The sequence below is a fragment of the Camelina sativa genome, chromosome 3 (genome assembly GCF_030686135.1).
Source record: "Camelina sativa cultivar CO46 ecotype springtype chromosome 3, ASM3068613v1".
Lineage (NCBI taxonomy): Eukaryota > Viridiplantae > Streptophyta > Magnoliopsida > Brassicales > Brassicaceae > Camelina > Camelina sativa.
Window position 1 is genome coordinate 24,412,761 of NC_141882.1, and position 69,716 is coordinate 24,482,476.

Consider the following 69,716-nt stretch of genomic DNA (forward strand, 5'->3'; position numbering starts at 1 on the left):
CTCATAAATCCATACCTCGTCATTCTACTTGACGAACAACACCGACGCTCCCCATAGTGAAGTGATAAGACGTAAGAATCCCCTATTTTCTTCCTCAGCTATACTAGACTAATAATCAAGTATGCTGACATAAACTCACCACCACTCGGATATCAACACCTCTTGTCCATCCAAGAACCTCTAGTAACTTGTCTCTTAGGGAAACTTCCACAAAATAGCTTATTACAATATTAGCTTTCCGCTTAGCAATTCTCCACAGCAAATCATCAATACGAGCATAATAAAACAAACAAGTATCATGCATTTGCATATTCTGATTCACCGCATTAAATGCTTTGCAAGCCGCCAACTCAAACCACTTTCCTTGTTTCCCCTCAGCAAGCTTACCAAAACCTTGAATCTAACAACCCTGTCCATCTCCAATGAACTTTATCCAACATCGTCGCAACGATTAGATAATCCTGCCATAAAGGCTTCTCGTGAACTTATGTATCCGGAAAACATGCCTTTCCCGGCTCAAACCTGCTGTAACTCCCCTTCCCGGGACTCCAGCACCACCGGCCTCACAATACTGGCGCAACAGCCACACATTCATAATCGCTCAAGTCATAAAACCCTGACCCATTGGTCAACACATCCAAAACCCAAGATTAAACAACCGTCAATCTCTCGAGGTTTACATTCCATCATTATGATTATACTCACGTCCTAGGCATTGCTTGCTCTAGGTCGCAACCTTCTAGCCATACCGCACTTACTCTCAGACCAGCGTCTTCGAGTTATACCGTCTCACTCTTGGACCACAATCCTCAAGATATCGGTATCAGGGGAACTACTCATCCCCTCAGGGGAACATCATCCCCTCTGCCACTCTCGGAGCCCCCAGCCCCTCGAGCTATCGGTATTCAGGAGAATCACCATCCCCTCAGGAGCAATAATCCTTAACGACTATAAACATCTCCCGACCAAATGTACCTCCTGTGGTCCGAGTATAAGATTGTAATGTTACACCTGCCCACTCAACTTCCACAACACGACAACAGATCCGCCAAGCGATCATATCGACCCTAGGCTCCACCTGTTGCAACCCCACACTTGGGTTCCCAGCATCCCCGACACGCTTACCGGCTAACCCCCTCTGGTCCCTCCTGATACGCTTGCAATCCTACGGCGTACCTCCTCGTGGAACTCTGGACCACACACTCATTGGCCTCGGAAACCCGCCTGACCTTGACCATGACAACGCCCACGTCCACGAACAACAACCCAACCACCTTTAACCACTGCTCTTTCAAGAACAGAGGCTAACAAGCATAGAAATAAACCAAAACCACACAAAGAAACATAATACAACTCACCGTGGAATCTTATTGAAGGCTCGAAGAAGATTTTCTAGGACTCTATGCCACACACAATTGACTAACTCACATAATCAATCAAGACATGCAATCCCCAAACATCTACAACACAAAGCCTAGTGAACCCAAACCTAGAACCGTAAGGGCTCTGATACCAAAGTGCAACGACCCAACCCGTTTTTTTAATAATAAATAAATACTCTACAGCTAGTGGTCCCATACCCACTAGCCACCTAACCAAAAACACACGACAGCAGATAACATAACTAGAACCAATATCCAATAATAAAATAACCAATAACCAAAACATAACAATTCCAATATCAAACAACAAAAAACAAAGAACCAGCAACATAGCATGTTCTAAAGACCCAACTCTAGCAACCTAACAATGCCAGAAAACATCCAATCGAGTCCCTAGAACATCCTCCTCTTCATTGTCTTGATTCCACGATCACACTTTGCCTTTACCTGCACCACAAACACAAATTGAGATGCGTGAGTATTTGAAAAACACTCAGTGAGGCAATCCTCCCATCTACTGGGCTATACACACAAGCAATAAGATTTCTCATGCCACAAACAACAACAACAAAACAAACCAGGAACATGCACAAGAGACCCGACACAATCCGGTTATTGTCAGAAGGGTGTCGACCGATACTGGAAGGTGTCGACTAACATTGGACATCTGGTGTCGACCGACACCTGCTCGACACTCCAAAAACCCTAACGGTGTCTACCGACACCTCCACATGGTGTCGACTGACGCTCGCTAAGTCCTCGAGTCGTCCTCGCGTTGGTGTCGACCGACACCACTGCCGAGCAGTGATTTTCTTCAGACATAACCTCCGAATCTTGCCTCCAAATTTCTCCTTTTCGTCCCACACGATCCCATGAAAGAATCCAAGCCACAAAAGCTACGAAAAACTCACAAACAACCAAACAACACACAATATCACAGAAACAAAGATCTTAGCTTAGATAAGCCATGGTCATGTACTCACCTTAGCCAAACAACAAGATCTAATCCCAAACGACGAAGCTACCACCACAACAACCTTCCCACCATATCACTAGCCTTTGATCCACACTCTACAGGAAGAAACTCTCTCACAGATCAAAGGAATTTCCCAAAAACCTCAAGAACAGGCTATGGAACAGTCTTTTCTTCTTTTCTCTCCAAAACTCACAGAAATGGCTAAAGGGACGAAGGAAGTCGAGTTTTCCCTTATAAACTCGAGTGTAGGGCTTTCCCTAAACCAACCAAGCAAACCGGACGATTAAAATCGAACCGATCAAACCGTCTGCAACCGGTGTCGACCGACACCATACTGGTGTTGATCGACACCCCCACCAAAGTACCAAAAATGGTTTTCGGGTGTTACAATTCTCCCCCACCAAAGTACCAAAAATGGTTTTCGGGTATAACATAGATTCGTCCTCGAATCTCGAACAACCATCAGTCAAGGACTTTGGTGCAACCGTCTCTACAGCCCGCACTCCTCCGACCGATATACGAAAAGGTCACCTATAGGCGATAGACTCATGTTCCAGGCATTATTTTCTCTCGACTTTTGGACTTTCTTTTACTCACAGGCCTAAAACTTGAGTTTTTATTGGCTCCTCATAGAGCCGAAGCCTGCATGCCATAATATTGGCTCTTCATCAGGCCTAAGCCCACATGCCATAATATAGGGAAGTCTAACAATGGTCTCACTGGTTGTTACCCTACATCGCGCCTAATAGTAGGATTTTCACCCAGAGTATTAATTCCCTATGCAGTTGTAGTACAAAGGGTTATCAATCCAAATGGTTTATATGCTAGCAGATATGATGCAATTAGAAACAAGCAAGTCAAGCCAAGCAATAAATGGGTTTGAGCTAACAATCCTAAAATAAACAAAACAAAGCAAATAAATAAGATCTACACGACCTAAGTACTCGATGGAAGCATTCGAGTACAAGATCAGGTAGGGTGGTCGAGTGAGCAGGTGATCGTGTACCTGTTCGGGTAAGGGGTCGAGTTGTGAATAAAAATGTAAACAATCTAAATACAAAAGCTCCTAAGGATGGGGTACTCGACTCCTAAGCGTTCCTGACCAGAATGGATGTCCTAAATGGCTCAAGCAAATATTACCTAGACAATGAATCTCTAAAATCTTGTTAAAACACTCTCGTGATAAAAACAATCAACCTTAATCACTCCCCTTCCCAATTCTAGTTGTAGAAACATGATCAAGCAGGTAATACAAATCGATTCATTATTGTCAATAAACCCCTAACTCCTCTAATCTCTTAGGCTAAGTGAGTAAATCTCTAGCATTGATTGATTCAAGCATTTCATCAACACCTCTCGATGGTAAAACACCCTAGATCTAATCTTAACCTCTCGGTCTATTGGTAGAATTAAGAACACCAATATAGATGGGAATTTATAAAACACAAATATCCAAGCTAAGACATCCTAACCGATCAAGAACACAAAATCATCTATCCCATCCCTAGAAACTTTACTTTACTACTCAGATCTCATTGAAAGAAGCACAAAAACATAGATAAATGAGAATTGCATTGTATTAAAAATAAAGTAGAGTAGAAGAGTGTAGAATAGAAAAATGCAAAAAGAAATAAAAATGAATCCTAACAAAGTGGAAAAAGTGTTTGAGTCGCTCAAGATCTCTCTCAGAAGCTCTCGCTCTCTGGTTTGAGTGTCTACGGCGTGCTAGGGCAAGAGGAAGAAGAGGGGGGATTTATATATGGAAAGCCATTAACCCTAGCTTCGCAGTCCTGCCCGAGGGTCTCCTCGATGAGGTGCCCGAGGATGAGCTCGGGTTGTCCTTTGGATAGGTCTTCGGATTGTTCTTCCTGCTCTTGGATCCTCTTCGATCAGGTTGGTGTTCAGACTGTTCTTCCTGCTCAATAGCTCCTTCGGGTACATGCTCAGATTTGACCTTGTATCTCCCCATTTTAGGTTATAAAGCACTTCTTTTCATCTAAAATATGCAAATGCAAGAATGCAACACCCTAAATGCGTATTCCTACAGTTGATGACCTAAAAATGCTAAGGTTAGGGTAAAAACAATGCAAAATAAGGACAAAAAGGGATGATTAAAACATGTAAATTAGAGAGTTATCACCGCCCCCGGATCGTCATCCGAAGTCGATATACCAACTATACTATCAAGCCACAAAGTCTTAGAATATAGCAGTACAAGGAGAATCGAAGTCTCCCAAGAGCCATGAGTAAACAATTCTGAACACGTCTGAGTCCTATCTCTAACCAGGTTTCCTTCCTGTGGCTTGCGTAGAACAACAAAATACCCTACCAACCACATATCCCCTCACTCGAATATCTCATGACCACGCAAGGATCATCTCAATGCCACGAGGGCCAACATATGTCCTAAACAAGACCGCCACAAAGGCCAAACAAATGTCCTAAAGAAGACTGCCACAAAGGTCAAACAAATGTCCTCAACAGAACCGCCACCAAGGCCAAACAAATGTCCTAAACAGGATCGCCAAAAAAGCAAAACAAATGTCCTAAACAGGACCGTCACCACGGCCACTCGTCCCAAAGGACCGTCACAAAGACCACTCGTCCCGAAGGACAGCGTAAACAGACAACTCTGGCTAAATAGCCCGCCACAAACGGACTCCAAGCTGGCCCTGCAGGGCAACTCTGGTTAAATAACCCTGGTCCCCACCCTTTAACAACCTTCTCACAGGACAAGCTGTCACCAATTGTTCTGCAAACAATAACCTACCAATTGATCACCAATTGTGACAGCTTGTCCTGTGGGAAGGTTGTTAAAGGGTGGGGACCAGGGTCCGAGGAATGTCTGGCGCACCAATAACCTACTGGTGGATTTGGATGAATAGTTCTTGTTCACAGTGAGGGGTTAGGATCGATGCCCTGCAGGGCCAGCTTGGAGTCCGTTTGGGCGGATAGCGGGGGGCTAGCGGGGTCCACCGACGTTCCGTTGGGGCAGCTAGCAGGGGGGGCTAGTGGGGTCCATGGTACGGGTTGTCACAGCTCCTCCCCATCAATTTGGGTGCGTAAGCTTAAGTGGGAGCTGAGGCACAGCTTGCTTTGTCTTGCAGCTCCTTGATCTGTCTTCCCATTACCTTCACTGAGCCAATGAGGTCCTTTACCTTCTTTGCTAGGAACTTGTTCATCCTTTTCAGCCAACCGATCCTCTTGTGAGCTTCCCTCACCCCCAACAGGTTGCTTTTGAGAGCACACATACTCCTCAAAATCATACTCATCCGAGTTGTCTCCCTATCCGGACCTTGGTACTCATGACGTTGGGTATGATCATTTGAGCTGCCCCTGCTGCTGGATGGACAAACTTGAACAAGAACATATCATTTGGCCTCTCATAAGCCAAGAATCTCGCCAGCGTGAGGTAGTCGATGTCTAGCCACCTCGGCTCATGTATCACTCCCTTCAAGGGCACATCGCAAACTACCAAGATTGGTGTGACCAATCCTCCAATGGAGATCTCTCCAGCTCCATCCCTCCTCTCAGTTTTCATTGCCCAAGACTTCAGGTAGAAGAACTGATCGAGCAGCACAAAGACCATACTAGTGTCCACGTCATCTCCAACTAGCGGTGTACCATCCCTAGCATTGTCTAAGACTCCACACAAGGCAATATCTAGCAGCTGGAGCTCATGATCATTCACATTCCTAGTCTCCTTTCTAGCAAAAAGAGTGCAGACGAGGGACTTGTAAGGAAGCTTGTCGCCTATTGTCAGCCTTGAAACCGTATAGCTTTTCCATCTCCTTGAATGTAAGCCGGTACTCCTTGTTGCGCACGGAGAAGTTGATGAACCCGATCCCCCTGTCAGGTAATAGGGTCGGGTGGTCTTCATAATATTGCAACCGCAGTGTGGAGAATGAACCGTCTCCTCCTCATAAACTTCAAGGTTGGTTCGCATCATCTTGCCCGGGTGGCATATGTCGAACAGGAACTCGGAGTCTCTAGCGATGCCCAATTGCTTCATCGTTTCTCGGTGGGGATAGCCGGTACCAACGAAGCTCATCTTGCGGAGGACCTTGAAGAGCTTCGCCGGAGTCTCCACCTCTTTTTGCTTCAGCCTGCGCGAAGCTCGGCGTGTGCGTTCCCTCTGCTCCTCCTCTCGGTCACGGCTCTCTCAGCCACCTTCTTAGCCCTTTCTGAGGCTGGTCTCTTCCCTCTTGCAACCGCGGCTCTGCATCTCAACCTAGAGGCTGGTCTCTTCCCTCTTGCAACCGCGGCTCTGCATCTCAACCTAGAGGGTATCTGCCCGATCAGCTGCTCGAATATCTGCTCGGGTGGTGGATCGGGTTGAGCATCGGGTTGAGCATCGGGTTGGGGATTGGAAACGTCCACTCAATGGTTGGGAATGCGAAATGTCTCCTCCTCCCTAGGAGTCACGAGCTTCGGCGGTCTCACCTCCGGTTCTAGCAGCGGTGGAGGTTGATCTGCTCCCCTTCTTTTGGTAAGTCTTCATCTTTGGTGCCATTGGTGAAATCCTTAAAGATAGAGAAAAGCTAAACTCGAGATCAATAGGGTTAGTTCCCGAAAATTTTAGAACTTTCGAGTTTGAGAGAGAGAAGAAGTAAAAAGGAAGAAGTTCCCCAAAAAAAATTTTCATCTTTTCCTTTTTTTGTTTCATCATAAATATGTAAAAATCGAAAATAATGCAAAGTAAACAAATAAATAAATTAAAAGAAAAACAAGAAAATAAAAAGATACCTTTGGGACTTCCTCCCAAGTGAGCTTGTTTTAAGTCACTAAGCTTGACTCTTCATGCTCTTTAAGCATGGGCATTGGCAGGGAGAGGTTCTGGAATCCTCTCCTCTGTAGGAGGTTCATTCAATGGATTTTCCAAGTTTTGTCCAGGTTCCACAGCAAATGTAGTGTTGACCTCTTCAAGATGCTTGGCTTTTCTCTGCTTCGTCTTAGTGGAAAAGGCTTGACCATCAATGATTGGCCTTTTAATTCTTTTCTTGACCTCAAACTCCATCTTGAAATGCTCTATATGCTCAATTTTGATCTTGCCTTGTTTAACGTCAATCACTGCTCCTATTGTTGCTAAGAATGGTCTTCCTAGGATCAGTGGATCATCTGGTTCTTTATCCATATCAAGGATCATGAAATCAGTAGGGACTTCTACCCTTCCAATCCTGAGAAGTAAATTTTCCAGGATCCCAATCGGATGTCTCATTGTTCTATCAGCCAGAACCAAATACAGACTACTCGGTTTAAAACTGTTGAACCCCATCTTGTTAGCAACTGATAGTGGCATGATGCTGACTGAAGCTCCCAGATCGCATAAGCAAATTTTGAAAATCTGAAGTCTTATCGAGCATGGCAAATTAAAAGAGCTAGGATCCTCATATTTCTCCTCGATTCGCAGTTCAAGATCAAAACACACCCCGCTCCTCAGAATTTCATTACCAATCTCCCTAACAGCTTCATTAACCTCAATCTCCAGCTGAGTTGTCTCCTTGATGATCTCCTCTCGTAGTTTGTGTGGTGGCAAGAGCTTAGGAGGTGGAGCCTTTCGCTTGGCCATACGTTCTGCAAGCGCTTCTAGTTTCCCTTCTGCTGCTTCAAGCAGTTGAGGTTGGTCTGCCATCTGAACGTCTACACGATGTATCATCCGATTATCACCATCAGGTGTGACATTGGGTTCAGCCTCGGATAGTTCTTCAGATTGTGATTCTCGAACCGGTGCTCGATCATCAACTCAATCACTCTCATCGGGTAAAGGCTCGGGTTCATACTCAAATATGTAGTATTTGGCCTCATTTATCTCATAGTGATCGATAGCCACCCCATCTTGAACATTACTGTCCTCAGTGAGGTAGTCCTCGTAATCATCATCAAGGAAAATGGCTTGAGTAGTGGCATAATCCTTTGGGTTCTGAACAGCTTTACCTGGAAGTTGGTTGATCTTTGGAGGTGTTTGGTTGTTGTGGTGGCCGTCGAGGTATCTCAGCTTAGTGTTGAGAGAGTCATACTTAGCAGTCAAGTCGTTGTATCCAGAATCGATCTTGTTGCTCATCTCTCCAAAACGTTTGGCATTGTCCATTGCAGCTGATGCTTGACTCTATATCATTTGTTGAATCAGTCTGCGTCGATCAGCTTCTTGGGATTGGCTTTGCGGGCCTTGCTGTGGTTGGAATCCAGGTGGTGCAATTTGTTGGTAGTTGCCAGAGTACTTCTGCTTAGGAGCGTATCCTTGATTGTATTGAACAAAAGGCTTTTGCTGGCCTTGGTTCCTTTGAAATCCGGTTGGGTAGACTTGGTCTTGAGGATTACCAACGTTGGGGGTACGGTAGGACAGGTTTGGGTTTCGTTTGTAGTTGTTGTACCCCTTGTTGTAGCCTCCTTCGTTGGTGATGTAGCTCACATCCTCAAGCTGAGCATTCTCCCCATCTTGTAGCAGAAACTGCTCTTCCTCGGAGATGGCATGGACATGCTGCTTCTGGCTTAGGAGCTTATCCAACTTGTCATTTAGGGCTTTCATGTCCCTCTTGTACTTGGCATCGTCTTCTCTAGTGGATCGCACAGTCCAATCGTACTCCTCATTGTAATGCCCATCAGTTTGAGCCAAGTTCTCCACTAGATCCCAACCTTCGTTGACATCTTTGTTGAGGAAGTTTCCATTGCTTGCGGTGTCCAGCAACATCCGTACTTTTGGCACCACTCCTCGGTATAGTGTACATAGCAATGAAGCATTGCTGAAACCATGATGAGGGCATCTGGTAGTGTATCCCTTGAAACGTTCCCAAGCTTCGTTGAACGTCTCATTGCTCTTCTGAACAAAGCCGGAGATATCATTTCGCAGCCTTGAAGTTTTAGAGTTGGAGAAGAATTTGGCTAGAAACGCCTTCTTGCATGCTTCCGAGGTGGTGATGGACTCCTTGGGGAGTGATTTCTCCCAGATGTGTGCCTTGTCTCCCAAAGAAAATTAGGAAAAGCCTGAGCTTGAATCCAACTTCACTAACTCCATATATCTTGGTTAGGATACAGAGTCTATCAAACTCATCTAGATGATCCAACGGGTCCTCCATTGGCAATCCATGAAACTTGTTGCTTTGTATCATCTAAATGAGACTACTCTTGATCTCAAAATTGTTGTTCTGGACAGCAGGTGGCATAATGCCATTTCTTTTAGTGTGAGTAGATGGAGCATCTCCTGCTCCGATGCTGGTCCTCGCTGGACGAGCTGGTGGACCGTTCATCATTTCTTCCTCTATTGTTGTTGGTTGTGGTTGTTGGACTTGTTGTTGACGTAGTAGCCTAGGTCTGTCGATGTTTTCAATAAAAGGACTCAAGTGTTGGCTACCTTTGGATCGTTTTTGCATGCACAAACAGTTGACCGAGTGAGTACACGAGGGTCAACTCGATCCAGGTGATCGAGTGACGGGTCGGGTGGGTACTCGAGTTGTACCTGAAATGCAAGAAACACAAATACGAAAGTAAAGTGGACAATAGAACTTGATCTAGCAAGTGCTGAAATTCTAAACGTAGCAAATTAAAATCAACCAAATGGCAACGGCGCCAAATTGATAACAGGATTTTCACCCAGGGTATCAATTCCCTATGCAGTTGTAGTACAAAGGGTTATCAGTCCAAATGGTTGTTATGCTAGCAGATAAGATATGATCAGAACTATGTAAGTCAAGCCAAGCAATAGTTGGGTTTGATCTAACAATCCTAAAATAAACAAAGAAAACGAATATAAACAAGAACCACACGACCTAAGCACTCGATGCAAGCATTCGAGTACAGGATCGGGTGGGGTGATCACGTAAACATGATAAACAAGAACAACTCGAAGGGCTAGTCGAAGCAGGTGATCGTGTGCCTGTTCGGGTAAGTGATCGAGTTATGAATAAAAGTGCAAACAATCTAAATACGAAAGCTCCTAAGGATGGGGTACTCAAGTCCTAAGTGTTCCTAACCAATATGGATATCCTTCATGCCTCAAGCAAATATTCCCTAGACAATGAATCTCTAAAATCTTGTTAAAACACTCTCGTGATAGAAACAATCAACCTTAATCACTCCCCTACCCAACTTTCATTGGAGAAACATGACCAAGCAGGCAAGTACATGGTCGAGTTGACCAAGCCGCCTCTCTTTTTTGTCTTGTAGCCATTTTAGGGCTTCCCTACTTTTCTATATATACCCTTTGTACTCTATGACCGCTGAAAAGCCACTTTTACAGAGGAAAAATATCAGAAAACTTAGTTTTTATCCTTTTTAGGATTTTAGCTTTTAAGTTTACATCATCAGCCACTTTTAAGCTTTTTCTTTAGATTTTCATACTAAGTTTATTTCTCTGAGCAAAGTTATAGATCTTCATCTTATCTTTCTAATAATGCAAGTTTCATTGATTTCTGGGTTTATGATTTTGTTCATCATGTGTTGTTCATCTGAGTAGTGTGTTAGGATCTTAGGGATGGATTAGGCTGGATGAGAGTTATTGTAGTTTACACTGATCAAGCTTGATTGTTTAAATACCTCTTCTAGATTAGGCATGCTCTATGCTGTTCTTATATCGGAGAGGGTAAGAACAAATCCTAGGTTGCTTAGCATCATACCAATGTTTAAGTTTCTGGATAATACTAATGCTAGAGATTACTGTACCTATCCCAAGAGATTGGTTGCATAGGAAGGTTTTTGACTTGTGATGATCTGGATCTTTATGCCTGCTTTTATATGCAATAGCTAGTGATAACTAGATCTAGTAGTATTTAAGCTTGATTGTTATTGTCATGAGAATAGATTAACAAGTATAGAGGATCATTGTATAGAGATAGCTCACTGTTGATTGAGGTTTGTTGATCAGTTTAGATTAGTATAGCTCAAGTCCAGCCCTTGAATCCATCCCTGGGACCTTCTGTCTGTATTGATTTCTCTATGTGATAACTGTTATCCGCTTTCTGTTGGATTTACTTTCAACCTGCTCTGTTTGATTGTTAAGTTTGGTTGCTGTTCTTCGTACCTTCCCACTCGACCTTGTACTCGATCGAGCATACGATCGAGTGCCTGCTCGAGTCCATTTCCAAGTTCTTACTTTATATCCTGCATCTTTCTAGTTTCATTCCTGTTTCATTGCATATCTTAGTTTCATTTATTATCTTGCATTTAGTCTGTTATCTTAGTAGTTTACATTCTGCATTTACATTTCTGCCATCAACTGTTACATCAAAACCATTTTCATATTTGGCTTAACTTAGATAAGTATTCACATCTTGACTGCTTGTATCATACTCATTATGGATTGACATCTCTTATACTGCAATTGCATAAGACTAATTGAAACCTCTTGCATTCCACCTGATCATATATCTTTGGGTCTTACCTTGTGTCTGTTGTCTGATTGCATCATTCATACATTCATAAGTATTTCAAAACCCACAAAAAGATTTGTTTCAATCCTATCGAGAAAGAATTCAAGGTTTTCTGCATAACATCCTCCAAAGAGCATCAAGTTCTAACACTAGGACTGGAGGAGAACTCTCCTGGAGAAAGTTTGAATGTTTGAATGTTTGTTTCCGCATTATCCTGGGAAAATGAGCAATGCGATATGCACCATTGGTGTTTTATATTACAAAAACTCTAATTCTATGATAGTATGTTTTGATGTTAGGTCTGAGAAATTTTAGTTTTATAGAAATAAAAACATATGTCAACCTTTTGTGTCTAATAAACAATAAGGGAAAATTAGGTGTCCTAGTGCTTTTTCCTACATTGATCTTGCTCAGCTATGGCTTCTAGATGACACCAAAAAAGTGAAATGGTCGAAGAAAAACTTTGTTTTGCCAAATACAACCTTTGAGGCTATAAGGTTAACTGATACAGGTGAAATTTTGTGCGCGTCAATTCGTTCTACCTGTCTATTCTATGTTTCCTACTATAATCTGGAGAAAGAAATTGTTAGGAGATTTGAAAATGAAGGAATTGAAGACAAGGTATTGATGAGTCAAGATGGACATTAGGGAATCTCCAGTGATAAATGCTAATTACCAGAGTTGCCCACATAAATTAATATAATAATAAGAGAGGAGAGAAAGAAGAGAATGTTTCTTCCGTTGGTTATGCAAGCAATGTTTTTCAGCAGACATAAATAGCTGTTAACTTTTTAGTACTATTATTAATAAAAAAATAATAACAATATATATATGATTAAAATAATAATTTTTTTTACAGAAACCATTACTGCGTTGTTGTGTTGTTGATGGTCTTGTGTTGTTGATGGTCTTACCCTTCTGAATTCTTCATCTTTCCAAACAATATTTAGAATGTGATGTTTCTGAAATAACATTGATCTAGATGATCAAATTTATAAACAAACCTTTTTTATAAAAGGCAAATTTATAATATGGCATAATTATTGTATTTCTTAAATGACAAAAGGAAAGAAATCTCAATTTGACAAAAACAAAAGCAAATTACATATCTATATTTCTTTCTCATAATATATATATATCATATCTTATTACTAGTGAAATCCATGGCTTCTCCTTCTAAGAGAAGAGAACTGGAAGGATCCTCAAATAAGAACATGAAACTTACTCAAAAAATTCCCGATGATATGTTGGAGCACATCATGTCCAAGTTTCTTCCATTGCAATCACTTTTACGAAATCATATTCTGTCCAAAAGATTTAAGAATACAGATATCCAATCTCTTAATCTCGATTTCAGTGGAATATATTCTAGAAGACGTAGCCAGTTAGAGGTTGTTGGCATCATCCAAAAAGTATTCAACCAATACAAAGGATCGTAGATTGACAGAGTCGTTTTGGTTATCAATCATCTTGGTGTAGAAGATAAAGTCATCTCGTGGATTAATACATGTCTGGGTAAAAACATCAAAGAGATTGTCCAAGATTTTGCCAAATCCAAAAAAGTTATGGAGATCCCCATCAATTTCTCGGACTTGGATATCTACAAGATTTGAAGCTGCGATCATTTAAAATTTTAAATACTAGACAATACTCCGAAGGTTTAAAGCTCTTGAGAATGCTCTCACTTATACGGAGTGAGGTGAAGAAAGAGACGATAGTTGCAATTTTCAGCAACTGCATCCACCTCGAGTCGCTAAAACTAACAAAATGTCGGATGGATGGTATGTTGAGCATACAGGCTCATAATCACAATAAATTCAAGTCGCTTGTTTTGTCTTCTATGCTAGGGCTTTGGGACATCTATTTGGAGGCACCCTCTTTAGAAAAAAAAAATACAATAGATACGTCATTCCATTTAACCTTGGGGAACATAGGCACTTAAAGACACAAACCTCCATTACAATCGAAATTTTAGTCCTTATTAAAACTATAGATACTTTTTTGATTTATTACATGCATCGTTCGTAAATTGGTTGGAGTTTATAGCATAATTTGTATATCTCTTTGGATGATCGATAGAGAATGTTCATCGTGTATAGATGACAATGGAATTTTCAAAAAAAATTTCCACCTCTGTGTGTCCCTATTTTCTTTTGTTCATAACCATTTTTTTTGTTTATAGTGAGTTTTGATGGTGTTTTTCACATATTATATGTAGGCTCTCACGCATAAATACGTAGGAGGAGGAAAACTCGAAAAGCTTTTTTCCAAGTTTGAGAATTGAAGAAACTTGAAGATAATCTTTAAAGTTCCTACGTCTTGCACTCTTTTCAACATAGCTGAATCAACGAATACCCTAGACTCGAAGGAGTTGTTATCGATGTACGTCTCTTTTTTACTCTATATTATATATATATATATATATATATATATATATATATATATATATATATTATCTCCCACCTATGAGCTGTGTTTAAATATATTTGTAGATTTACAATTTCACTTTTGGACCTCGATTGCCTTTCTGGGAGAGTAATCATAAGGATGAAATTCAGAATAACTCGAACAACAAGTATCTTTTTCTCAAGAAATTCAAGATTTTTGGATATAAAGGCTACTCGCATGAGCTTGATATCATAGAGTTCTTTGCCAAGAACGCACCATCTCTAGTGAAGTTGAAGTTGGTGATACCTAAAAATGCAAAGAACAATGCGTACCAGATTATACAAGAATAAATTTTTTTAATAGCATATTTCCTAGGATCAAGGTTACCGAAGTATGAACTCAGGTTGTTCCCAACTATGCCAAACTATCGTTGCTCGTTTGGTGTGTTTTAAACATCACAGCTCTAAGATACAATTTGTTTTTCTTTTCTTCTGGTATTCTCTCTAATTTGAGCTGGCTTTGTCCCTCTATTTTTTATCTTATATATTAATTCTTGTTGGTCTTTCTTTTATCTAAGATTTGAATACTTGTTGCTTTTGCCAAAATAATGAAATTATGTTTTTTCGCCAAAAAATTCAGAAATTTATACATTATAAAAACCTTTGTAAAAAAAATGTAAAAAACAAAAAGAACTTGGAAAAACCTTGAAGCTTTTTATAAGGTTTTTATAAGATTTTAATAAGGTTTTGTACTATTTTTATTAGGTTTTTGTAATGTTTTTATAAGGCATTTGCAAAATTTTAATAAGACTTTTATAAGGTTCTTATAAGATTTTTATAAGGTTTTTATAAGGTTTTCCTAAGTTTTTTTATAGGTTTTAATAAGATTTTTATATGATTTTATAAGGTTTCTATTTATAGAAATTTTGTAAATGTCTTGTAAATATTTTTAAATCGTTTAAAACCTGATAAAAGCCTTGTAATTTTTTTTCACAGCAAATTTTTTTGCGGGAAAATATGTCAGAAATTATTTTGACGGGAAAATTTTGGTTTTGATTTTGTTGATTAAAATATATATTAAGTAGGGGTAAAATGGTCATTAAAAGTTAAAGGAGGCCATAAATGAAAATTGCCAATAAAAGAGGTATTCTCATTTTTATTCCATAAACACAATTTGTCAAAAATAGAAAAATCAGTTGTGTTAAATGATTTTATGAAAGTAAAATTTCTAATTTATTAGTTCAAATTACAAAGTAACAAACTTTTATCTGTCAAAATAGTAAATTCTTTTGACACATATTGGAATCAAGTTAGTAATAAAACTAATATTATATGGAAAAAATTTTGAATAGTTAACATGGAGACAATTTCAATAAAAAATATTAATGTTATTGGTACGAAATAACAGTTAAGTTTTTCTGTACACATAAATTAATTGATATTTAGATATGAATATATTGTTAAATTTCTTCTAAAAAATAATCAATTCTTTTTTATAAAATTCAAATTTATAATATGGCGTAATTATTATATTTCTTAAATGAGAAAAGGAAAGAAATTTAGGTTTGACTAAAACAAAAGCAAATGATATATCTAGTGAAAATCCATGGCTTCTCCTTCAAAGAGAAGAGAAATGGAAGGATCATGAAACTTACTCAAAAATTCATGAAGATCTGGTGGAGCATATCATGTCTAAGTTTCTTCGAGTGCAATCTCTTTTACAAAATCGAATTCTGTCCAAAAGATTTAAGAATAAAAATATATAATCTATTAATATCGATTTCAGTGGAATATATTCTAAAAGGCGTAGTCAGTTAGAGGCTGTTGGCATCATCAAAAAAGTATTCCACCAATACAAAGGATCGGAGATTGACAGATTCGTTTTGTTTATCAATCATTTGGGTATAGAAGATAAAGTCATCTCGTGGATCAATACATGTCTTGGTAAAAACGTCAAAGAGATAGTCCTAGATTTCCCAAAATTTATTTTTCATCTTTTCCTTTCTTTTTTTTTTCATCATAAATATGTAAAAATCGAAAATAATGCAAAGTAAACAAATAAATTAATTAAAAGAAAAATAAGAAAATAAAAAAAATACCTTTGGGACTTCCTCCCAAGTGAGCTTGTTTTAAGTCACTAATCTTGACTCTTCATGCTCTTTAAACTCCTGAAGAAGCAGGATCCATCTCAACAGTCTCGGTTTGGTATCCTTCTTCGAGTAGATGTGTCTCAGAGCAGCATGGTCGGTATACACTATGACCTTCGAACCCACAAGGTAACTCCTGAATTTTTCGAATGCGAACACAACTGCTAGGAGTTCCTTCTCTGTGGTAGCATACCTTCCTTGAGTCTCGTCCAAGGTGCGACTTGCGTAGTAGATGACATTAAGCTTCTTGTCAATACGCTGTCCCAGAACTGCGCCAACTGCAAAGTCTGAAGCATCACACATGATCTCAGACGAATGATCCCAATTTGGAGCTTGTACTATGGGTGCCGAAACCAAGGCCTCTTTGATCTTGCTGAAAGCTTCTAGGCATGCTGCATCAAATTCGAACTGAACCTCCTTGCACAGCAACCTTGTCAATGGTCTTGCAATTTTTGAGAAGTCTTTGATGAATCTCCTGTAAAACCCAGCATGTCCCAGAAAGCTTTGGATGTCCTTCACTGTCTTAGGCGGTTGAAGCTGAACCATGACCTCAATCTTAGCTTTGTCAACCTCAATTCCTTTCTCAGAAATTTTGTGTCCCAGAACGATCCCTTCTTCAACCATGAAGTGGCACTTCTCCCATTTCAGCACCAAGTTTGTCTCCTCACATCGCGTCAATACCTTGCACAGATTTAACAAACAGGAGGAGAAAGTGGAACCGTATACGGAGAAGTCGTCCATAAACACTTCCACTGACTCCTCAATCAAATCTGAGAAAATTGATGTCATGCACCTTTGAAAGGTGGCAGGAGCATTGCATAAACCAAATGGCATGCGTCTGTAGGCAAAATTTGCATAGGGACAAGTAAATGTTGTCTTGTCCTGATCATTTGGGTGGATGGGGATTTGGAAGAATCCACTATACCCATCAAGGAAACAGTAGTAGGGATGACTCGCTAATCTTTCTAACATTTGGTCAATGAAAGGCAAAGGGAAATGATCTTTCCTGGAAACAGCATTCAACTTCCTATTATCAATGCACATCCTATGTCCAGTGATGGTCCTAGTTGGGATTAGCTCATTTTTTTCATTTTTGATGACAGTGATTCCTCCCTTTTTAGGTATACAGTGCACTGGAGATACCCAAGTACTATCAAAGATAGGATAGATAACTCCAGCATCAAGCAGTTTTAAAATTTCTTTCTTAACTACTTCCTTCAGGTTAGGATTCAATCTCCTTTGGGGTTCAATACTAGCATAAGATTCATTTTCAAGATTGATCCTATGTGTGCAAAGACTAGGCGAAATACCTTTGATATCATCTAATGAATACCCTATAGCTTTTCTATACTTTTTAAGCTCAGTCACTAGCAACCCCAATTCATCATCACTCAACCTAGCATTCACAATGACAGGATAAGTAGAATTGGTTCCCAGAAAAATGTACCTGGGTCCGAAAGGGAGAGTTTTGAGTTCTACCTTCGGAGCTTTCAGTTCCGACCAGTCGTCAGCATGGGCGTCAGGAGCGGTCACGGTCGAGTGCGGTTCGAGCGGTGGTTCAAGTCGGGTCTTGACGTCGGTCGATTGGAAGGTTTCACGTTCTGAACTCTTTGTCTCAACTACACATACCTCCCCTGCGTCAGATAGCTGCTCGAACTTCTCTGATTCGTCCGTCTCTCTGTGGGAGTCTAGCATATTCTTGTAACAAATGGTCTCCCCATGCAGGAACCCTTCTTCTCCACCCTTGGTCAAAGCAGTCTTGAGATGATCCTCCTCAGCTAATTCCTCCAACAACTCATCAGCCAACTTATCCATCTCTTCAATGTAAAAGACTTGTCCTCCTATTGTTGGCTTCTTCAAAGTATCCTTGATGTCAAACTTCATAATGAAGTCGTCGCCCAGATTGAGATCAATCTTGCCATTTCTGACATCAATGATGGCTCCAGCAGTCGCTAGGAACGGTCTTCCTAAGATGATAGGATCTTTCGGTTCTTCATCCATCTCCAGAACCACGAAGTCGGTTTGCACTTCCACGTCTCTGATCCTGATAGGTAAGTCCTCTAAGATACCATGTGGAAGTCTCACTGATCTATCTGCAAGGATGAGGGAGATATCGCATCCCTTAAACCTTGTGAAACCCAACCTCTTAGCCACAGAGAATGGCATCAGATTCACTGAAGCGCCAAAATCACATAAGCACCTCTCAAAAGACATAGGTCCAATGGAGCAGGGTAGAGTGAATGATCCAGGATCTTTGAGCTTCTTGGGTACAACCTTCTTCTGGATGATTGCACTGCACTCAAGACTTAGTACCACCATGCCTTGAACTTCTTTTGATCTCTCCATCACCAAGTCCTTGAGGAATTTCTGGTAGTGAGGAACGAGTGCGAATGCATCCAGCAATGGCATCCTCAACTCAATCTCTTTGACTTGTTTTTCCAATAAGGCTTTGTACTTCTCAGTAAGCTGCTTCTTGAACCTCACTGGGAATGGTAGAGGAGGCTTGTACGGTGGAGGGATGAACCTCGTAGGTCTGTCATCAGAAACAACAGGCTCCTTAACAGCTTCAGGTTCAGACTGCTTCACTGGTTCAACCGGATCCTTGATTGCTTCAACTGGGTTCTCCATGTGAGCTTTATCCTGTACAAAATCCTCCCCATCTAATTCCTCACTGTCCTCAGTGACGTCTGGAACTCCTTGCCTGGGACGCAATGTTTTCCCACTTTTCAGCATAATGGCAATGGCGAACTCTTTGGGGTTCTGAACAACCTTACCTGGGAATTGGCCAGGCTTTGGTGCAGAAGTAGAAGCGGATTGCCCTTCCATGTACCTTATCTTCGAATTCAGAGCTTCTAATTTGACGTTCAGATCATTGTAGGAACATTCCATCCTCTGACTAAGGTCAGCAAACTTCTTAGCAGTATCCATAGAACCGCTAGCTTGACCCTGAAGAAGTTGTTGCATCATTTGCTTCATTTCTTGATATGGGGTTGTAGTAGGCTCAACTTGTTGAGGGCGGAATCCTGGTGGTGGACCTGAAGGAGCTTGGTAACCCTGCTGGAACTGCTGCGTTGGGGCGAATCCCGGATTGTAAGGCACAAAAGGTTTTTGGAAATCTCATTCCTCAGACGTGTTGTTCTGGAATTGGAGAAAAACTTGGCCAAGAAGGCTTTCTTGCAAGCGTCCCAAGTGGTGATTGATCCCTTGGGAAGGTTTTTCTCCCATTGATGAGCTTTGTCTCCCAGGGGGAATGGGAAGAGGCGCAACTTGTAACCATCCTCACTCACGCCGTTGATCTTGGTGAGACTGCAAAGACGGTCAAACTCGTCCAAGTGGTCGAGTGGATATTCCATAGGCAACCCACGAAACTTGTTTCCTTGGATCATTGAGATCAGACCACTTTTAATTTCGAAGTTGTTGTTCTGCACGGCGGGAGGGACGATTCCAGCACGCTAACTATGAGTATTCGGTGTATCCCCAGCACCAATGTTTCGCGGTCCCGGATGTGGTGCATTCTGTTGTTCCATAGTGACTGGTGCAGGATGATCAGTGAGTTGACGAGGTTGTCGTGGTCGTTGCAACTGATTGATTTCGTTGATAACAGGAAGAAGATTCTGATGCCCTCTTGATCTGGTGTGCATGCAAGGGTGCAATCAACAGGTACCTGAGATGAAAAACAAACAAGCAGACAACCAAAGCAAGTCAGTACCCAGAATGATAAGTGTAACAAAACTTAATCTTGCAAAACTTGAAATCTTAAATGTAGCAAAACGAATCCCAAATGGTAATGGCGCCAAATTGATACTAAGATTTTTGTGTCTCCTAGTAGGTTCAATTAACCTTATGCAGTTGTAATACTTAAGGTGTCAATCCAGTTGGGAAACTTTACTAACAATTAAAATGCAATCAAGAAATCACAAGTCAAGCCAATTGAAATAGAGTGCTTGTCTAACAGTCCTAGAATGATGACAATACAAAAACGGAAATGAGTCACAGAACTAGAAACGAGAATGCATGACGAGAAACTAAAATGAATGAAAACGGTGACGAGTCTAAGCATGAACTAAAAATCAAGAAACGAAACAGTCTCAGGAATGTAATAAAAATCAGAAAGAAAGAAGTCCTAAGGATGGGAGTAATTGATGTCGGTGGAGTATCCTAGTCTATAGAGTGTTTAACATACCACAAGCAAACCATCCCTAAACAATGATCATCACAACTTAGCTAATCCAATCTCTTGACAGAAGCTACTCAAACTCAACCACTTCCAAACCTAGCTCTTGCTAGAGAAACATGATCAAGCATGGCATGAAAAACAAGTTCATTCACGTCAACAAACACCCTAGACAACTAATCTCTTAGGCTAGGAACGTAAGTCTCTGGCACTAATTGGTCAGACATTTCATCGAACACCTTTTGGATGCGGAAATGTCTAAAACCTAGTTCCAATTGATCAGAGAGAAACTAGTATTTCTAACTCTAGTCCAGAAGGGAAACATACAAATCAAAGCTTAAACACTCTACATCCTAAAATCATCCACCTAATCTATCCCATCCTCAAGAACTACTACACTACTCAGATCCAAAAATCATTATCAAGGATGCAAACATAGAAAACATTGAAACAAGCATAGTAAGATAGAGAAATATAAGATGTACAACTTTGTAGAAGGAATAAAATGCAAAATCTCAATAAATCTCCACGATATCGGAATACAAGTCTCAGAACGTATTTTTGTGGTTAGGTTAAAAACCTTCTGCGAAGAAAAACAATACGAGATAAAAGATGAGATCTCAGCAAAGACTTAATAAAATGTATATATAGTAGTCCAACATGGAAAGCCCTAAAACTTAAAACGACAAGGTAAAGCGTCAGTTTGGTAATCTCTTGAAGCGTATGAAACCAAACGTCTTTCTTCCCGTCATCTGCGATCGAGTCCGTGCGCGTCGAATGGAATGTGTGGCGGGGGAGCATGGCTCGATCAGACAAGCTGTAACACGTGGCGGGGGAGCATGGCTTGATCAGACAAGCTGGAGTGCGTGGCGGGGGGGAGGGCATGGCTCGATCAAACAAGCTGGAGTGCGTGGCGGGGGAGCATGGCTCGAGCGTGGTGTATACGGATTCACTAAAACGATGATAACTCTTGAACCACACCACCGATTGGCTTGAAATAAACGGCGTTCGAAAGATAACTCAATTCCCTACAACTTTGATGAAGACGTCAAAAGCTAAATCCCACTCGAGTGGAACGGCTCGAACGGATGGCTCGGTTGACGCTTCCCGGAGATGGCTCGGACGACAATGGCTCGGACGACAATGGCTCGGACGACAATGGCTCGGACGACAATGGCTCGGACGACAATGGCTTCCAACGTCTCCTTAATATCTGAAATACTCCAAAATGCACAATGTATGCAAGGATGATGCAAGAACTACCTAAACATGCAAAGTGTATAGAAAGGACTAGAAAATGAAGCAAAACAATGTGTTATCCTAGCTAAATGCAAGGTAAATATATGCTAAGGAGAGACAAAATATAGACATATCAACAACCATCAGTCAAGGACTTCCGTGCAACCGTCTCTACGACCCGCACTCCTCCGACTGATATACGAAAAGGTCACCTATAGGCGATAGACTCACGTTCCAGGCATTATTTTCTCTCGACTTTTGGACTTTCTTTTACTCACATGCCTAAACCTTGAGTTTTTATTGGCTCCTCATCAAGCCGAAGCCTGCATGCCATAATATTGGCTCCTCATCAGGCCTAAGCCCGAATGCCATAATATAGGGAAGTCTAACAATCGTCTCTAGGGTTGCCACCCTACAGCGCACCTGATAGTAGGATTTTCACCTAGGGTATTAATTCCCTATGCAGTTGTAGTACAAAGGGTTATCAATCAAAATGGTTGTTATGTTAGCAGATAAGATGCAATCAGAAACAATCAAGTCAAGCAAAGCAATAAACAAAAGAAAGCAAATAAATAAGAACCACACGACCTAAGCACTCGATGCAAGCATTCAAGTACAGGATCGGGTAGGATGGTCGAGTAAGCAAGACGAGTAAGAACAGCTCGAAGGTATACTCAAAGCAGGTGATCGTGTATCTGTTCGAGTAAGGGATAAAGTTGTGAATAAAATTGTAAACAATCTAAATATGAAAGCTCTTAAGGATGGGGTACTCGACTCCTAAGCGTTCCTGACCAGAATGGATGTCCTACATGCCTCATGCAAATATTCCCTAGAAAATGAATCTCTAAAATCTTGTTAAAACACTCTCGTGATAGAAACAATCAACCTTAATCACTCCCCTTCCCAACTCTCGTTGGAGAAACATGATCAAGCAGGTAATACAAACCGATTCATTATTGTCAATAAACCCCTTACTCATCTAATCTCTTAGGATAAGTGAGTAAATCTCTAGCATTGATTGACTCAAACATTTCATCTACACCTCTCGATAGTAAAACACCCTAGAAGGGAATTTATAAAACACAAATATCCAAGCTAAGACATCCTAACCGATCAAGAACACAAAATCGTCTATCCCATCCCTAGAAACTTTACTTCACTACTCAGATCTCATGGAAAGAAGCACAAAAACATAGATAAATGAGAATTGCATTGTATTAAAAATAGTGTAGAGTAGAAGAGTGTAGAATCGAAAAATGCAAAAAGAAATAAAAATGAATCCTAACAAAGTGGAAAAAGTGTTTGAGTCGCTCAAGATCTCTCTTAGAAGCTCTCGCTCTCTGGTTTGAGTGTCTGCGGCGTGCTAGGGCGAGAAGAAGAAGAGGGGGGATTTATATATGGAAACCCATTAACCCTAGCTTCCTAGTCCTGCCCGAGGGTCTGCTCGATGAGGTGCTAGAGGATGAGCTCAGGTTTTCCTTCGGATAGGTATTCAGATTGTTCTTCCTGCTCTTGGATCCTCTTCGATCGGGTTGGTGTTCGAATTGTTCTTCCTGCTCAATAGCTCATTTGGGTACATGCACGGATTTGACCTTGTTTCTCCCTATTTTAGGCTCTAAAGCACCTGTTTTCATCCAAAATATGCAAATGCAAGAATGCAACACCCTAAATGGCCAAAATGCGTATTCCTACAGTTAATGACCTAAAAATGCTAAGGTTAGGGTAAAAATTACGCAAAATATGGACAAAAAGAGATGTTTACAACATGTAAATTAGAGAGTTATCATCGCCCCCGGATCGTCATCCGAAGTCGATATACCAACTATACTCTCAAGCCAAAAAGTCTTATAATATAGTAGTACTAGGAGAATCGAAGTCTCCCAAGAGCCGTGAGCAAACAATTCTGAACACGTCTGAGTCCTATCCCTAACCAGGTTTCCTTCCTGTGGCTCGCGTAGAACAACACAATGCCCTACCAACCACATTTCCCCTCACTAGAATACCTCATGACCACACAAGAATAATTTCAATGCCACGAGGGCCAAGATATGTCATAAACAAGACCGCCACCAAGGCCAAACAAATGTCTTAAACAGGACCACCACAAAGGCCAAACAAATGTCCTCAACAAGACCACCACCAAGGCCAAACAAATGTCCTAAACAAGATCGTCAAAAAGGCCAAACAAATGTCCTAAACAGGACCGCCACTAAGGCCACTCGTCCCAAAAGACCGTCACATAGACCACTCGTCCCGAAGGACCGCCTAAAAAGGCAACTCTGGCTAAATAGCCTGCCATAAAAGCCACACAATGGCTAAACATCCCGCCACAAAGGTCACACTCTGGCTAAACAGCCCGCCACAAAGGCCATACAAGCCCCTCCAAGGCTCACAACCACTAAAAATGGACAATTTCTAACTCACATAAAACTTTCCATTTTTAGACTTTCCAGTTATGGAAACTTTCCACTTTTAGAACCTTCTATTTCATGAAACTTTCCCTCAAACTACCGCCTCACGAAAATTTCGTTCCCCGAGCACCACCTAATCTTGTTACTTAGTCGCAGTCAATGACCTGTTCGGACCCCACAACATGGCCATCTTGAGATACACTCTATCTCCAACCTGAAACTCAAGATCTCTCCTCCTCTTGTCGGCATAACTCCTCTGCTGATCCTGAGCTTCCTTCATGTTCAGCTTGAGAACTCGAATCTTCTCTGAGGTCTCCTGAACAAAATCTTCCCCATACATGCTCCTCTCCCCCACCTGAGTCCAGCATAAAGATGTACGACACGACCTCCCATACAAAACCTCATAAGGAGCCATTCCAATACTCGTCTGGTAACTGTTGTTGTAAGCAAACTCTACCAAGCTCAAGTGATCTGCCCAATGGCCACCCCAATCCAGCACACACATCCTCAGCAAATCCTCCAACGTGTGGATAGTCCTCTCTGACTGTCCATCTGTCTGGGAATGATAAGCTGTACTCATATGCACCTTAGTGCCCATCTCTACCTGAAATGCCTTCCAGAACACCGAAGTGAACTTGGAATTCCTATCAGACACAATACTCGCTGGCAGTCCATACAATCTGACTATCTCCTTGACATACTTCTTAGCCAAGACCGCTTCTCCATCAGTCTTCTTAATGGTCAGAAAATGTGCTGACTTAGTCAACCGGTCCAAAATGACCCAAATAGCATCAAACGTCCTGGACACTAGTAAACCTACCACGAAGTCCATCATAATCATATCCCACTTCCACTCTGGAATGGGAAGAATCTTCAGCAATCCACCTGGTACATGATGCTCATCCTTCACTAGCTGACACACATCACAACTTGCGACCCATCTAGCCACATCCTTCTTCATCTCGACCCAATGATAGTACCTCTAGAGATTACGGTACATCTTACACGTTCCTGGATGAATAGAGAACATGCTCGCATGAGCCTCTCTCAGGATCTCCTACCTCACTCCTCATCCTTAGGCACACAAATCCGCCCGTGTACCAAAATAATACCATTAGCAGAGACCTGATACTCAGACTCAACAACCTTTGAGGCATTCACCAGCCCCAAATCATTCTCCTGAGCCAACCGCACCCTGCTCAGAAGATCTGCTCTATCAGCAGTCTCCAAACCCAACGACACCTGAAACACAGCACACAAACTCAACGCACTGATCTCTCCTACCAGAGAATCCATGTCCTGCTCCTGAGCCAAAGCTGCCCTCTGCCGACTCAGAGCATTTGCAACCAAGGTAGCCTTACCAGGGTGATAAGCTATCTCCAGATCAAAATCCGCCACCAGCTCCATCCACCGCCTCTGCCTCAAGTTCATCTCGAGCTTAGTGAATATATACTTCAGGCTCTTATGAGCTGTAAACACTTGTACGTTTGCACCATAAAGAAAAGATCTCCAAATCTTCAGGGCAAAAAAGACAGCACCAATCTCCAAGTCATGAGTAGGATAATTTTCTTCATGCTTCCGTAACTGCCGCGAAGCATAGGCAATAACCTTCCCATGCTACATCAACACATACCCCAAGCCAACTCTGGATGCATTTGTATAGAACACATCAGGTTCTCCCTGCTCAGGCAAAGCCAATACTGGAGTAGTAGTTAAAATGTCCTTCAGGCTTGCAAAGCCCTCCTCGCACTCATGTGACCACACAAAAAGAACATTCTTCCCTGTCAACTTAGTCATAGGACGTGCTCTGCTAGGAAAGCCCTGCACAAACCTCCTGTAATAACCTGCCAACCCAAAGAAACTCTTGATCTCTGAGGCATTTTGCGGTCTAGGCCAATCCCTGATAGCCTGAATCATCTCCGGATCTACATAAACCCCATCTGCAGAAACTAAGTGACCCATAAAACCCATCTCACGCTGCCAGAAACTGCACTTGCTCAACTTACCAAACAACTTCTGGTCTTGCAGCTTCTCTAGAACTGCCTTTAAATGCATTGCATGCTCCTCAGGACTCTTAGAATAAACCAGGATGTCGTCGATGAAGATGATGACAAATACGTCCGGAAACTCTTGAAACACGCTGTTCATCAACCTCATAAACGCTGCTGGCGCATTTTTAAACTAAAACGGCATCGCCACGAACTCATAAATCCATACCTCGTCATTCTACTTGACGAACAACACCGACGCTCCCCATAGTGAAGTGATAAGACGTAAGAATCCCCTATTTTCTTCCTCAGCTATACTAGACTAATAATCAAGTATGCTGACATAAACTCACCACCACTCGGATATCAACACCTCTTGTCCATCCAAGAACCTCTAGTAACTTGTCTCTTAGGGAAACTTCCACAAAATAGCTTATTACAATATTAGCTTTCCGCTTAGCAATTCTCCACAGCAAATCATCAATACGAGCATAATAAAACAAACAAGTATCATGCGTTTGCATATTCTGATTCACCGCATTAAATGCTTTGCAAGCCGCCAACTCAAACCACTTTCCTTGTTTCCCCTCAGCAAGCTTACCAAAACCTTGAATCTAACAACCCTGTCCATCTCCAATGAACTTTATCCAACATCGTCGCAACGATTAGATAATCCTGCCATAAAGGCTTCTCGTGAACTTATGTATCCGGAAAACATGCCTTTCCCGGCTCAAACCTGCTGCAACTCCCCTTCTCGGGACTCCAGCACCACCGGCCTCACAATACTGGCGCAACAGCCACACATTCATAATCGCTCAAGTCATAAAACCCTGACCCATTGGTCAACACATCCAAAACCCAAGATTAAACAACCGTCAATCTCTCGAGGTTTACATTCCATCATTATGATTATACTCACGCCCTAGGCATTGCTTGCTCTAGGTCGCAACCTTCTAGCCATACCGCACTTACTCTCAGACCAGCGTCTTCGAGTTATACCGTCTCACTCTTGGACCACAATCCTCAAGATATCGGTATCAGGGGAACTACTCATCCCCTCAGGGGAACATCATCCCCTCTGCCACTCTCGGAGCCCCCAGCCCCTCGAGCTATCGTTATTCAGGAGAATCACCATCCCCACAGGAGCAATAATCCTTAACGACTATAAACATCTCCCGACCATATGTACCTCCTGTGGTCTGAGTATAAGATTGTAATGTTACACCTGCCCACTCAACTTCCACAACACGACAACAGATCCGCCAAGCGATCATATCGACCCTAGGCTCCACCTGTTGCAACCCCACACTTGGGTTCCCAGCATCCCCAACACGCTTACCAGCTAACCCCCTCTGGTCCCTTCTGATACGCTTGCGATCCTACGGCGTACCTCCTCGTGGAACTCTGGACCACACACTCATTGGCCTTGGAAACCCGCTTGACCATGACCATGAAAACGCCCACGTCCACGAACAACAACCCAACCACCTGTAACCACTGCTCTTTCAAGAACAGAGGCTAACAAGCATAGAAATAAACCAAAACCACACAAATAAACATAATACAACTCACCGTGGAATCTCATTGAAGGCTCGAAAAAGATGTTCTAGGACTCTATGCCACACACAATTGACTAACTCACATAATCAATCAAGACATGCAATCTCCAAACATCTACAACACAAAGCCTAGTGAACCCAAACCTAGAACCGTAAGGGCTCTGATACCAAAGTGCAACAACCCAACCCGTTTTTTTAATAATAAATAAATACTCTACAACTAGTGGTCCTATACCCACTAGCCACCTAACCAAAAACACACGACAGCAGATAACATAACTAGAACCAATATCCAATAATAAAATAACCAATAACCAAAACATAACAATTCCAATATCAAACAACAAAAAACAAAGAACCAGCAACATAGCATGTTCTAAAGACCCAACTCTAGCAACCTAACAATGCCAGAAAACATCCAATCGAGTCCCTAGAACATCCTCCTCTTCATTGTCTTGATTCCACGATTACACTTTACCTTTACCTGCACCACAAACACAAATTGAGATGCGTGAGTATTTGAAAAACACTCAGTGAGGCAATCCTCCCATCTACTGGGCTATACACCCAAGCAATAAGATCTCTCATGCCACAAACAACAACAACAAAACAAACCAGGAACATGCACAAGAGACCCGACACAATCCGGTTATTGTCAGAAGGGTGTCGACCGATACCGGAAGGTGTCGACTAACATTGGACATCTGGTGTCGACCGACACCTGCTCGACACTCCAAAAACCCTAAAGGTGTCTACCGACACCTCCACATGGTGTCGACTGACGCTCGCTAAGTCCTCGAGTCGTCCTCGCGTTGGTGTCGACCGACACCACTGCCGAGCAGTGATTTTCTTCAGACATAACCTCCGAATCTTGCCTCCAAACTTCTCATTTTCGTCCCACACGATCCCAGGAAAGAATCCAAGCCACAAAAGCTACGAAAAACTCACAAACAACCAAACAACACACAATATCACAGAAATAAAGATCTTAGCTTAGATAAGCCATGGTCATGTACTCACCTTAGCCAAACAACGAGATCTAATCCCAAACGACGAAGCTACCACCACAACAACCTTCCCACCATATCACTAGCCTTTGATCCACACTCTACAGGAAGAAACTCTCTCACAGATCAAAGGAATTTCCCAAAAACCTCAAGAACAAGCTATGGAACAGTCTTTTCTTCTTTTCTCTCCAAAACTCACAGAAATGGCTAAAGGGACGAAGGAAGTCGAGTTTTCCCTTATAAACTCGAGTTTAGGGCTTTCCCTAAACCAACCAAGCAAACCGGACGATTAAAATCGAACCGATCAAACCGTCTGCAACCGGTGTCGACCGACACCATACTGGTGTTGATCGACACCCCCACCAAAAAACCAAAAATGGTTTTCGGGTGTTACAATTCTCCCCCACCAAAGTACCAAAAATGGTTTTCGGGTGTAACCATCAGTCAAGGACTTTGGTGCAACCGTCTCTACAGCCCGCACTCCTCCGACCGATATACGAAAAGGTCACCTATAGGCGATAGACTCATGTTCCAGGCATTATTTTCTCTCGAGTTTTGGACTTTCTTTTACTCACAGGCCTAAAACTTGAGTTTTTATTGGCTCCTCATAGAGCCGAAGCCTGCATGCCATAATATTGGCTCTTCATCAGGCCTAAGCCCACATGCCATAATATAGGGAAGTCTAACAATGGTCTCACTGGTTGCTACCCTACATCGCGCCTAATAGTAGGATTTTCACCCAGAGTATTAATTCCCTATGCAGTTGTAGTACAAAGGGTTATCAATCCAAATGGTTTATATGCTAGCAGATATGATGCAATTAGAAACAAGCAAGTCAAGGCAAGCAATAAATGGGTTTGAGCTAACAATCCTAAAATAAACAAAACAAAGCAAATAAATAAGATCTACACGACCTAAGTACTCGATGCAAGCATTCGAGTACAAGATCAGGTAGGGTGGTCGAGTGAGCAGGTGATCGTGTACCTGTTCGGGTAAGGGGTCGAGTTGTGAATAAAAATGTAAACAATCTAAATACAAAAGCTCCTAAGGATGGGGTACTCGACTCCTAAGCGTTCCTGACCAGAATGGATGTCCTAAATGGCTCAAGCAAATATTCCCTAAACAATGAATCTCTAAAATCTTGTTAAAACACTCTCGTGATAAAAACAATCAACCTTAATCACTCCCCTTCCCAATTCTAGTTGTAGAAACATGATCAAGCAGGTAATACAAATCGATTCATTATTGTCAATAAACCCCTAACTCCTCTAATCTCTTAGGCTAAGTGAGTAAATCTCTAGCATTGATTGATTTAAGCATTTCATCAACACCTCTCGATGGTAAAACACCCTAGATCTAATCTTAACCTCTCGGTCTATTGGTAGAATTAAGAACACCAATATAGATGGGAATTTATAAAACACAAATATCCAAGCTAAGACATCCTAACCGATCAAGAACACAAAATCATCTATCCCATCTCTAGAAACTTTACTTTACTACTCAGATCTCATTGAAAGAAGCACAAAAACATAGATAAATGAGAATTGCATTGTATTAAAAATAAAGTAGAGTAGAAGAGTGTAGAATAGAAAAATGCAAAAACAAATAAAAATGAATCCTAACAAAGTGGAAAAAGTGTTTGATTCGCTCAAGATCTCTCTCAGAAGCTCTCGCTCTCTGGTTTGAGTGTCTACGGCGTGCTAGGGCAAGAGGAAGAAGAGGGGGGATTTATATATGGAAAGCCATTAACCCTAGCTTCGCAGTCCTGCCCGAGGGTCTCCTCGATGAGGTGCCCGAGGATGAGCTCGGGTTGTCCTTTGGATAGGTCTTCGGATTGTTCTTCCTGCTCTTGGATCCTCTTCGATCAGGTTGGTGTTCAGACTGTTCTTCCTGCTCAATAGCTCCTTCGGGTACATGCTCAGATTTGACCTTGTATCTCCCCATTTTAGGTTATAAAGCACTTCTTTTCATCCAAAATATGCAAATGCAAGAATGCAACACCCTAAATGCGTATTCCTACAGTTGATGACCTAAAAATGCTAAGGTTAGGGTAAAAACAATGCAAAATAAGGACAAAAAGGGATGATTAAAACATGTAAATTAGAGAGTTATCACCGCCCCCGGATCGTCATCCGAAGTCGATATACCAACTATACTATCAAGCCACAAAGTCTTAGAATATAGCAGTACAAGGAGAATCGAAGTCCCCCAAGAGCCATGAGCAAACAATTCTGAACACGTCTGAGTCCTATCTCTAACCAGGTTTCCTTCCTGTGGCTTGCGTAGAACAACAAAATACCCTACCAACCACATATCCCCTCACTCGAATATCTCATGACCACGCAAGGATCATCTCAGTGCCACGAGGGCCAACATATGTCCTAAACAAGACCGCCACAAAGGCCAAACAAATGTCCTAAACAAGACCGCCACAAAGGTCAAACAAATGTCCTCAACAGAACCGCCACCAAGGCCAAACCAATGTCCTAAACAGGACCGCCAAAAAAGCAAAACAAATGTCCTAAACAGGACCGTCACCACGGCCACTCGTCCCAAAGGACCGTCACAAAGACCACTCGTCCCGAAGGACAGCGTAAACAGACAACTCTGGCTAAATAGCCCGCCACAAACGGACTCCAAGCTGGCCCTGCAGGGCAACTCTGGTTAAATAACCCTGGTCCCCACCCTTTAACAACCTTCTCACAGGACAAGCTGTCACCAATTGATCTGCAAACAATAACCTACCAATTGATCACCAATTGTGACAGCTTGTCTTGTGGGAAGGTTGTTAAAGGGTGGGGACCAGGGTCCGAGGAATGTCTGGCGCACCAATAACCTACTGGTGGATTTGGATGAATAGTTCTTGTTCACAGTGAGGGGTTAGGATTGATGCCCTGCAGGGCCAGCTTGGAGTCCGTTTGGGCGGCTAGCGGGGGGCTAGCGGGGTCCACGGACGTTCCGTTGGGGCAGCTAGCAGGGGGCTAGTGGGGTCCATGGTACGGGTTGTCACAGCTCCTCTCCATCCATTTGGGTGCGTAAGCTTAAGTGGGAGCTGAGGCACAACTTGCTTTGTCTTGCAGCTCCTTGATCTGTCTTCCCATTACCTTCACTGAGCCAGTGAGGTCCTTTACCTTCTTTGCTAGGAACTTGTTCATCCTTTTCAGCCAACCGATCCTCTTGTGAGCTTTCCTCACCCCCAAATGGTTGCTTTTGAGAGCACACATACTCCTCAAAATCATACTCATCCGAGTTGTCTCCCTATCCGGACCTTGATACTCATGACGTTGGGTAGGATCATTTGAGCTGCCCCTGCTGCTGGATGGACAAACTTGAACAAGAACATATCATTTGGCCTCTCATAAGCCAAGAATCTCGCCAGCGTGAGGTAGTCGATGTCTAGCCACCTCGGCTCATGTATCACTCCCTTCAAGGGCACATCGCAAACTACCAAGATTGGTGTGACCAATCCTCCAATGGAGATCTCTCCAGCTCCATCCCTCCTCTCAGTTTTCATTGCCCAAGACTTCAGGTAGAAGAACTGATCGAGCAGCACAAAGACCATACTAGTGTCCACGTCATCTCCAACTAGCGGTGTACCATCCCTAGCATTGTCTAAGACTCCACACAAGGCAATATCTAGCAGCTGGAGCTCATGATCATTCACATTCCTAGTCTCCTTTCTAGCAAAAATAGTGCAGACGAGGGACTTGTAAGGAAGCTTGTCGCCTATTGTCAGCCTTGAAACCGTATAGCTTTTCCATCTCCTTGAATGTAAGCCGGTACTCCTTGTTGCGCACGGAGAAGTTGATGAACCCGATCCCCCTGTCAGGTAATAGGGTCGGGTGGTCTTCATAATATTGCAACCGCAATGTGGAGAATGAACCGTCTCCTCCTCATAAACTTCAAGGTTGGTTCGCATCATCTTGCCCGGGTGGCATATGTCGAACAGGAACTCGGAGTCTCTAGCGATGCCCAATTGCTTCATCGTTTCTCGGTGGGGATAGCCGGTACCAACGAAGCTCATCTTGCGGAGGACCTTGAAGAGCTTCGCCGGAGTCTCCACCTCTTTTTGCTTCAGCCTGCGCGAAGCTCGGCGTGTGCGTTCCCTCTGCTCCTCCTCTCGGTCACGGCTCTCTCAGCCACCTTCTTAGCCCTTTCTGAGGCTGGTCTCTTCCCTCTTCCAACCGCGGCTCTGCATCTCAACCTAGAGGCTGGTCTCTTCCCTCTTGCAACCGCGGCTCTGCATCTCAACCTAGAGGGTATCTGCCCGATCAGCTGCTCGAGTATCTGCTCGGGTTGGGGATTGGAAACGTCCACTCAATGGTTGGGAATGCGAAATGTCTCCTCCTCCCTGGGAGTCACGAGCTTCGGCGGTCTCACCTCCGGTTCTAGCAGCGGTGGAGGTTGATCTGCTCCCCTTCTTTTGGTAAGTCTTCATCTTTGGTGCCATTGGTGAAATCCTTAAAGATAGAGAAAAACTAAACTCGAGATCAATAGGGTTAGTTCCCGAAAATTTTAGAACTTTCGAGTTTGAGAGAGAGAAGAAGTAAAAAGGAAGAAGTTCCCCAAAAAAAAAATTTCATCTTTTCCTTTTTTTTTTCATCATAAATATGTAAAAATCGAAAATAATGCAAAGTAAACAAATAAATAAATTAAAAGAAAAACAAGAAAATAAAAAGATACCTTTGGGACTTCCTCCCAAGTGAGCTTGTTTTAAGCCACTAAGCTTGACTCTTCATGCTCTTTAAGCATGGGCATTGGCAGGGAGAGGTTCTGGAATCCTCTCCTCTGTAGGAGGTTCATTCAATGGATTTTCCAAGTTTTGTCCAGGTTCCACAGCAAATGTAGTGTTGACCTCTTCAAGATGCTTGGCTTTTCTCTGCTTCGTCTTAGTGGAAAAGGCTTGACCATCAATGATTGGCCTTTTAATTCTTTTCTTGACCTCAAACTCCATCTTGAAATGCTCTATATGCTCAATTTTGATCTTGCCTTGTTTAACGTCAATCACTGCTCCTATTGTTGCTAAGAATGGTCTTCCTAGGATCAGTGGATCATCTGGTTCTTTATCCATATCAAGGATCATGAAATCAGTAAGGACTTCCACCCTTCCAATCCTGAGAAGTAAATTTTCCAGGATCCCAATCGGATGTCTGATTGTGCTATCAGCCAGAACCAAATACAGACTACTCGGTTTAAAACTGTTGAACCCCATCTTGTTAGCAACTGATAGTGGCATGATGCTGACTGAAGCTCCCAGATCGCATTAGCAAATTTTGAAAATCTGAAGTCTTATCGAGCATGGCAAATTAAAAGAGCTAGGATCCTCCAATTTCTCCTCGATTCGCAGTTCAGGATCAAAACACACCCCGCTCCTCAGAATTTCATTACCAATCTCCCTAACAGCTTCATTAACCTCAATCTCCAGCTGAGTTGTCTCCTTGATGATTTCCTCTCGTAGTTTTTGTGGTGGCAAGAGCTTAGGAGGTGGAGCCTTTCGCTTGGCCATACGTTCTGCAAGCGCTTCTAGTTTCCCTTCTACTGCTTCAAGCAGTTGAGGTTGGTCTGCCATCTGAACGTCTACACGATGCATCATCCGATTATCACCATCAGGTGTGACATTGGGTTCAGCCTCGGATAGTTCTTCAGATTGTGATTCTCGAACCGGTGCTCGATCATCAACTCAATCACTCTCATCGGGTAGAGGCTCGGGTTCATACTCAAATATGTAGTATTTGGCCTCATTTATCTCATAGTGATCCATAGCCACCCCATCTTGAACATCACTGTCCTCAGTGAGGTAGTCCTCGTAATCATCATCAAGGAAAATGGCTTGAGTAGTGGCATAATCCTTTGGGTTCTGAACAGCTTTACCTGGAAGCTGGTTGATCTTTGGAGGTGTTTGGTTGTTGTGGTGGCCGTCGAGGTATCTCAGCTTAGTGTTGAGAGAGTCATACTTAGCAGTCAAGTCGTTGTATCCAGAATCGATCTTGTTGCTCATCTCTCCAAAACGTTTGGCATTGTCCATTACAGCTGATGCTTGACTCTATATCATTTGTTGAATCAGTTCGCGTCGATCAGCTTCTTGGGATTGGCTTTGCGGGCCTTGCTGTGGTTGGAATCCAGGTGGTGCAATTTGTTGGTAGTTGCCAGAGTACTTCTGCTTAGGAGCGTATCCTTGATTGTATTGAACAAAAGGCTTTTGCTGGCCTTGGTTCCTTTGGAATCCGGTTGGGTAGACTTGGTCTTGAGGATTACCAACGTTGGGGGTACGGTGGGACAGGTTTGGGTTTGGTTTGTAGTTGTTTTACCCCTTGTTGTAGCCTCCTTCGTTGGTGATGTAGTTCACATCCTCAAGCTGAGCATTCTCCCCATCTTGTAGCAGAAACTGCTCTTCCTCGGAGATGGCATGGACATGCTGCTTCTGGCTTAGGAGCTTATCCAACTTGTCATTTAGGGCTTTCATGTCCCTCTTGTACTTGGCATCGTCTTCTCTAGTGGATCGCACAGTCCAATCGTACTCCTCATTGTAATCCCCATCAGTTTGAGCCAAGTTCTCCACTAGATCCCAACCTTCGTCGACATCCTTGTTGAGGAAGTTTCCATTGCTTGCGGTGTCCAGCAACATCCGTACTTTTGGCACCACTCCTCGGTATAGTGTACATAGCAATGAAGCATTGCTGAAACCATGATGAGGGCATCTGGTAGTGTATCCCTTGAAACGTTCCCAAGCTTCGTTGAACGTCTCATTGCTCTTCTGAATAAAGCCGGAGATATCATTTTGCAGCCTTGCAGTTTTGGAGTTGGAGAAGAATTTGGCTAGAAACGCCTTCTTGCATGTTTCCGAGGTGGTGATGGACTCCTTGGGGAGTGATTTCTCCCAGATGTGTGCTTTGTCTCCCAAAGAAAATTAGGAAAAGCCTGAGCTTGAATCCAACTTCACTAACTCCATATATCTTGGTTAGGATACAGAGCCTATCAAACTCATCTAGATGATCCAACGGGTCCTCCATTGGCAATCCATGAAACTTGTTGCTTTGTATCATCTAAATGAGACTACTCTTGATCTCAAAATTGTTGTTCTGGACAGCAGGTGGCATAATGCCATTTCTTTTAGTGTGAGTAGATGGAGCATCTCCTGCTCCGATGCTGGTCCTCGCTGGACGAGCTGGTGGACCGTTCATCATTTCTTCCTCTATTGTTGTTGGTTGTGGTTGTTGGACTTGTTGTTGACGTAGTAGCCTAGGTCTGTCGATGTTTTCAATAAAAGGACTCAAGTGTTCGCTACCTTTGGATCGTTTTTGCATGCACAAACAGTTGACCGAGTGAGTACACGAGGGTCAACTCGATCCAGGTGATCGAGTGACGGGTCAGGTGGGTACTCGAGTTGTACCTGAAATGCAAGAAACACAAATACGAAAGTAAAGTGGAAAATAGAACTTGATCTAGCAAGTGCTGAAATTCTAAACGTAGCAAATTAAAATCAACCAAATGGCAACGGCGCCAAATTGATAACAGGATTTTCACCCAGGGTATCAATTCCCTATGCAGTTGTAGTACAAAGGGTTATCAATCCAAATGGTTGTTATGCTAGCAGATAAGATATGATCAGAACTATGTAAGTCAAGCCAAGCAATAGTTGGGTTTGATCTAACAATCCTAAAATAAACAAAGAAAACGAATATAAACAAGAACCACACGACCTAAGCACTCGATGCAAGCATTCGAGTACAGGATCGGGTGGGGTGATCACGTAAACACGATAAACAAGAACAACTCGAAGGGCTAGACGAAGCAGGTGATCGTGTGCCTGTTCGGGTAAGTGATCGAGTTATGAATAAAAGTGCAAACAATCTAAATACGAAAGCTCCTAAGGATGGGGTACTCAAGTCCTAAGTGTTCCTAACCAATATGGATATCCTTCATGCCTCAAGCAAATATTCCCTAGACAATGAATCTCTAAAATCTTGTTAAAACACTCTCGTTATAGAAACAATCAACCTTAATCACTCCCCTACCCAACTTTCATTGGAGAAACATGACCAAGCAGGCAAGTACATGGTCGAGTTGACCAAGCCGCCTCTCTATTTTGTCCTGTAGCCATTTTAGGGCTTCCCTACTTTTCTATATATACCCTTTGTACTCTATGGCCGCTGAAAAGCCACTTTTACAGAGGAAAAATATCAGAAAACTTAGTTTTTATCCTTTTTAGGATTTTAGCTTTTAAGTTTACATCATCAGCCACTTTTAAGCTTTTTCTTTAGATTTTCATACTAAGATTATTTCTCTCAGCAAAGTTATAGATCTTCATCTTATCTTTCTAATAATGCAAGTTTCATTGATTTCTGGGTTTATGATTTTGTTCATCATGTGTTGTTCATCTGAGTAGTGTGTTAGGATCTTAGGGATGGATTAGGCTGGATGAGAGTTATTGTAGTTTACACTGATCAAGCTTGATTGTTTAAATACCTCTTCTAGATTAGGCATGCTCTATGCTGTTCTTATATCGGAGAGGGTAAGAACAAATCCTAGGTTGCTTAGCATCATACCAATGTTTAAGTTTCTGGATAATACTAATGCTAGAGATTACTGTACCTATCCCAAGAGATTGGTTGTATAGGAAGGTTTTTGACTTGTGATGATCTGGATCTTTATGCCTGCTTTTATATGCAATAGCTAGTGATAACTAGATCTAGTAGTATTTAAGCTTGATTGTTATTGTCATGAGAATGGATTAACAAGTATAGAGGATCATTGTATAGAAATAGCTCACTGTTGATTGAGGTTTGTTGATCAGTTTAGATTAGTATAGCTCAAGTCCAGCCCATGAATCCATCCCTGGGACCTTCTGTCTGTATTGATTTCTCTATGTGATAATTGTTATCCGCTTTCTGTTGGATTTACTTTCAACCTGCTCTGTTTGATTGTTAAGTTTGTTGCTGTTCTTCGTACCTTCCCACTCGACCTTGTACTCGATTGAGCATACGATCGAGTGCCTGCTCGAGTCCATTTCCATGCTCTTACTTTATATCTTGCATCTTTCTAGTTTCATTCTTGTTTCATTGCATATCTTAGTTTCATTTATTATCTTGCATTTAGTCTGTTATCTTAGTAGTTTACATTCTGCATTTACATTTCTGCCATCAACTGTTACATCAAAACCATTTTCATATTTGGCTTAACTTAGATAAGTATTCACATCTTGACTGCTTGTATCATACTCATTATGGATTGACATCTCTTATACTGCAATTGCATAAGACTAATTGAAACCTCTTGCATTCCACCTGATCATATATCTTTGGGTCTTACCTTGTGTCTGTTATCTGATTGCATCATTCATACATTCATAAGTATTTCAAAACCCACAAAAAGATTTGTTTCAATCCTATCGAGAAAGAATTCAAGGTTTTCTGCATAACATCCTCCAAAGAGCATCAAGTTCTAACACTAGGACTGGAGGAGAACTCTCCTGGAGAAAGTTTGAATGTTTGAATGTTTGTTTCCGCATTATCCTGGGAAAATGAGCAATGCGATATGCACCATTGGTGTTTTATATTACATAAACTCTAATTCTATGATAGTATGTTTTGATGTTATGTCTGAGAAATTTTAGTTTTATAGAAATAAAAACATATGTCAACCTTTTGTGTCTAATAAACAATAAGGGAAAATTAGGTGTCCTAGTGCTTTTTCCTACATTGATCTTGCTCAGCTATGGCTTCTAGATGACACCAAAAAAGTGAAATGGTCGAAGCAAAACTTTGTTTTGCCAAATACAACCTTTGAGGCTATAAGGTTAACTGATACAGGTGAAATTTTGTGCGCATCAATTCGTTCTACCTGTCTATTCTATGTTTTCTACTATAATCTAGAGAAAGAAATTGTTAGGAGAGTTGAAAATGAAGGAATTGAAGACAAGGTATTGATGAGTCAAGATGGACATTAGGGAATCTCCAGTGATAAATGCTAATTACGAGAGTTGCCCACATAAATTAATATAATAATAAGAGAGGAGAGAAAGAAGAGAATGTTTCTTCCGTTGGTTATGCAAGCAATGTTTCTCAGCAGATATAAATAGCTGTTAACTTTTTAGTATTATTATTAATAAAAAAATAATAACAATATATATATGATTAAAATAATAATTTTTTTTAAAGAAACCATTACTGCGTTGTTGTGTTGTTGATGGTCTTGTGTTGTTGATGGTCTTACCCTTCTGAATTCTTCATCTTTCCAAACAATATTTAGAATGTGATGTTTCTGAAATAACATTGATCTAGATGATCAAATTTATAAACAAACCTTTTTTATAAAAGGCAAATTTATAATATGGCATAATTATTGTATTTCTTAAATGACAAAAGGAAAGAAATCTCAATTTGACAAAAACAAAAGCAAATTACATATCTATATTTCTTTCTCATAATATATATATATATATATATATATATCATATCTTATTACTAGTGAAATCCATGGCTTCTCCTTCTAAGAGAAGAGAACTGGAAAGATCCTCAAATAAGAACATGAAACTTACTCAAAAAATTCCCGATGATATGTTGGAGCACATCATGTCCAAGTTTCTTCCATTGCAATCACTTTTACGAAATCGTATTCTGCCCAAAAGATTTAAGAATAGAGATATCCAATCTCTTAATCTCGATTTCAGTGGAATATATTCTAAAAGACGTAGCCAGATAGAGGTTGTTGGCATCATCCAAAAAGTATTCAACCAATACAAAGGATCGTAGATTGACAGAGTCGTTTTGGTTATCAATCATCTTGGTGTAGAAGATAAAGTCATCTCGTGGATTAATACATGTCTGGGTAAAAACATCAAAGAGATTGTCCAAGATTTTGCCAAATCCAAAAAAGTTATGGAGATCCCCATCAATTTTTCGGACTTGGATATCTACAAGATTTGAAGCTGCGATCATTTAAAATTTTAAATACTAGACAATACTCCGAAGGTTTAAAGCTCTTGAGGATGCTCTCACTTATACGGAGTGAGGTGAAGAAAGAGACGATAGTTGCAATTTTCAGCAACTGCATCCACCTCGAGTCACTAAAACTAACAAAATGTCGGATGGATGGTATGTTGAGCATACAGGCTCATAATCACAATAAATTCAAGTCGCTTGTTTTGTCTTCTATGCTAGGGCTTTGGGACATCTATTTGGAGGCACCCTCTTTAGAAAAAAAAAAATCAATAGATACGTCATTCCATTTAACCTTGGGGGAACATAGGCACTTAAAGACACAAACCTCCATTACAATCGAAATTTTAGTCCTTATTAAAACTATAGATACTTTTTTGATTTATTACATGCATCATTCGTAAATTGGTTGGAGTTTATAGCATAATTTGTATATCTCTTTGGATGATCGATAGAGAATGTTCATCGTGTATAGATGACAATGGAATTTTCAAAAAAAATTTCCACCTCTGTGTGTCCCCATTTTCTTTTGTTCATAACCATTTTTTTTGTTTATAGTGAGTTTTGATGGTGTTTTTCACATATTATATGTAGGCTCTCACGCATAAATACGTAGGAGGAGGAAAACTCGAAAAGCTTTTTTCCAAGTTTGAGAATTGAAGAAACTTGAAGATAATCTTTAAAGTTCCTACGTCTTGCACTCTTTTCAACATAGCTGAATCAACGAATACCCTAGACTCGAAGGAGTTGTTATCGATGTACGTCTCTTTTTTACTCTATATTATATATATATATATATATATATATATATATATATATATATATATATATTATCTCCCACCTATGAGTTGTGTTTAAATATATTTGTAGATTTACAATTTCAATTTCAATATCAATTGCCTTTCTGGGAGAGTAATCATAAGGATGAAATTCAGAATAACTCGAACAACAAGTATCTTTTTCTCAAGAAATTCAAGATTTTTGGATATAAAGGCTACTCGCATGAGCTTGATATCATAGAGTTCTTTGCCAAGAACGCACCATCTCTAGTGAAGTTGAAGTTGGTGATACCTAAAAATGCAAAGAACAATGCTTGCGTACCAGATTATGCAAGAATAAATTTTATTAATAGCATATTTCCTAGGATCAAGGTTACCTAAGTATGAACTCAGGTTGTTCCCAACTATGCCAAACTATCGTTGCTCGTTTGGTGTGTTTTAAACATCACAGCTCTAAGATATAATTTGTTTTTCTTTTCTTCTGGTATTCTCTCTAATTTGAACTGGCTTTGTTCCTCTATTGTTTATCTTCTATATGAATTCTTGTTGGTCTTTCTTTTATCTAAGATTTAAATACTTGTTGCTTTTGCCAAAATAACGAAATTAGGTTTTTTCGCCAAAAAAATTCAGAAATTTATACATTATAAAAACCTTGTAAAAAATGTAAAACAAAAAAAAAAAGAACTTGGAAAAACCTTGAAGCTTTTTATAAGGTTTTTATAAGATTTTAATTAAGGTTTTGTACTATTTTTATTAGGTTTTTGTAAGGTTTTTATAAGGCATTTGCAAAATTTTAATAAGACTTTTATAAGGTTCTTATAAGATTTTTATAAGGTTTTCCTAAGTTTTTATAGGTTTTAATAAGATTTTTATATGATTTTATAAGCTTTCAATTTATAGAAATTTTATAAATGTCTTGTATATATTTTTAAATCGTTTAAAACCTGATAAAAGCCTTGTAATTTTTTTTTACAGCAAATTTTTTTGCGGGAAAATATGTCAGAAATTATTTTGACGAGAAAATTTTGGTTTTGATTTTGTTGATTAAAATATATATTAAGTAGGGGTAAAATGGTCATTAAAAGTTAAAGGATGCCATAAATGAAAATTTCCAATAAAAGAGGTATTCTCATTTTTATTCCATAAACACAATTTGTCAAAAATAGAAAAATCAGTTGTGTTAAATGATTTTATGAAAGTAAAATTTCTAATTTATTAGTTCAAATTACAAAGTAACAAACTTTTATCTGTCAAAATAATAATTTCTTTTGACACATATTGGAATCAAGTTAGTAATAAAACTAATAATATATGGAAAACATTTTGAATAGTTAACATGGAGACTAATTCAATATAAAATATGAATGTTATTGGTACGAAATAGCTGTTAAGTTTTTCTGTACACATAAATTAATTGATATTTAGATATGAATATATTGTTAACTTTCTTCTAAAAAATAATCAATTCTTTTTTAAAAAATTCAAATTTATAATATGGCTTAATTATTATATTTCTTAAATGAGAAAAGGAAAGAAATTTAGGTTTGACTAAAACAAAAGCAAATGATATATCTATATTGCTAACCCATAATATATATATATATATATATATATCATATCTTGTTACTAGTGAAAATCCATGGCCTCTCCTTCAAAGAGAAGAGAAACGGAAGGATCATGAAACTTACTCAAAAATTCATGAAGATCTGGTGAAGCATATCATGTCTAAGTTTCTTCGAGTGCAATCTCTTTTACGAAATCGAATTCTGTCCAAAAGATTTAAGAATAAAAATATATAATCTATTAATATCGATTTCAGTGGAATATATTCGAAAAGACGTAGTCAGTTAGAGGCTGTTGGCATCATCAAAAAAGTATTCAACCAATACAAAGGATCGGAGATTGAAAGATTCGTTTTGTTTATCAATCATCTGGGTATAGAAGATAAAGTCATCTCGTGGATCAATACATGTCTTGGTAAAAACGTCAAAGAGATAGTCCTAGATTTCCCAAAATTTATTTTTCATCTTTTACTTTCTTTTTTTTTTCATCATAAATATGTAAAAATCGAAAATAATGCAAAGTAAACAAATAAATAAATTAAAAGAAAAATAAGAAAATAAAAAGATACCTTTGGGACTTCCTCCCAAGTGATCTTGTTTTAAGTCACTAATCTTGACTCTTCATGCTCTTTAAGCATGGGCATTGGCAGGGAGAGGTCTGGAATCCTATCCTCTGTAGGAGGTTCATTCAATGGATTTTCCAAGTTTTGTCCAGGTTCCACAGTAAATGTAGTGTTGACCTCTTCAAGATGCTTGACTTTTCTCTGCTTCGTCTTAGTGGAAAAGGTTTGACCATCAATGGTTGGCCTTTTGAAATGCTCTATATGTTCAATTCTGATCTTGCCTTGTTTAACCTCAATCACTGCTCCTTTTGTTGCTAAGAATGGTCTTCCTAGGATCAGTGGATCATCTAGTTCTTTATTGATGTTCATATATTTTACTCTGTTTTCCCTTAATATATTCACATCTTTTGCATCTTTTGCTATCCATTTTGACCATTATTTCATAGTTTTAGGACTGTTCTTGCATTAGAGTTTAGTTGCATTGCATTTGCATCTTTTCATGCATAAACAGGTGATTTTGGAGCTTAAGGAGCATGGAAGCAATGCTGAGGAAAAGTGAAGCAATCATGAGGACAAAGCAAGAGAGCTAAGCCTGAAGAACCAAGGTCTGGAGTCCAACTCGACTGCCCACTCGACCAGACACTCGACCGTGTGCTGAGAGGGACTCGACCGAGTGGAAGGAGCACAAGAGGAACCAACTCGACCAGTCACTCGACCGAGCACCAGGTCGAGTTGGTCGAGCCGCCTGGCTATTTTAGTGTTTTTAGGGCTTCCACTACTTTTTCTATATAAGGGCTTGTATCTGCAGCCACCAAAGGGTCCAGCTTTTTAGAGAGTCAAAAACCTAGTTTTTATCTTTTTGGGATTATTCCTTTTGCACTTTTATTTTCTTAGATCTTGTACTTCTTTTAAAGGAGAAAAAGACTAAATTCTTCAATATTGTTGGTTTCATAACTTTCTTAATATTGAGAATTTGAGTTTGGTTCTTTCTTCAATATTGTAGATCTTTGATTTATCTTTCTAATGATGCAAGTTTCAGTATTTTCTGGTATTATGACTTTGTTGTTCATCATGTGTTCTTGTGAGTAGTTGCTTAGGATCTTGAGGATGGGTTAGGCTGGGTTGTGTTTGAGGTTTGTTTGATTTGGTCAAGTTTGATTGTTGTAGATCTCTTCTGGGCTAGATGTTCTTAATGCTGATCCTATATCTGAGAGGGTAGGATCTGATTTCAAGCCTCTTAGCATCACACCAATGTCTAAGGAGCATAGATAAGGCTAGATCTAGAGACTATCATTAGGGTTGCTAAGAGATTAGAAGTCTTGTTTGATTTTTGGCATATTGCTTAATGCCTGCTTGTGTAGAGTCTTTACTTTGTGAGAACAAGTCTACAGATGCATGAGTTTGATTGTTTCTTGCCATGAGAGTGGATTAAACATGTCTTAGAAATATATGTCTAGAGATTAGCTCAAGTTGTTTGAGATTTGTTGACCAAGTTAGATGACCTCAATCATAGTCCAGCCCATGAATCCCTCCTCAAGACCTTTCTTGTTCATTGAGTTCTTAGCTTAAATCCTGTTGTTTGATCGTTGTTTGATTCGTTTTGGTATTGCTCTGTTTTTCTTGTGTTGCTCTGTTTTGCGTATTTGTCCAGCTCGACCCTGCACTCGATCTACACTCGATCGAGTGCTTGCTCGAGTTCCAACCCAGAACTTGTGTTTATGATTTGTGCTTGTCCTGTTTCATTCTAGTTGCATTTCTGTTGCTTTCATTTAGTATCTTGTTCATTACTTACCTTGCATTAGTTCAATACTTGCATTATCATAGTTCTATTTCTGTTTTAGTTTCATAATTGTCATAATCATTCTGTTCCATTTGCATATAGCTCCTAGTTCTTAGTAGTTTTTACTTTCTGCATTTTACATTTCATCATAGGATTGTTAGTGACAAACAACCTTTACATCTGGCTTAACTTAAACTCATATGTACATCTTGATTGTTCACAAACACTCAGATTGGATTGACACCTCTTATACTACAACTGCATAAGGGGAATTGAAACACCTTGCTTTCATTATTGTTCATCATCATAACATTTCATTCATCCACCAAAAAAAACATGAGTTTCAATTTGGCGTCGTTGCCCATTTGAGTGTTTATTTGTGATAATTAGGGTCATTATTAGTCTAAGATTAAGTTCTATTGCTACCTTGATCACTACTAATCTCGATTCTTCTTCTGCTTGTCTGTGTTGAGTTTCAGGTACCAACTCGACCATCAACTCGAGCTAGCACTCGACCGAGTGCTGATCGAGTACCTGATCGCGTCACAACCCGAATACATTTGTCTTCTCATCTCAGTCAGCCCGACCTTCAACTCGAGCCTGTGCTCGACCGAGTACCTGTTCGAGTCAGTAATGAGGTACCACAACAGTATGTTCAATTACATACCCATGCAACATCAACCAATATACCAGGCTGAATTGTATCCCTCTCCATGGTTCCAGACCTCAGAAGCTCAAGAACCTGACTTAAGAGCTATGATGCAACAAATGTTGCTTGGGCAAGCGACTAAGCAGATTGAGGAAGCAAGGCAGTTTGCTGAGCTGCACCAAACGTTGAATTCTTATTCTACTGGACTGAATAACCAGTTGGAGAGACTGAGCTCTACAATCACGAACATGGAGAGTTGCATGGTTTCTACTTCCTCTCCTACACCAAACCAACTTCAACACCCAAGGGAATGCACTGCTAAGGCCATTCATCTCAATGAGGCAGTTGTCACTGAGGACAGTGAAGTTAAAACTGGGGAGGATTGGTCATTTCTTGAAGCTCAAAGTGAAGATTGTGCAAAACAAGCTGAAGTTGACAAAGAACTCGACCCCCCACTCGTACACACACACGAAAGAGTGACTGATCGAGTTTCCAGTCGAGTTGATGTCCCAGAAGCTGTTAAGCCTGCTAAGTACATTCCTCCTGCTTATAAACCACCTCTACCATTCCCAGGACGTTTCAAAGCACAAAAGCTGAAAGAACTCAGAGAAATTATTGAGAAAAGGGAAAAGTTGGCTTTGCAACAAGAGAAGGAGTTAGCTTTACAACAAGGGGAAGTCATTGAGAGGGAAGAAGTCATGGCTTTGAAGGAAGAGGTTGTGATTGAAAAGAAGGAAGTGAGGACCATTCAACAGGAGGTTGTCATTGAAGAGAAGGAAGAGGAGAGAGGACCAGCTTTGGAACAATATGCCCCATATCCTCTCTACAAAGGCATGTTACTTGACATATCCAAGCAGAAAGCTCAGAATCAAAACAGGAGAGATCAAGAAGAGATTGGGACAGCTATTGTACCAACAAAACTTGAAGATCCAGGTCCATTCAATTTACCTTGCTCCATCAGCTACCTTCACTTCAACAAATGCTTGTGTGATCTTGGAGCATCTGTTAGTGTCATGCCCTACTCTATCGCAGAAAAGCTTGGACACACTGAATTCAAGCCAAGCAATATCTACATAAGTCTAGCTGATGGTTCACACAAAGATGTAGTTGGTAAATTGGAGAGCCTCCTAGTCAAGATAGGCAAGGCAAGAATTCCCACTGATTTCATCATAATAAAGATGGATAAGGAGGTAGAGGATCCAATCTTGCTTGGGAGACCATTCCTTGCCACAGCAGGAGCAATCATTGATGTTAAGGAGGGGCTAATAAGGTTGAACATATCTGAATGTTAGACCATGAACTTTGATATTACAAATCCATCTAACCTGCCAACCATTGGAGGTCAACCATTTAAGATTGAAGATAAGGCTGATTTTGGGGTTTTGAGAGAAGAAGAGACTTCAACAGCTAAGGTCACATCTCATGAGGAATCAGTTCAACATCTTAAGGGTTCAGTTCAAGAGCTGACTGATCTGGTGAAGGATCTTCAAGTTCAGCTCAACAAGAGGTCTTTGAAGAAGGCAAGACCAAGACTCAAGTTTAAGAAGAAGCAAAGCTCAAATGTTAAGGAGGTAGTGATCAAGAAACAGCACCAAGGTTATCAAATAGAACCAGGGGGATTTCATCACCTCCTTGGAATCCAAACCAAGCCTGAACAGGCATCAAAAGTCAAGCTTAGTGACTCTAAACAAGCTCACTAGGGAGGAAGTCCCTAAGGTATCCATGTACATATTGTTTAAGGTTTTTGGTATTTTGATTTTTGTTTTGGTATTTTCATGATCAATGAAGCAAGGGAGGCCAGATAGAAGAGGAAAAGAAGACTCGACAGCCAGCTCGACCCCCCCACTCGACCAGACACTCGACCGAGTACCAGTCGATGGCCATATTCGAGTTGCCCCAGTCTCCTCCTCCAAATCATCAAGACCCCAACTACACTTTTGACAACATGCAAGAGGATGTGGACAGTTTCTTCTCCAATCCTTAAGGTACCACAATCACCTTCCCTTGTAAATACCATAGCATTTGATATTGTGTTTTGTTTTTGGTCTTGAATCCTCTTACAAATTTCTTTCACACAGAGGACTATGTGATTTAAGATTGGGGGAGGGTTTGAGATAGCATTTGATATTGTGTTTTGTGTTCTTATTTCAAATTTTTAGCATCATCATGTTAGTATTTGCATAGCATCTAAGGCATAGAAAAACCCTAAAAATTTGAAATTTTTTGCAAAAATCTTTATAAAAAAAAGAGAGTGTTCATGTAGTTTGCATTATATATTAGGATCTTGTTTAGCATGTTTCATGTAGGATTGTATAATATTTGCATTAAGGATCTATGATAAGTTTTGCCTTGTTAGCTTGTTTTATTCACTAGACTAGGATCAATGCCCAAGTTAATAGTACTTTGATGCTAGTTGAGTGGTTAGAAGCATAAGATTGAACCAAGCTTGAATTCCTGCATTGCATTTGGTCTAAATTGAAGCATGTTGTGATTTGATGCTATTTCCTACTTATAAGAACTTAATATTGACTGTTAAATATCAATGTGTGCATTGCTTTAAACTCATGGATACCATATACATATTTGGATCATCTTTCTCCTTTTTACCACTCTTGCTGATCCAAGTAGCTGATTGAATCATTAAAATCAGTTTCCAATACCCTTAACCAACCCTTCTTTCAAGCCATGTTTATTCTTGAGTGTGTAAGGCCTATTTTGGGATTGAGCTTGGTAGAAAGTGTTAGGTTTGAACTGACAAGAATAATGCTTTGTGTAGTTCTAGTTTGCATTTTCCAAACTAGATAGGACTAGGTGATTTCATTGTTGGGTTTGGGGATTTGGTTATTTGAAAAAGAAAGAAAAGAAAAGAGGAAAAGAGAAAGAAAAGGTTAGAGTGTTTAGGAGGGGAATGTGTTTAAGTAAAATCAAAGTCTAGTGAAAGAATGGGAAGTATGATATTGTTTAAAGATGGTTTCAGTCAAAGAAAAGAAAGAAAGAAAAAGAAGAGTATAGCAAAATGCTTTTATGGCTTACGAATAAGAAGAAAAGAAAACCATAGCAAATAAGTAAGAATCTCCCATTCCACTAGAAAGATCAAATAAGAAACCTCTCCTAAGACTTTAAAATCAAAAGAGAAAAGGGTGAAAGAGAAGAGAAGAAGTTAAAGGGTAGCACTAGGATCAATTGGGTTTAGATTGATAGGATAAACACTTTGGGTGCCTTTGGGTAGACAAGGTTTTGTTCTTGTATGTGTCTAAGTGTTCTTACCTTTAGCATTCTTCTAAAGCTCAATCCATTTTTATGAGAGAACCTTGATATTGATAAGCCCCACTCTAAAGAGAGACCATCATTGTCTCTAAACCTTTTACTACGAAGCCAAATGAGTTTAAGCATTGAATAGAATTGATTCATGTTCTTGATTAATGAATGTTAAAGGAAATGGTTGATTTGAATGCATGTGGACATCTAAGGCTCAAATCAGTAAAGGTTGTGATATGCTTGTCTAAAATCTTTAAGTACAGCTCATTCAACTTGCATCATAGTACTAGTAACTTGGACATTGATTCTAGATGGTCTATTTGCAAGCTTTAGGAGCTGAGATCCCACTTTCAACCCTCACCTACCTACTTATGTCTTGATTATTTGCTTGAGGGCAAGCAAAGACTAAGTTTGGGGGTGTTGATGTTCATATATTTTACCCTGTTTTCCCTTAATATATTCACATCTTTTGCTATCCATTTTGACCATTATTGCATAGCTTTAGGACTGTTCTTGCATTAGAGTTTAGTTGCATTGCATTTGCATCTTTTCATGCATAAACAGGTGATTTTGGAGCTTAAGGAGCATGGAAGCAATGCTGAGGAGAAGTGAAGCAATTATGAGGAGAAAGCAAGAGAGCTAAGGCTGAAGAACCAAGGTCCGGAGTCCAACTCGACTGTCCACTCAACCAGACACTCGACCGTGTGCTGAGAGGGACTCGACCGAGTGGGAGGAGCGCAAGAGGAGCCAACTCGACCGGTCACTCGACCGAGCACCAGGTCGAGTTGGTCGAGCCGCCTGGCTATTTTGTCTTTTAGCGTTTTTAGGGCTTCCACTACTTTTTCTATATAAGGGCTTGTACCTGCAGCCACCAAAGGGTCCAACTTTTTAGAGAGTCAAAAACCTAGTTTTTACCTTTTTGGGATTATTCCTTTTGCACTTTTATTTTCTTAGATCTTGTACTTCTTTTAAAGGAGAAAAAGACTAAATTCTTCAATATTGTTGGTTTCATAACGTTCTTAATATTGAGAATTTGAGTTTGGTTCTTTCTTCAATATTGTAGATCTTTGATTTATCTTTCTAATGATGCAAGCTTCAGTATTTTCTGGGTTTAGGACTTTGTTGTTCATCATGTGTTCTTGTGAGTAGTTGCTTAGGATCTTGAGGATGGGTTAGGCTGGGTTGTGTTTCAGGTTTGTTTGATTTGGTCAAGCTTGATTGTTGTAGATCTCTTCTGGGCTAGATGTTCTTAATGCTGATCCTATATCTAAGAGGGTAGGATCTGATTTCAAGCCTCTTAGCATCACACCAATGTCTAAGGAGTATAGATAAGGCTAGATCTAGAGACTATCATTAGGCTTGCTAAGAGATTAGAAGTCTTGTTTAATTTTTGACATATTGCTTAATGCCTGCTTGTGTAGATTCTTTACTTTGTGAGAACAAGTCTAGAGATGCATGAGTTTGATTGTTTCTTGCCATGAGAGTGGATTAAACATGTCTTAGAAATATATGTCTAGAGATTAGCTCAAGTTGTTTGAGATTTGTTGACCAAGTTAGATGACCTCAATCATAGTCCAGCCCATGAATCCCTCCTCAAGGCCTTCCTTGTTTATTGATTTCTTAGCTTAAATCATGTTGTTTGATCGTTGTTTGATTCGTTTTGGTATTGCTCTGTGTTTTTCTTGTGTTGCTCTGTTTTGCGTATTTGTCCAGCTCGACCCTGTACTTGATCTACATTCGATCGAGTGCTTGCTCGAGTTCCAATACAGAACTTGTGTTTATGATTTGTGTTTGTCTTGTTTCATTCTAGTTGCATTTCTGTTGCTTTCATTTAGTATCATGTTCATTACTTACCTTGCATTAGTTCAATACTTGCATTATCATAGTTCTATTTCTGTTTTAGTTTCATAATTGTCATAATCATTTTGTTCCATTTGCATTTAGCTCCTAGTTCTTAGTAGTTTTTACTTTCTGCATTTTACATTTCATCATAGGATTGTTAGTGACAAACAACCTTTACATCTGGCTTAACTTAGACTCATATGCACATCTTGATTGTTCACAAACACTCAGATTGGATTGACACCTCTTATACTACAACTACATAAGGGGAATTGAAACACCTTGCTTTCATCATTGTTCATCATCATATCATCCATTTCACACACCACAAAAATATGAGTTTCATTTATCCATATCAAGGATCATGAAATCAGTAGGGACTTCCACCTTTCCAATCCTGAGAGGCAAATTTTCCAGGATCCTAATCAGATGTCTGATTGTTCTATCAGCCAGAACCAAATACAAACTACTTGGTTTAAAACTGCTGAACCCCATCTTGTTAGCAACTGATAGTGGCATGATGCTGACTGAAGCTCCCAGATCGCATAAGCAATTTTTGAAAATCCGAAGTCCTATCGAACATGGCAAGTTAAAAGAGCCAGGATCCTCCAATTTCTCCTCGATTCGCAGTTCAGGATCAAAACACACCCCGCTCCTCAGAATTTCATTACCAATCTCCCTAACAGCTTCCTTAACCTCAATCTCCAGCTGAGCTGTCTCCTTGATGATTTCCTCTCGTAGTTTGTGTGGTGGCAAGAGCTTAGGAGGTGGAGCCTTTCGTTTGGCCATACGTTCTGCAAGCGCTTCTAATTTGATGTCAAGAGCAGCATTGAACCTTTCCTCTAGTTTTCCTTCTGCTGCTTCAAGCAGTTGAGGTTGGTCTACCATCTGAACGTCTACACGATGTATCATCCGATTATCACCATCGGGTGTGACATTGGGTTCAGCCTCGGATAGTTTTCAGATTGTGAATCTCGAACCGGTGCTCGATCATCAACTCGATCACTCTCATTGGGTAGAAGCTTGGGTTCGTACTCGAATATGTAGTATTTGGCCTCATTTATCTCATAGTGATCCATAGCCACCCCATCATGAACATCACTGTCCTTAGTGAGGTAGTCCTCGTAATCATCATCAAGGAAAATGGCTTGAGTAGTGGCATAATCCTTTGGGTTCTGAACAGCTTTACCTGGAAGCTGGTTGATCTTTGGAGGTGGTTGGTTGTTGTGGTGGCCGTCGAGGTATCTCAGCTTAGTGTTGAGAGAGTCATACTTAGCAGTTAAGTCGTTGTATCCAGAATCGATCTTGTTGCTCATCTCTGCAAAACGTTTGGCATTTTCCATTGCAGCTGATGCTTGACTCTATATAATTTGTTGAATCAGTCCGCGTAGATCAGCTTCTTGGGATTGGTTCTGCGGGCCTTGCTGTGGTTGGAATCCAGGTGGTGCAATTTGTTGGTAGTTGCAAGAGTACTGCTGCTTAGGAGCGTATCCTTGATTGTATTGAACAAAAGGCTTTTGCTGGCCTTGGTTCCCTTGGAATCCGGTTGGGTAGACTTGGTCTTGAGGATTAGCAACGTTGGGGTTATGGTAGGACAGGTTCGGGTTTGGTTTGTAGTTGTTGTTTCCCTTGTTGTAGCCTCCTTGGTTGGTGATGTAGTTCACATCCTCAAGCTGAGCATTCTCCACATCTTGTAGCAGAAACTGCTCTTCCTCGGAGATGGCATGGACATGCTGCTTCTGGCTTAGGAGCTTATCCAACTTGTCATTTAGGGCTTTCATGTCCCTCTTGTACTTGGCATCGTCCTCTCCAGTGGATCGCACACTGCGATCGTACTCCTCATTGTAATGCCCATCAGATTGAGCCAAGTTCTCCACTAGATCCCAAGCTTCGTCGACATCCTTGTTGAGGAAGTTTCCATTGCTTGCGGTGTCCAGCAACATCTGTATTTTTGGCACCACTCCTCGGTATAGTGTACATAGCAATGAAGCATTGCTGAAACCATGATGAGGGCATCTGGTAGTGTATCCCTTGAAACGTTCCCAAGCTTCGCTGAACGTCTCATTGCTCTTCTGAACAAAGCTGGAGATATCATTTCGCAGCCTTGCAGTTTTGGAGTTTGAGAAGAATTTGGCTAGAAAGGCCTTCTTGCATGCTTCCGGGGTGGTGATGGATTCCTTGGGGAGTGATTTCTCCCAGATGTGTGCTTTGTCTCCCAAAGAGAATTAGGATAAGCCTGAGCTTGAATCCATCTTCACTAACTCCATTTATCTTGGTTAGGATACAGAGCCTATCAAACTCATCTAGATGATCCAACGGGTCCTCCATTGGCACTCCATGAAACTTGTTGCTTTGTATCATCTAGATGAGACTACTCTTGATCTCAAAATTATTGTTCTGGACAGCAGGTGGCACAATGCCATTTCTTTTAGTGTGAGTAGATGGAGCATCTCCTGCTCCTATGTTGGTCCTCGTTGGCGGAGCTGGTGGACCGTTCATCATTTCTTCCTCTATTGTTGTTGGTTGTGGTTGCTGGACTTGTTGTTGACCTAGTAGCCTAGGTCTGTCGATGAAAGGACTCAAGTGTTGGCTACCTTTGGATCGTGTTTGCATGCGTAAATAGTTGACCGAGTGAGTACACGAGGGTCAACTCGATCCAGGTGATCGAGTGACAGGTCGGGTGGGTACTCGAGTTGTACCTGAAATGCATGAAAAACAAATACGAAAGTAAACAAGTCAGTAACTAACCAAAGTGGAAAATAGAACTTGATCTAGCAAGTGCTGAAATTCTAAATGTAGCAAATTAGAATCAACCAAATGGCAATGGCGCCAAATTGATAACAGTACCCAAGTTATCAATCCAAATGGTTGTTATGCTAGCAGATAAGATATGATCAGAACTATGCAAGTCAAGCAAAGCAATAGTTGGGTTTGATCTAACAATCCTAAAATAAACAAAGAAAATGAATATAAACAAGAACCCTACGACCTAAGCACTCGATGCAAGCATTCGAGTACAGGATCGGGTGGGGTGATCAAGTAAACAAGATAAACAAGAACAACTCGAAGGGCTAGTCGAAGCAGGTGATCGTGTGCCTGTTCGGGTAAGTGATCGAGTTATGAATAAAAGTGCAAACAATCTAAATACGAAAGCTCCTAAGGATGGGGTACTCAACTCCTAAGTTTTCCTGACCAATATGGATATCCTTCATGCCTCAAGAAAATATTCCCTAGACAATGAATCTCTAAAATCTTGTTAAAACACTCTCGTGATAGAAACAATCAACCTTAATAACTCCCCTACCCAACTCTCGTTGGAGAAACATGACCAAGCAAGCAAGTGCATGGTCGAGCTGACCAAGCCGCCTCTCTATTTTGTCCTGTAGCCATTTTAGGGCTTCCCTACTTTTCTATATATACCCTTTGTACTTTATGGCCGTTGAAAAGCCACTTTTACAGAGGAAAAATATCATAAAACTTAGTTTTTACCCTTTTTGGGATTTTAGCTTTAAAGTTTACATCATCAGCCACTTTTAAGCTTTTCTTTAGATTTTCATACTTTGTTGCTTCTGTAACTTTTTGGGTATTGAGAATCTAAGTTTATTTCTCCGAGAAAAGTTATAGATCTTCATCTTATCTTTCTAATAATGCAAGTTTCATTGATTTCTGGGTTTATGATTTTGTTCATCATGTGTTGTTCATCTGAGTAGTGTGTTAGGATCTTAGGGATGGATTAGGCTGGATGAGAGTTATGGTAGTTTAGACTGATCAAGCTTGATTGTTTAAATATCTCTTCTAGATTAGGCATGCTCTATGTTGTTCTTATATCAGAGAGGGTAAGAACAAATCCTAGGTTGCTTAGCATCATACCAATGTTTAAGTTTCTGGATAATACTAATGCTAGAGATTACTGTACCTATCCCAAGAGATTGGTTGTAAAGGAAGGTTTTTGACTTGTGATGATCTGGATCTTTATGCCTGCTTTTATATGCAATAACTAGTGAGAACTAGATCTAGTAGTATTTAAGCTTGATTGTTATTGTCATGAGAATGGATTAACAAGTATTAGAGGATCATTGTCTAGAGATAGCTCACTGTTGATTGAGGTTTGTTGATCAGTTTAGATTAGTATAGCTCAAGTCCAGCCCATGAATCCATCCCTGGGACCTTCTGTCTGTATTGATTTCTCTATTTGATTACTGTTATCCGCTTTCTGTTGGATTTACTTTCAACCTGCTCTGTTTGATTGTTAAGTTTGGTTGCTGTTCTTCGTAGGTTCCCACTTGACCTTGTACTCGATCGAGCATACGATCGAGTGCCTGCTCGAGTCCCCAAGTTCTTACTTTATGTCTTTCATCTTTCTAGTTTCATTCTTGTTTCATTGCATATCTTAGTTTCATTTATTATCTTGCATTTAGTCTGTTATCTTAGTAGTTTACATTCTGCATTTACATTTCTGCCATCAACTGTTACATCAAAACCATTTTCATATTTGGCTTAACATAGATAAGTGTTCACATCTTGACTACTTGCATCATACTCATTATGGATTGACATCTCTTATACTGCAACTGCATAAGAGTAATTGAAACTTCTTGCATTCCACCTGATCATATATCTTTGGGTCTTAGCTTGTGTCTGTTGTCTGATTGCATCATTCATACATTCACAAGTATTTCAAAACCCACAATAAGATTTGTTTCAATCCTATCGAGAAAGAATTCAAGGTTTTCTGCATAACATCCTCCAAAGAGCATCAAGTTCTAACACTAGGGACTGGAGGAGAACTCTCCTGGAGAAAGATTGAATGTTTGTTTCCGCGTTATCCTGGGAAAATGAGCAATGCGATATGCACCATTGGTGTTTTATATTACAAAAACTCTAATTCTATGATAGTATGTTTTGATGTTAGGTCTGAGAAATTTTAGTTTTATAGAAATAGAAACATATGTCAACCTTTTGTGTCTAATAAACAATAAGGGAAAATTAGGTGTCCTAGTGCTTTTTCCTACATTGGTCTTGCTCAGCTATGGCTTCTAGATGACACCAAAAAAGTGAAATGGTCAAAGCAAAACTTTGTTTTGCCAAATACAACCTCTAAGGCTATAAGGTTAACTGATACAGGTGAAATTTTGTGTGCGTCAATTCTTTCTACCTGTCCATTCTATGTTTCCTACTACAATCTGGAGAAAGAAAGTGTTAGGAGAGTTGAAAACGAAGGAATTGAAGACAAGGTATTGATGAGTCAAAATGGACATTAGGACATCTCCAGTGATAAATGCTAATTACCAGAGTTGCCCACATAAATTAATATAATAATGAGAGAGAGGAGAAAAAGAAGACAATGTTTCTTCAGTTGGTTATGCAAGCAATGTTTCTCAACAGATATAAACAGCTGTTAACTTTTTAGTATTATTATTAATAAAAAATAATAACTATATATATATATATATGATTAAAATAATAATTTTTTTTTTAAAGAAACCTTTACTGCGTTGTTGTGTTGTTGATGGTATTGTGTTGTTGATGGTATTGTGTTGTTGATGGTCTTACCCTTCTGAATTCTTCATCTTTCCAAACAATATTTAGAATGTGATGTTTCTGAAATAACATTGAGCTAGATGATCAAATTTATAAACAAACCTTTTTTATGAAAGGCAAATTTATAATATGGCATAATTATTATATTTCTTAATTGACAAAAGGAAAGAAATCTCAATTTGACAAAAACAAAAGCAAATTACATATCAAGGTTACCGAAGTATGAACTCAGGTTGTTCCCAACTATGCCAAACTATCGTTGCTCGTTTGGTGTGTTTTAAACATCACAGCTCTCAGATACAATTTGTTTTTCTTTTCTTCTGGTATTCTCTCTAATTTGAACTGGCTTTGTTCCTCTATTGTTTATCTTCTATATGAATTCTTGTTGGTCTTTCTTTTATCTAAGATTTGAATACTTGTTGCTTTTGCCAAAATAATGGAATTAGGTTTTTTCGCCAAAAAATTCAGAAATTTATACATTATAAAAACCTTGTAAAAAAAATGTAAAAAAAAAAAAGAACTTGAAAAAACCTTTAAGCTTTTTATAAGGTTTTTATAAGATTTTAATAAGGTTTTGTACTATTTTTATTAGGTTTTTGTAAGGTTTTTATAAGGCATTTGCAAAATTTTAATAAGACTTTTATAAGGTTCTTATAAGATTTTTATAAGGTTTTTATAAGGTTTTCCTAAGTTTTTTTATAGGTTTTAATAAGATTTTTATATGATTTTATAAGCTTTCTATTTATAGAAATTTTATAAATGTCTTGTAAATATTTTTAAATCGTTTAAAACCTGATAAAAGCCTTGTAATTTTTTTTTGACAGCAAATTTTTTTGCGGGAAAATATGTCAGAAATTATTTTGACGGGAAAATTTTGGTTTTGATTTTGTTGATTAAAATATACATAAGTAGGGGTAAAATGATCATTAAAAGTTAAAGGAGGCCATAAATGAAAATTGCCTATAAAAGAGGTATTCTCATTTTTATTCCATAAAGACAATTTGTCAAAAATAGAAAAATCAGTTGTGTTAAATGATTTTATGAAAGTAAAATTTCTAATTTATTAGTTCAAATTACAAAGTAACAAACTTTTATCTGTCAAAATAATAATTTCTTTTGACACATATTGGAATCAAGTTAGTAATAAAACTAATAATATATGGAAAACATTTTGAATAGTTAACATGGAGACTAATTCAATATAAAATATGAATGTTATTGGTACGAAATAGCTGTTAAGTTTTTCTGTACACATAAATTAATTGATATTTAGATATGAATATATTGTTAACTTTCTTCTAAAAAATAATCAATTCTTTTTTAAAAAATTCAAATTTATAATATGGCTTAATTATTATATTTCTTAAATGAGAAAAGAAAAGAAATTTAGGTTTGACTAAAACAAAAGCAAATGATATATCTATATTGCTAACCCATAATATATATATATATATATATATATATCATATCTTGTTACTAGTAAAAATCCATGGCTTCTCCTTCAAAGAGAAGAGAAATGGAAGGATCATGAAACTTACTCAAAAATTCATGAAGATCTGGTGGAGCATATCATATCATTCAACCAATACAAAGGATCGGAGATTGACAGATTCGTTTTGTTTATCAATCATCTTGGTATATAAGATAAAGTCATCTCGTGGATCAATAAATGTCTTGGTAAAAACGTCAAAGAGATAGTCCTAGATTTCCCAAAATCCAAAAAAGTTATGGAGAGCCCCATCAATATCTCGAACTTGGAGACTCTACAAGATTTGAAGTTGCGATCATGTAATTTTGAAATACTAGACAATACTCTGAAAGGTTTAAAGCTCTTGAGGATGCTCTCACTTATGCGGAGTGAGGTGAAGAAAAACACAATAGTTGCAATTTCATGCAACTACATCCACCTCGAGTCGCTAGAACTAATAGAATGTTGGATGGATGCTATGTTGAGCATAATGGCTCAAAATCACAATAAATTCAAGTCGCTTGTTTCGTCTTCTATGTGAGGGCTTTAGGACATCTATTTGGAGGCACCCACTTTTGAAAACTACAATTACAACTGATATGTCAGTCCATTTAACTTTGTGGGAACATATGCACATAAAGACACAAACCTCCATTACAATCGGAATTTCGCCACGTTATTATGATCCAATTGACTTGGTAGTTAATAACATAAGTTCCTTTACAAGTGTTTCTGTCGTCGCAACAACCACAATCTTTCTTGAGGTAAATTCTTTCTCAATCTAGTAAGTAGATTTTTCTTTCTTTCAAGTTTATATATTTGAAAATTCATAATTAATTAGTTTTAAAATTACTTTTGAATTTTCGTTTAAAAAAGAAAATTTAAATATATTATTAGAGTATTAGTTACATGAATTATTTAGTGTGACCTCCTTAGACTATCTCCATCAGAAAAGTTTTGTAAGAGATCTAAAAAATATAAAATTATAAAAATAATAAAAAAGAGAGAGAAAGAAAATTGTGTCTTCGCAGACACATCTGAGACACTTATCAAACCGATAACGATATGGATAACGGCTATCATGCGGCCGCCTCCGGAGTAGCCATACATGAGGACGTATCTGAGGAGGGTTCTATAAACTATGATAAGATACAGAAGTTCATAACTGATGAGAAAGCAGCACATAAGTATGACCCCGCGGTTGTCGGGCATCATTGTTTCGCCAACAAGATTTGGATTGCGTACGACGATACTCAGAGTGTGACGGCCAAAGTGACATACGCTAAGCAGAACTGTCTGCTTGGTTACTTTGCCTGGAACGTTGGAGCTGACGTTAACACTCTTCTATCCACCGCAGGTTCGTCTCTTTTTTTCGTAAAATATTCTCTTAAACTAAACAGCACTGAGTCTCTTATATATGTACTTTGAAAATTTACAGCATGGAAAGCATGGTCTGGTTAATTGACAACCATATCGGATCGGAGGAGTTCCCACAACGATAAGTGAATGAAGATATAAATAAATAAAAGACGACTGAAGAATAAAACATGTTTGCTTTATGTTATTGTAAGATAAAATAAAATAAAACTCGTCTGTATGCTTGTATCTTGTTTTCTGTATCTAAAAATAAAAAAATGCTTGCTTGTTTATCTAATCACTGTCAACCCATATAAAAAATAAAAAAATAGGTTTGATTTCTAAAAAAAATGCATTACAAAACACCGACAGACTTACTTCATACCATTCATGTACGTTTCAATTAGAGATCTATCTAACGAAATAAACCAAAAACGATACACGCATGTTTCCAATTTGTATTATAACTCGAAAATGCATGCATGCATGTTTCCAAGTTGTATTATAAAGAATCTCATAATCGATAGAACCAAACTTGTTAGTCTAAAATATCCCACATAGAAAAGATACAAAAGGATATAAATAATATATCAATGGTTATGGCCTTTACATTTATTGCCAATTGATTTTGAGTTGGAAACCACAATAGAACATGAATTTAATAAAATTTACAGCAAACACTAGATTAATTATATAAAAATAGGGTCACAAGAAAAAGAACAATTAAGTGATTAATTAACCTTTATTTAATCCAACATAAGCCAATTAATAAATCATCATCCAAAGATGTCAGGAAGCATTAAACCAGCCTAACAAAAACGATACATCAATCAAACGAGTGACTAGAACATCTTCCTCTCCATGGCCTTGATTCCACTGTCACACTTTCGCTTTACCTCTACCAAAATAAAATGGGATGCATGAGTATTACCATAAATATTCAGTGATGTGATCCTCCCTTATCTACTGGGCTATAAAAACAAGCAAAAAGACAAACACAAACAATGCACAAAAACAAGCAAACCAGACAGCAGCTCTGAACATAAGTGTCGACGCACAACCCTTGTCGTCATGGTCAACGCTGAACCCTTGAGTCGATCGATGCTCCCTCACATTTCCACCAAAACCCTTGTTGCGCCAATCGATGCAAACGCTCGAGACATCATCGACCAGATCTCTCTCGACTTGGCTCCAACCGTTGCCATAACGTTCGCGATGCCTAGACCGCCCTCAACATGCCACAACAACCACCACAATCACTCACAAACTGGCACACAAGCAATAAATCACACAAAACACACATCTAATCACTTAGATAAGCCATGATCTTACACTCAATTCGTAAACAAGAAGATTCTGAACAAAAATGACAAGAATCACTCCACAACAAGCTCCCCACCACGTCCTTATCAACAGATCTCCACTCCAAAAACATATCTACCTCAAAACAGCTTAGAACTCCTCACGAACGCTCACAGGAACTTTTTAAAGAGAAAACTCTTCTTCTCAAGTGTTTAGAACGACAAAACTGCTAACCATAGTCTAGCGTGTGGAGGTTCCTTTTTATAAGCGTGTCCTAGGTTTTCTTCATCAAACCGCATCGAACCAGAGACATTGGAAACAACCCAAGTGCAAATGGTGTCGATCGATGCCCTGACATTAACCTTGATCGATGCTCGAACCGGAAATCTGGTTCGTGGGTGTTATAAAACTATACGCTAAATGTAAAATAGAGAACTCAGAATTAAAAAAAAAAAAAAAACTCTAAATGTTAATTTAACATATTGTAATTGTATAAAAAAGGTAAAAAATAAAATGGCAGAAAATAGTATTTTTAAAAAGCAATATCTCAAAAAGTCATTTCTAACAAATTCTAAAAAATATAATAAATCGATTAAATATAACTTAGTTTTATGAATAAACAAAAATTATAAATGTAATTAATAAATATAAAAATATCTAGATTCCAATTTCATCATAATGCATGTGAACTAAATTGTTCCACAAGTAGACTTGATAAAAATATAGACTATAACTAAGTCTTTCAATTTTAATTTCTTGATTAATAACAGACGTTATTATTTTTCAACTGTACTAATAATAATAAACTTATTTATTGCTGATGACAAGATAATAATAATTAAGATATATAGACTATAATCAAGTCTTTTGAATTATTATTTTCATGTACAAGATATATGTCATGCGGTCACCCACATATGGAGCATAATATAAACTTAAATTACAATTAGCATAATCACACACGTTTTACTGTATTTGATACAGTCAATGTTAAATACTACTAGTATAATTTTATAGTTTTCTAATATAATACAATCATATATATTACCGAGAAAAAGAAGATGAATCGCTCAGTTGTCAATTTACACAATTAAGATTACAGAAACACTATACAGTGTCTTTTATCTTTTTTTTTTGTTTGAGAGATATATATCAGTTGTCAATTCGCACATTTGTAAGCATTCACAATAATAATAATGACACTAAATCTCAAAATTAATTATAAATTGAAAATTATCTCAAAATTAATTATAATTTAAAAATTAAAATTTCATACAAAATGTAGTGATGCTTAAGTAATTAAAGGTTTTTCTAAAAAAGATTGAATTTATCAAAATTCATCATAATTATTTTTGACATCTTCTATATATAGTGTTGACCCTTTAAGCTTTTAGATTTTAGATATTATATAAAATATAACATCTGGTCAGTAGAATTAGTAACTTATATAACATACAACATTTATTTTTTTCTATCAATTAATTAGTCATTAAATATATGTTATTTAATGTAATCGTAAGATTAGTAATATTTGTAATGATGGCTACTAATACATTGTATGGAAAAGAAAGAAAAAAAAAAGACTTGTTGGATCTAAAATACTGGTACATATATTATTGAAAAATCAAAGAAAAAGAAAAAGACTTCTAAGTTTCCACTCATTAACGATCGGAAAGAAGAGAACAGTTTTTGCAGCTGTGCAATGATAATAATTAAGATATATAGACTATAATCAAGTCTTCTATTATTGTTATTTTTATGTACAGATGTATGATGTCATGCCGCCACCCACATATATTAGAGCCTATTATAAACTTAATTCACAATAAGCATATTCGCACACTTTTTATTGTAATTGACACATTATTAAATGATAAAATACTACTAGTATAATTTTTGGAGAATTATACTACCTAAATAGTGCGAATATAATCACGCTAAATCTCAAAATAAATTTAACGCATTCGATATAGTCATAATACAAATATGAGCATTCTTAGGAATCATGTCTTTGGCTAACATATATGCAGGCTTGTTACAAGCAAATTGGCATTCTCTGAACTTTCCTTGCCATGAAGGAACCACTCTTATCCAATTAAAACACTCCAAAGTTAATCTTGTCACAAGTAACAAACTCCGATTAACCGGAGAAGATAAGAACAAGAAACTAAGATCGGAGAAGAAACAAACTCTTCGTTAACAAACTCTCAAAAAGATTACACAAAGCTTAATCTGTTTATGATACAAAAGTTTGTTTATATAGTTAACCTAATTAACTAGAGTAAACCGGTCTTGGTTAACCATGTTAATTGATTCAGAAATAACCGAGCACTGTAACCGGTTCATCACATCTAATACGCTCGACTCAAGTCTTTAGCTTCGAAGTGTCTGGTTAGGAAGATAAAGACTTGACAATGACATCCTGTGAAGTAGAATATAGAATGGTCCTGGATGAAACAGTTTAGTAAGGATGTCAGCATGTTGATTCCCAGTAGGAACATGTAAAGCTTTCAGATTGTCAGGCTTAATCTGATCTCGTACGGTGTTATAGTCAATCTCGATGTGCTTGGTCCTCTCATGGAAAACAGGATTCATGGCAATATGAAGTGCTGACTTGTTATCACAGAAAAGTTTCGCTGGACATGTCACCTGAATATGAAGATCCTTAAGAAGTTGTTGTAACCAGATGATCTCACATGTTGCTTGAGCCATACTTCTGTATTCAGACTTTGTACTATTACGGCTGGCAACTCCCTGTTTCTTCGATTTCCATGATATCAGAGAAAATTGGTTCTCCAGATGTTTCAGTTTTATTGGTGTGGAGCAATTAATTTAAGTAAACAATAACATAATAATATAAATAATATAAATTTATTAAAAAAAAATTTAAGAGACACCATCACCGATGTGGATGCTTTTAGAGCGTTGTACGTTTTACATGGTTTCTCTACGGCGGTCTCTGTTTTTCCCAATCGTAATAATGCTCATTTGTACGTATTTAACTTACTTTATCTACTTACCAATTGGTTTTAGTTAAGATTTGCAGACTTACATGGCATACGATTTTCATACATTTCTTAAAAAGTAATGATCAATAATTCTGTGTAAATGAGATTTACTTCACTACATACAAAAGACATAAAAAGAGTTAGAGTTTTATATTAACAGAACATAGTTCATTTTGTTTTGACATAAATTTCACTTAATTTCACTTTTAAAACATTAGATAATTTTTATTATTATTATATGCATCATTCTTAAAGTGGTTGGAGTTTATATTATATTTGCATATCTCTTTGGACGATCGACAGAGAATGTTCATCATGTATAGCTAAAGTTACCGAATTTTGAACTATGCCAAACTATCGTAGCTCGTTTGGTGTGTTTGAAACATCACATGTCTCAGATACAATTTGCTTTTCTTTTCTTCTGATCTTCTCTCTCATTTGAACAGGCTTTGTTTCTCTATTGTTTATCTTCCATAAGAATTCTTTTAACTAAGATTTGAATACTTGTTTCTTTTGCCAAAATAACGAAATTAGGTTTTTTCGCCAAAAATTCTGAAATTTATACATTATAAAAACATTGTAAAAATGAATGTAAAAAAAAAGAACTTGAAAAAACCTTAAAGCTTTTTATAAGAATTTAATAAGGTTTTTGTAATATTATTATTAGGTTTTTGTAAGGTTTTTATAAGGCATTTGCAAAATTTTAATAAGACTTTTATAAGGTCCTCATAAGATTTTTATAAGGTTTTTATAAGGTTTTCCTAAGTTTTTATAGGTTTTAATAAGATTTTTATATGATTTTATAAGCTTTCTATTTATAGAAATTTTATAAATGTCTTGTAAATATTTTTAAATCGTTTAAAACCTGCGCCTTGTATTTTTTTTTTGACAAGAAAGTTTTTGGCGGGAAAATATATCAGAAATTATTTTGACGGGAAAAGTTTGGTTTTCATTTTGTTGACTAAAATATATATTAAGTAGGGGTAAAATGGTCATTAAAAGTTAAAGGAGGCCATAAATGCAAATTGCCAATAAAAGAGGTATTTTCATTTTTATTCCATATACACAATTTGTCAAAAATAGAAAAATCAGTTGTGTTAAAAGATTTTATAAAAGTAAAATTTCTAATTTATTAGTTCAAATTACAAAGTAACAAACTTTTATCTGTCAAAATAATAATTTTATTTGTTTAACAAACAAATGTATAATCTATTAATCTCGATTTCAGTGGAATATATTCTAAAAGATGTAGTCATTTAGAGGCTGTTGGCATCATAGAAAAAGTATTCAACCAATACAAAGGATCAGAGGTTGACAGATTCGTTTTGTTTATCAATCATCTTCGTATAGAAGATAAAGTCATCTCGTGGATCAATACATGTCTTGGTAAAAACATCAAAGAGACAATCCTAGATTTCCCCAAATCCAAAGAAATTTATGGAGAGCCCCATCAATATCTCGAACTTGGAGACTCTACAAGATTTGAAGCCGTGATCATGTAAATTTGAAATACTAGACAATACTCTGAAAGGTTTAAAGCTCTTGAGGATGTTCTCACTTATGCGGAGTGAGGTGAAGAAAAAGACAATAGTTGCAATTTAATGCAACTACATCCACCTCGAGTCGCTAGAACTAATAGAATGTGGGATGGATGCTATGTTGAGCATAGTGGCTCAAAATCACAATAAATTCAAGTCGCTTGTTTTGTCTTCTATGTGAGGGCTTTATGACATCTATTTGGAGGCACCCTCTTTTGAAAACAACAATTACAATGGATATGTCAGTCCATTTAACTTTGTGGGAACATATGCACATAACCTCCATTACAATGGGAATTTTAGTCCATGTTATTATGATCCAATTGACTTGGTAGTTAATAACATAAGTTCCTTTACAAGCGTTTCTGTCGTCGCAACAACCACAATATTTCTTGAGGTAAGTTCTTTCTCAATCTAGTAAGTAGATTTTTCTTTCTTTCAAGTTTATACATTTGAAAATTCATAATTAATTAGTTTTAAAATTACTTTTGAATTTTTGTTTAAAAAAGAAAATTTAAATATATTATTAGAGTATTAGTTACATGAATTATTTAGTATGACCTCCTTAGACCATCTCCATCAGAAAAGTTTTGTAAGAGATCTAAAAAATATAAAAATATAAAAATAATAAAAAAGAGATAAAGAAAATTGTGTCTTCTGAGACACATCTGAGACACTTATCAAAGCAAGGGTTCTCGAGATGTTTCAGTTTTATTGGTGTGGAGCAATTAATTTAAGTAAACAATAATGTATTACTATAAATAATATAAATTTATTTAAAAAAAATTTAAGAGACACCATCACCGATGTGGATGCTTTTAGAGCGTTGTATGTTTCACATGGTTTCTCTACGGTGGTCTCTGTTTTTCCCAATCGTAATAATGCTCATTTGTACGTATTTAACTTACTTTATCTACTTACCAATTGGTTTTAGTTAAGATTTGTAGGCTTACATGGTATACGATTTTCATACATTTCTTAAAAAGTATATGATCAATAATTCTATGTAAATGAGATTTACTTCACTACATACAAAAGACATAAAAGGATTTAGAGTTTTATATTAACAGAACATAGTTCATTTTGTTTTGACATAAATTTCACTTAATTTGACTTATTAAAACTTTAGTTAATTTTTATTATTATTCTATGCATCATTCTTAAAGTGGTTGGAGTTTATATTATATTTGTATATCTCTTTGGACGATCGACAGAGAATGTTCATCATGTATAGCTGACAATGCAATTTTCAAATATATTCTTCCACATCTGAGGGTCCCCATTTTCTTCTGTTCATAACCATTTTTTTTGTTTAGAGCTAGTTTTGGTGGCGTTTTACACATATTATATGTAGGCTCTCACGCATAAATACATAGGAGGAGGAAATCACGAAAAGCTGCTTTTCAAGTTTGAGAACTGGAGAAAATTGAAGATAACCTTTAAAGCTCCTACATTTTGCACTCTATTCGACATAGCTGAATTCCTCAAAGAATGCCCTAGACTTGAAGGAGTTGTGATCGATGTACGTTTCTCTTTTTCTCTCTCTATATATATCTCTAAATCTCTCCCACCAATGAGCTGTGTTTAAATATATGCAGATTCACAATTTAACTTTCGGACCTCGATTGCCTTTTTTGTAGAGTGATCGTAAGGATGAAATTCAAGATAACTCAAAAAACAAGTATCTTTTTCTCAAGAAAGTCAAGATTTTTGGATACAAAGGCTACTCGCATGAGCTTGAATTTTGAACTATGCCAAACTATCGCAGCTCGTATGGTGTGTTTGAAACATCACAGCTCTCAGATACAATTTGCTTTTCTCTTCTTCTAATCTTCTCTCTCATTTGAACAGGCTTTGTTTCTCTATTGTTTATCTTCTATAAGAATTATTTTATCTAAGATTTGAATACTTGTTGCTTTTGCTAAAATAACGAAATTAGGTTTTTTTGCTAAAAATTCAGAAATTTATACATTATAAAAATGAATGTAAAAAAAAAAAGAACTTGAAAAAACCTTGAAGCTTTTTATAAGGTTTTTATAAGATTTTAATAAGGTTTTTGTAATATTTTTATTAGGTTTTTGTAAGGTTTTTATAAGGCATTTGCAAAATTTTAACAAGACTTTTATAAGGTTCTTATAAGATTTTTATAAAGTTTTTATAAGGTTTTCCTAAGTTTTTTTATAGGTTTTAATAAGATTTTTATATGATTTTATAAGCTTTCTATTTATAGAAATTTTATAAATGTCTTGTAAATATTTTTAAATCGTTTAAAACCTGATAAACGCCTTGTAATTTTTTTTACAGGAAATTTTGTGGCGGGAAAATATGTCAGAAATTATTTTGACGGGAAAATTTTGGTTTTGATTTTGTTGACTAAAATATATATTAAGTAGGGGTAAAATGGTCATTAAAAGTTAAAGGAGGCCATAAATGAAAATTGCCAATAAATATTTTATCTGTCAAAATAATAATTTCTTTTGACACATATTGGAATCAAGTTAGTAATAAAACTAATAATATATGGAAAACATTTTGAATAGTTAACATGGAGACAATTTCAATAGAAAATAATAATGTTATTGGTACGAAATAGTTGTTAAGTTTTTTTGTACACATAAATTAATTGATATATGAAATGAATATATTGTTAACTTTCTTCTAAAAAATAATAAAGTCAAATTTATAATATGGAGTAATTATTATATTTCTTAAATGAGAAAAGGAAAAAAATTTAGGTTTGACTAAAACAAAAGCAAATGATATATTGCTTTTCCATAATATATATATATATATATATCATATCTTTCATATCTTGTTACTAGTGAAAATCAATGGCTTCTCCTTCAAAGAGAAGAGAAATGGAAGGATCATGAAACTTACTCAAAAATTCATGAAGATCTGGTGGAGCATATCATGTCTAAATTTCTTCCAGTGCAATCTCTTTTACGAAATCGAATTCTGTCCAAAAGATTTAAGAGTACAAATATATAATCTATTAATCTCGATTTCAGTGGAATATATTCTAAAAGACGTGGTCAGTTAGAGGTTGTTGGCATCATCGAAAAAGTATTCAACCAATACAAAGGATCGGAGATTGATAGATTCGTTTTGTTTATCAATCATCTTGGTATAGAAGATAAAGTCATCTCGTGGATCAATACATTTCTTGGTAAAAACATCAAAGCGATAGTCTTAGATTTCCCCAAATCCAAAAAATTTATGGAGAGCCCCATCAATAACTCGAACTTGGAGACTCTACAAGATTTGAAACTGCGATCATCTAAATTTGAAATACTAGACAATACTCTAAAAGGTTTAAAGCTCTTGAGGATGCTCTCACTTATGCGGAGTGAGGTGAAGAAAAAGACAATAATTGCAATTTTATGCAACTACATCCACCTTGAGTCGCTAGAACTAATAGAATGTCGGATGGATGCTATGTTGAGCATAGTGGCTCAAAATCACAATAAATTCAAGCCGCTTGTTTTGTCTTCTGATGTTCATATATTTTACTATGTTTTCCCTTAATATATTCACATATTTTGCATCCTTTGCTATCCTTTTTGATCATTATTGCGTAGTTTTAGGATTGTTCTTGCATTAGAGTGTAGTTGCATTGCATTTGCATCTTTTCTTGCATAAACAGGTGATTTTGGAGCCTAAGGAGCATGGAAGCAATGCTGAGGAGAAGTGAAGCAATCATGAGGAGAAAGCAAAGGAGTTAAGGCTAGAGAACTAAGGTCCGGAGTCCCACTCGACTGCCCACTCGACCGGACACTCGACCGTGTGCTGAGAGTGACTCGACCGAGTGGAAGGAGCACAAGAAAACCCAACTCGACCGGTCACTCGACCATGCACCGGGTCGAGTTGGCCGAGCCGCTTGGCTATTTTGTCTTTTAGCATTTTTAGGGCTTCCTCTCCTTTTTCCTATTTAAGGACCTTGTACCCTGCAGCCACAAGGAGGCAGCTTTTTAGATATTCTCAAACCTAGTATTTTATCCTTTTTGGAGATTTATGCTTTTTGCACTTTTATTTTCTTAGATCTTGTACCTCTTTTGAAGGAGAAAACACAAGATTCTTCATACTTGTTTGTTTCATAACTTTCAAAGTATCAAGAATTCGAGTTTAATTCCTTCTCCAATATTGTAGATCTCTGTTTTATCTTTCTAATCATGCAAGTTTCGAGTTTTTCTGGGTTTATTACTTTGCTGTTCATTATGTGTGATTGTGAGTAGTTTCCTTAGCTCTTAGGGATGGTTTAGGCTGGATGGATGTTGTGGTTATTTGATTTGGTCAAGATTGATTGTTGTAGATCTCTTCTAGACTAGATGTTCTTAATGCTGATCCTATAACTGAGAGGGTAGGGTTTGATCTCAAGCTTCTTAGCATCACACCAATGTCTAAGGTGCATAGATAAGGCTAGATCTAGAGATTATCATTAGGCTTGCTAAGAGATTAGAAGTCTTGTTTGATTCTTGACATATTGCTTAATGCTTGCTTGTATAGATTTTTTACTTTGTGAGAACAAGTCTAGAAATATATGAACTTGATTGTTTTTGCCATGAGAGTGGATTAACATGTTCTTAGAGATTAATGTCTAGAGATTAGCTCATGTTGATTGAGGTTTGTTGATCAAGTTAGATAACCACAATCTAAGTTCAGCCCATGAATCCATCCCTAAGACCTTCCTTGTCTATTGATTTCTTAGTCTAAATCCTGTTGTTTGATCGTTGTTTGATTTACTTTTGTCTTCCTCTGTTTTGTCTGCATTGCTCTGTTTTACGTTTTTGCCCAGCTCGACCCTGCACTAGATCTACACTCGATCGAGTGCTTGCTCGAGTTCATTCCCAGAACTCTTGTTTATGATTTGTGTATGTCCTGTCTTGTTTCTTATTACATTCTAGTTGCATTTCTGTTGCATTCATTTAGTTTCCTGTTCATTACTTTCCTTGCATTAGTTCATTACCTGCATTACTATAGTTTGATATCTGTTCTAGTTTCATTATTGCCATAATCATTCTGTTCCATTACATTTAGTATCTTGTCCATTCAGCTTTTACATTCTGCATTTTACATTCTGCAATAGGTTGTTAGTGACAAACACCCTCTATAATTGGCTTAACTTAGACAAGTATTGCACACCCTGATTGCTTGCATTCACTCATTTAGGATTGATACCTCTTATACTACAATTGCATAAGGGGAATTGAAACACCTTGCTTTCACCATTGTTCATCATCATATCATTCATTCACATTCCATTTCACACACACAAGAAAGATACTAGTTTCAATTTGGCGTCGTTGCCCATTTGAGTGTTTATTTGTGACAATTAGGGTATATATTAGTCTAAGATTAAGTTCTTTTATCCCCTTGTTCGCTACTGATCTCAATTCTTCTACTGCTTGTTTGTGATTGAGTTTCAGGTACCAACTCGACCTTCAACTCGACCGCCACTCGACCGAGTGAATGCTCGAGTTCATGATCGAGTCAGAAGC

The 69,716-nt window shown here is 38.4% G+C and overlaps 1 protein-coding gene, 3 non-coding genes and 5 pseudogenes across 4 annotated transcripts; all 9 read left to right on the forward strand.

The window, feature by feature from the left end:
* Positions 1 to 9,101: 9,101 nt before the first annotated feature.
* LOC147947641 (small nucleolar RNA R71) lies at positions 9,102 to 9,208 on the forward strand. Its single transcript, XR_015595640.1, has one exon. It is a non-coding gene; the product is annotated as a small nucleolar RNA R71 (small nucleolar RNA).
* Positions 9,209 to 12,883: 3,675 nt separating this feature from the next.
* On the forward strand, positions 12,884 to 13,662 carry LOC147947642 (FBD-associated F-box protein At1g61320 pseudogene; annotated as a pseudogene).
* A 21,653-nt stretch (positions 13,663 to 35,315) lies between these two features.
* LOC147947643 (small nucleolar RNA R71) lies at positions 35,316 to 35,422 on the forward strand. The gene has a single exon (XR_015595647.1). It is a non-coding gene; the product is annotated as a small nucleolar RNA R71 (small nucleolar RNA).
* A 3,688-nt stretch (positions 35,423 to 39,110) lies between these two features.
* Positions 39,111 to 39,976, forward strand: LOC104779160 (FBD-associated F-box protein At1g61320 pseudogene; annotated as a pseudogene).
* Positions 39,977 to 40,047: 71 nt separating this feature from the next.
* LOC147947644 (FBD-associated F-box protein At1g61320-like) lies at positions 40,048 to 57,799 on the forward strand (annotated as a pseudogene).
* On the forward strand, positions 52,004 to 52,110 carry LOC147947645 (small nucleolar RNA R71). Its single transcript, XR_015595641.1, has one exon. It is a non-coding gene; the product is annotated as a small nucleolar RNA R71 (small nucleolar RNA).
* On the forward strand, positions 53,812 to 55,266 carry LOC147947646 (putative F-box protein At1g46984 pseudogene; annotated as a pseudogene).
* Positions 57,800 to 58,057: 258 nt separating the features above from the next.
* Positions 58,058 to 58,506, forward strand: LOC109131334 (class V chitinase-like). The gene is made up of 2 exons (XM_019242184.2): positions 58,058 to 58,371; positions 58,453 to 58,506. Exons 1-2 carry the CDS (start codon positions 58,080 to 58,082, stop codon positions 58,473 to 58,475), a joined length of 315 nt encoding a protein of 104 aa, XP_019097729.2. The 5' UTR covers positions 58,058 to 58,079; the 3' UTR covers positions 58,476 to 58,506.
* A 5,373-nt stretch (positions 58,507 to 63,879) lies between these two features.
* LOC147947647 (FBD-associated F-box protein At1g61320 pseudogene) lies at positions 63,880 to 65,966 on the forward strand (annotated as a pseudogene).
* The last annotated feature ends 3,750 nt before the right edge of the window (positions 65,967 to 69,716 follow it).

What these genes read in the sequence shown, in the direction of transcription:
- LOC109131334 (XM_019242184.2), top strand. Translation starts at nt 58,080, where the DNA reads ATGGATAACGGCTATCATGCGGCCGCCTCCGGAGTAGCCATACATGAG. An exon ending in CACTCTTCTATCCACCGCAG is followed by an intron (nt 58,372 to 58,452) that starts GTTCGTCTCTTT and finishes GAAAATTTACAG; the next exon opens with CATGGAAAGCATGGTCTGGT.